Genomic DNA, 60,948 nt, shown 5'->3' on the forward strand with positions numbered 1-60,948 from the left:
AAGGAATTTAACAAGATCACTGGATATAAAATAAAAATACAAAATCAGTGGCATTTCCGTGTACCGACGTCTCTAAAAACAGACATTTGAAAATTATGCCATTTACAAGAACATCAAAAAACATCAAATACTTGTGACTAAATCTAAGGAAAGTAGTGCAAGAATTCTACACACAAAACTGTAAGACGTTATTGAGGAAATTAAGTAAAATCTAAATAAAAAGAAGGATATACTATGATCATGGGTTGGAAGATTTAATATTGTGAAAACATTAATTCCTCACCAATATCTATTGATCTATACATTCAGTGCAATCTCATCAGGGAATGAATGTGTGAGTGTTATGTGTGAGTGCGTGGGTGGGTGGGTGATACCGATTCAAACGATTCAAACGATACAAAGAAATGCAAATGACCCAAGATAGCCTGGATGGGGTTCCTAGGTGGCTTAGCTGGTTAAGCAGCGTCTGACTTGGGCTCAGGTCATGATCTCACGGGTTCTTGAGTTTGGGCTCTGTGCTGACAGCTCCGAGCCTGCTTTGGATTCTGTGTCTCCCTCTCTGTCTGCCCTTCTCCCTGCTCACGCTCTGTCTCTCAAAAATAAATAAACATTAAAAAAAATAAGCTGGATGATCTTCAAGAAAAGAAACAAAATGGAGAGTTACCCTTCCAGATAGTAAGACCTATCATAAGGCTGCAGTAATTTAGACAATTTAGGCATTAGTGCTAGGATGAACTATAATCCAGGTAGATTATAAATATAAAAGTGAGGGTAAAACAATAACACTTATAGAAAGAGAATATTTATATTCTTATAGGACAATATTTATGTTAAGGTAAGCAAAGATTTTTAAAAACAGAGCACAAAAACACTATAAATGTCAAGGAAGATATTAAATTTATTATTAAATTAAGTTATTCTTAGAGTATATTAAATTAAATTAATTAAATTAAATTATTCTTAGAGTATATTAAAAGTAAGATCTTCTGTTTTTCAAAAGATACCGGTTCAGAGAATGAAAAGGTGATCCACAGAGCAAGAGAGAGAATATTTGCAAAAATATAATTGACAAAGGGCTTGTTTCCAGATTATATAAAGAATTCCTATGAATCAAAAAGAAAAAGGCAGCCCAATTAAAAAAGGGCCAAAAGATGTGACCCAATACTTCACATAAAACAATATGTAAATGGACAATGACCAGGAAGCAGTGCTGAACCATATTAACCATCAGGAAAATGCAATTTAAAACTACAAGGGGTTGGGGGCACCCAGCTGGCTCCAACAGTGGAGCATGTGACTCTTGATCTTGAGGTTGTGAGTTCAAGCCCTATGTTGGATGTAGAGATTCCCTAAAAATAAAATCCCCCAAAACAAAACAACAACAACAACAAAAAAAGGTGTATCCCATTACAGAACAGTGAAAACTGAAGGCCAGCAACTCTGGGTTGGTGTGTTATAAAGCAATGGGAACTCTCACACTTGGTGGGTGGAGATGATGTAGTGACACCTTCTTTGCAAAACTGGTATTATTTAATAAAGTGGAGCAAAGGAAAACCCACTCCTAGATACCCACTCAGCATGAATGTACGCATATGGCCCTAAAATGCGCAAGAATGCACTAATTTCATTTATAAACTTATATGCAAAAGTTCTAATAAAAATACTAGTAAGCACCCAGTAGGGATCAAAAAGAAAAAACCAAGGGACACAAGGAAAAGGTGTTCAGTGTCACTAATCATCAGTGAAATGCAGATCAAAGCCACAGTGAGATATCATCCCCTAGTGTCAGGATGGCTACAATCCATCGAACACAAAATCCCAGACAAATGGGAACAGGCACTGTTGAGGATGTGGAGAAGTTGAGACCCTTGTGCACTGTTGGTGGTGGGAATGCAAAATGGTGCTGCTGCCATGGAAACTGGTGTGGAGGTTTCTCAAACATTGAACATAGAACTACCTTACCCCCCAGTAATCCTACTTCTGGGTATAAACCCCCAATAATTGAAATTGGGATCTCCAAGAGAGCCTACACTTCCATGTTCATTGAAGCATTATTTACAGAAGAAAAGCCGTGGAAACAACCCAAGCCATGGAACGGATAAAAGACAATATTTTTCAGGCTTAAGAAAGAAGTTAGTTCTGCCACTTACTGCATGAAATTAGGCAGACACAAAAGGACAAAGATAATTCCACTTATATGAGGGATCTGGTAGCCAAATGTGTACAGATAGAAAGTAGAATGAATGATGTCACCAGGCACTGGAGAGAGGAATGGGGAGTTGGTGTTTAATGGGTATGAAGTTCTAGTTATAGAGGATGAGTAAGTCCTAGGAACCTACTATAAAGCATAATGCATATAGTTAACAATACTGTACTGTCTACTTAAAATTTTTTGAAAGAGGACAGATCTTATAGTAAATGTTCTTATCACACACACGCACACAAAGAAGGAAAGAGGAAACTTTTAGAAGTGATGGTTAAGCTTGTAGCTTTGTGGTGATAGTTTCATGGGTGTTTACTTATCTTTAAACTCATCAATATGTACATACTAAATATACATAGCATTTTTAATATGTATGAAAACCATACCTCAGCGGAAAAAATAAACGTAGGGTTTTTTTTTAAGCCACTAAAAAAGAAAGTGAACTCGCAATCTTTTGTGTTTTTTTTTTTTTTTTTTTTTTGCTTCTTATGATACTTGGGTTGGTTTTTGTTCTTTTGGTGAGTAATTCCATTTCTGAAAGAATAGTAAAAAGATATTTTTATCCTAAAAATGTTTGTGGTCACATAGATGCCTTTACATGAGATTATCTGTGATTTTAAGTAAACATTACACATAAAAAAAAAAAAAGTTTACCCCAAAATCTCACTTGACTGCCATGCAGAAAATGGCCTGTAGGAGGCGAGAGTGGATACAGGCAGCCCGTAGGAGGCCTCCGGAGATGAAACCCGGAAAAGCCTTAGAGTCTGACACATTAAATCTGTACTTAAAGATGTCTAAGGAAATGGCCAAAAGAATAAGAACAGAATACATTGTTTCTGAACTAAGTAGGAGAAAAAACTGTAGTGAGAAAAAAAAAATCCAAAATAACGCAAGGAGGAAGAGTAAAAGAAATATAGAAAAGGAGGGATGGTCAGAAATCACAAAATAAATCCAAACCCATCAGTAATTGGAATGAACACAGATACTCTATATCTCTGCCACCTGAGACAGTGGGCGCAAGCCGGCCAGTGCTGTGAACACCTGAAAGGTGGGCGGTGTGGGCTGAGATCCAGTGGGAAATCACTGCAGCAGTATTTGGAGACCTGGAATCAAATAAGAGTGTAAAGTATCTTATGAATCACTTTATGCTGATTACACTTTGACATGATTAACATTCTGGATGCGTGGGTAAGTGAAATATATTATTAAAATTCACCATTCTTAAACTCTTAATTGTGGCTGCTAGAGAAAAATTATAGAGCTGGCTCACATTATGTTTGCATTGGACAGCACTGGTCTAAGTACTCAAATTAAAAGACAAATACTGTCAGGCTGGATAAGAAAACTTAAAATCCAGCAACATGTTGTTTATATTTAAACATAAAAGATATAACAAGTTTCTAGTTAAAGGATGTAAATAGCTAGAGAGAAAATTGGTTTAGCCCTATTAGTAACAGCACAGAGTTTAATGTAAAAAGTGTTACTAGATATAACTAAATCTCTGCCATGGAAATATAACAGTTTTAATGTGCATGCACTTTAAAACGGTCTTGAAGTAAGTGAAGCAAAAACTGACAGAACTACTCAAACGTGGACGGTATGAATTGAGATGTGCTGTTAGTGTAAAATGCTCTGCAAACATTGAAGACCCGGAATGAAAAAAAAAAAAAAAAGGAAGAATAAAATAGCTTGTGTTAGATAATTACACCACTGAAGCGGGAGATTTTAAAAACACCCCGCTTGTCCATTGATAGCTCAAGCGGGCAAAAAATAAGAATATAGATTTGGATAATGCAATGAACAAACTTGATCTCATGGTCACATATATGGAACATGTACCCAGCCACTGCAAAATACACGGTAAAAAATGCTTAGGGACCTGGTAGGAATGTAAAATGGTGCAGTCACACAATGGAATATTTTTAAGCGTTAAAAAGGAAGGACATTCTAACACCTGATACAACGTGGATGCACCTTGAGGACATTATGCTCGGTGACATAAGCCAGTCACAGAAAGGTCAAATACTCTATGGTCCCACTCAAATGAAATATTTAGAGTGGCCAGATTCATAGAGACAGAAAACAGAATGGAGTTGTCAGGGTGGGGTTGGGTGGGGAGTTACTGTTTCACAGGGACAGATTCTCAAGTTTGAGAGGGTGAGAAAGTTCTGGAGGGGGATGATTGCATGACAACATGAATGTCCTAATGCTGGTGAACTATACGCTTAAAAATGATTTAAATAGTAATGATTTATGTTGTGTATGTTTTACCACAATTAACAATAAAACTAATTTTAAAACACTTAGAGAATCTCTCTCTCTTTCTCCTTCCCTCCCTTCTTTCCACCTCCTTTTTTTTTTTTTTTTTAAACCAATCATTAAGAAGCCTTGTAGTTTTCAAGGATGAGTGTGGGCGTTTTGTTCATTGTTACCAACAGGTGATAAACAGGCGTGAGAAGCCCCAAAATTATGCAGGAGGCAAAAGGCAGAAAATGTTCGTTAACAAAACAGAACACACGGAATGCAATGTTTTCATATCTAGGTGAAAATAGTTAAGTATCAAACTTACGACATGTAACAAAAAGAAAATTTTAGGGGCGCCTGGGTGGCGCAGTCGGTTAAGCGTCCGACTTCAGCCAGGTCACGATCTCGCGGTCAGGGAGTTCGAGCCCCGCGTCAGGCTCTGGGCTGATGGCTCAGAGCCTGGAGCCTGTGTTTACATTCCGATTCTGTGTCTTCCTCTCTCTCTGCCCCTCCCCCGTTCATGCTCTGTCTCTCTCTGTCCCAAAAATAAATAAACGTTGAAAAAAAAAAAAAAGAAAATTTTAGGTGAAAATCTGCAGCCTTAAATGAAAACCAGTGAGCTTGATATTGAATTGAGAGTCAGAAAAGAACAGAATAAATCCATAGAAAGCATAAGGAAGGAAATAGCCAAAATAAGGGTAGAAACTTTAAAAAACAAACATAATAAAAAGACCAAGATTTAGTTTTTTGAAAACAAGAAGAGATGAACTTCTGGTGACACTGGTCAAGCAAAAACCAAGAAAAGAAAAGGTGCAAATCAGAATTATTTATGATGGAAAAGGGAACATAATGACAGAGGCTACAGAGGTTGAAAAGGCAATGATTTTATTCACCAATATGACACCTATTCACCCATAATTGTGAAAATGTAAATAAAATATACAAATTTCTAGAAAAATGTGGCTTAGAAAACCAAGTCAAGAAGAAATACAAAATCTAAAACAGTTAAAAGTCATTAGAGAAACTGGATAACAAACTAAAAACCTCCCTCCACACACACACATACACACACACACACACACACAAAACCTTTCCACAAATAAGATGCCAGATCCAGATATTTTTACAAGTGAGTTTTACTGAATATCTGTGTGACTCACAATGCTAACCATGTGCAATTCAATTCCAGCATATAGAACAAAAGCACACCCGTTTTTTTTTTAAATGAGGTCAGCATTGCCTTAATACCAAAACCTGACAAGAATAGTATGAGTCAGAAAAATCACACACCATGGTCCTCCTAAGCACAGATGCAAAAATCCTATCTAAAATATATTAAATCTAGTAATGTATTAAAAAATATATCCTGATCAAGTTGGATTTATTCCATGAACAAAAAGTTGGATTAATGGGGCACCTGGGAGGCTCAGTCAGTTAAGAATCTGACTCAAGTTTCGTTCTCAGGGTCATGAGTTCAAGCCCCATTTTGGGCTTCGTACTGGGCACGGAGCGTACTTAAGAAAAAAAGTTAGATTAAGTTTAGAATACTGATGAACGTAATTCACCACACTGTCAGTTTAAAGGAGAAGAATTATGTGATACAGAGAAAACATTTAATAAAATTCAACATTTATGTATGATTTTTGAAAAACCTCTTAGAAAATTAAGAATAGAAGGGGATTTACTTAATTTGATAGGGGCTACCTGAAAAACCTAACAGCAGATTCATCCTTAAAGGCGAAACATGAAAAACATTCACTTAAAGATCAGAAATAAGACAAGGATGTCCAGTTTTTCAATGTTGTTGTGACAGCTACTGACACCTATCTCACTGTATATACCAGCAACAGATGTTGGAAAATATAATTTCCAAATGGCATGCCACTTACAATAGCACCAAGAAATGTAACATGCTTAGAAAGAAATCTAAAAATGATGTAAATTCTTTATGGAGAAAATTATGAAACATTCTTGAGAAACACTAAAAAGACCATTTTGGAAAAAGAGTTATACCATGTTCATGGATGGAAAGACTCAGTGTTATGAAGATATCCATTCTTTGCAGTTTGATCTACAGATTCAATGCAGTTCCAATAAAAATCTCAACAGGGTTTTTCATGGAACTTGACAAGCTGAATAAAAGGCCTACATAACCGAGATAATCCTGAAGATGAAGAATAAAAAGGTCCTTGCCCTCCCAAGGAGACAAGGACCTCCCAAATAGCAGCACTTACTATGTTCATTATATTCATTATATTAATGAAAGCAGTGTGGTACTGGTATACGTATAGTTGGATAGGGTTTATCTGTCTGGCTTCCTCTTGGAAAACGAAGAATGCTCCCAGATGACTTTCTTGTCACCAGGATGATGACTATATGACAACCTATTGCTTCTTCTAAGTTGGATAGAAGTTTGGAATACAGACTAGCCCCCCTTTTTTTTTCTTCTTAGTTTCACAGATTGTAACTTAAAATTTGGGTACATCCTACCATACACGCCTACATTATATGACTTAGTATTTCTTTACTTTATGCCAAAATAGGTTGTTACTCTGCATAAGTTTGATTTAGAATATGTGTGTATGTCCATCCACTCATCATTCATCCATATACTGTTCTATCTGTACACCCATCCATCTATCCAATTGATCATCCACTTATCAACTGCCCATCCACATATTTATCCAACCATTGACCCATACATCTTCTCACCCACCCATCCATACTTTAACCCGTCTGCTCATTCATTCATCCCTCCCCTACCCATCTATCCACCTCTCTGTCTGTCTGCCTGCCTATGTGTACAATAATAGAAACAAGCTTGCAGGGTGCCTGGGTGGCTCAGTTATTAAGCATCTGACTTCGGCTAATCATGATACCATGATTTGTGAGTTCAAGTCCCAAAACGGGAACGGGTGACCTCGGGCCCCGCTGAGCTCATGCCCCGCTTCGGTGAGTCCTGCTTCTCCTTCTCTCTTTCTCTACCCCTAGTGGGATTCTCTCTCTCTCTCTCTCTCTCTCTCTCTCTCTCTTGCCCCTTGCTCACTTGTACACTCTCTCTCAAAAAAAAAAAAAAAAAAGCTTGCAACTTCTGTCAGTTACCTACTGATGCATAACAAACCAGTCTAAAACTTAGTGGTTTAAACCAACAACTGTTGTATTTGCTTACAATTCAATGAGATGGCCCTGCAGGGCTTGCGGGGGGATAGTTAGCTTCAGCTCCAAAAGCTGGGGCAGCTCATCTGGGGCTGGTAAAACTATTACGGCTTCACACCCATGTCTGTCACCCTCCAGAACGTCTCTGTCCACCCGTCCTCACTCACAGGACAGCCATATTTCTTTGCACTTAGGACTCTGAGAAGGCAAAAGTGGAAGCTGCAGTCTTCTAAGGCCTACATTCTAGAACTCAGGTAATTCACTTCTGTCACATTTATTCATCAAGGTAAGTCACAGTTAACTTATTTAGCCATTATTGTTTGAGAATTTACTGTGTATTAAGCACTGTTCTGGGTCCCGGCCATAAGAGGGAGAATAAAACACAAAACACAAGAGACAAAAGTTTCTGTCCCCACAGACTTTCTGTTAAGTAGAAACTCTGTACTCACTCACCTGTTGAGCAGGTCTGAGGTCTTGATTTCTTGTGGGTGACTTTTCTTCCCATCCATAATAGGTAGGGTTTTTCTAGACTCCCTTTATTAGAGAGGACTATTCTTCCAGGTTCCAGGTTCCAGCTTCTTTCCTTGGCTTGTAGATGGCTGCTTTCTCCCTGTGTCCTCACGTGGTCATCCCTCTGTGTGTGTCTGTGCCCTAATCTCTTCTTATAAGGACCCAGGTCATATGGGATTAGTGCCTACTCTAATAACCTTATTTTACAGGAGGGGTGCCTGACTGGCTCAGTCAGTAGAGCATGCAACTCTTGATCTCAGGGTCGGGACTTCAAGCCCCATGAGCCCCATGTTGGGTGTATAGTATACTTAAAAAAATACCCCTTATTTAACCTTAGTTTTCTCTTTAAAGGCCTGATTTCCAAAAGCAGTCACATTCTGAAGTACTCGGCGTTAGAGGTCACCATATGAATTTGGGGGGACACAATTCAGCACCCAGAACAGGGGGACGCTCCTGTGTTCAGCTTTTTGGAACAAAGAAAAGAGGCGGAGAAAGCTCCCCAGAGAAATTCTAGGGGCACCTCAAACTAGAAGAGCCTCGAGTCCTTCATTGCAGAGCCCAGAGAAGTCGCAGGTCCCCAAAAAGGAAATGACTCGACGGTGTCTCTGGGCAGTTGAAGCCACAGACAGCCTCAAAGAGTTTCCGGTGCCTCAGCCTGGCTGAAAATCAGCCTTGTGAGCAAGGCTCAGGAGCAGCAGAGAGTGCTCCAGTCTTGATAGGTCACAAGCATGAAAATGGAGGGCTGATGGGTAAAAAGCAGGCTGACAGTGGGCACTTGTGTGGACAGGTGAGAATCATCTGGATCCCTCCATCACTCTTAATGCTGAGGCATTGGCTAAGCTCCCTGAAATTTTTGCAGTCTTGGGAAAGGAGCATGTGGGAAGGGTGGTTCCCAATTGACTGGTAATAGTTTTCAGCATCCTGGTGCAAAGGGCTCTCTGCACAAATCGAGTGGCATTAGGAGTAAAAAGGGAGTTATGTTATCTGCACTCCTTGCAAATTGCAACTTATGTATGCTTATGTATTGCTTGTATTATGCATATATATTGCGACTTATGTATGTGTTGCAGTTTGGGAGGACCCCGATAAAAAGATTTGGAGCCACACTTCCCCTCCAGAAGGCATGAAGCCATGCCGGCACATTGGTTTCAGTGCCGTAAGACTCATTTCTGACTTCTGACTTCTAGAACTAAAAGATCATCAATCGTACCACGTTAAGCAGCAGCAGGAAATGAATAATAACACTATGAACCCTCGCTCCTCTTGAAACTTGTGGTCATCTCAGGCTGTCATTTATTTTTCCACCTTTATCTCTCTGTGCTTAGATTTCCCCCTAAGGTGGGTATTACAACACTACCCACCCCACGGTCATTGCGAGGATTGAGTGAGTTACTGTGAATTAATGTGCTGAGCACAGTGTCTGGCAAGCGGTGAGGACATTAGAAGTATGATTGAGGATCCTTATTACTTTAAGAGCAAAACCACATAAACACATTGCTGAAAGGCAACTGACATTCAGCCTCTGTATGGGAGACAATGAGGAGTGGTGGAGACTGGTGAGACCCCATGACCTATCCAACAGGGACAGCTACTGCCCAGCCTGGGTTGTTGTTCACAGCTTCCAAATTTCCAAGAAAATCCAGAAATTTAGATTTGTCCACATGCAAAGTTTTGTCATGTTTAAATATTGGCTACTAATTTCCATTTTAAAAACACACCCCGTGACTAGATGTGGCCTGTGGATGTGAGGTCACCTTTCATATAATCACTGAAAAGAATTCAAACTTTAAATGTACACATGATTACAGCTATGCTTATACAAAAAAAAAAAATCTACTGTGGATTAAAGAGCTCACTGTGGGCCAAGCTCTGGGAAACTACTTAAACACTCAAGCCATTTCATCTCACAATAACCACGGTAGGGTAGAGGCCACTATTTGTGTTCTTTTACAGATGAGGAAACTGAGGCCCAGAGAGGCCAAGGATGGATCCCGAGATCACCCAGCTGGGAAATGGCAGAGTGGAGGCCTGGCTTCCCTCAAAGACCCATTCTGTTTCTCTGAGACAATGCATCCCAGTATTTGAACACAGTGCTATTTAGCAGGAGGGACACAGCATGATAATATGAGGTTAATAAATGATTTATCATCATTATTTTTACTTCTACTGCCTCTGGGTCTTGGCAAGAGGTGAAGGAGACCTTTCCAGGGGCTGGGGGAGGGTAGGAATGCACACTTCAGGTCTGGAGGAAAAGTTGATTGTGGGGGAAGGTGATATCTGAACAGATGCCAGAGCATGGGAGGTGAAAGCGGAAATCAAACAGATAAACTTCTCAGAAGTTGTAAAGTAGGTCAATGGCCTGGACTGGGGGCTCACTACCCCATGCGCTATCTGAAAGTCTAGGTCTCCTGGTGCACCAGCCTCGACACCTGCTTTCAGGGCTCTCGGCTCCTCCTCCCTCCTGCCTCCCTCCATCTTTCCCTCCCCTCCCCTCCCTCTCTTTCCATCTCCCTCCTACCCTACCCATCCTCTTACCCACCCTCTTTTCTTCCGCTCGCTCGCTAGCTGTACCACCTCAGGGCCGGAGGCCCCTCCCAGGAATGATCTTTGGAGGCTAAAGTTAGTGACAGGTTCCATCCCCAGGCGGAAGTTGGTGGCTGCTGGTGGCTTTGTAATACATTGTCCCCACACCTTGGTCTCATCAAAGCCACGGAAACAGAAAAAAACGGTGATAAGAGTAAAGGAAACTCCAGTGGGGGCTGGGGCTGGGCATTAGGGGCTGCCCCACCTCCCACCAGCCCTCAAGGGCAGAGAGGCATGAAGCTGTGTGCCCTTGGTGGGAATGGAGGGGGAGTCCAACATTCCTGCCTCTATGTCTGGAACATGGGGACAGCAATAGCTCCCGCCCAGGTATGTATATAAGGCATCTAAGGATGTGACTCACACAAGATGCCTGAAATAGGGAAGGTGCCTAACAAATGCTATAGTGGGCTTTTCTGTGTCTGATCTGATGCAATCTTTACAACAGCCCCACGGGCAAAAGCCGGTGTTACCTCCCACTTTGCAGATGAGGAAACTTAGGCACTGAGAGGTGGTGGGACTTGCTTGAGGTCACACAGGAGCAGGTGGCAGAGTGGAATTGGAACCCAGGACCATCTGACTGCAAAGCCTGTTTCCCTCCCTCCCTGTTCAGGCCAACGATGACAGCACTATCAACAATAATAAATAAACACTAACAACAATAATTGTCTGCCTCTGGGGTCTGAGCCCTCAGCTTTGGGTCCTGGGCACCAACACCTCCCTCCAGCCACACCAGGGTACATGCTCATCTCTACAGACCGCCTGATTTGTATGCATATTGTTGTCTGCCCCTCTCTCTCCTCACTCTTCCCGTGTTCCCACTTCGTTCGAGCTTCCAGCTGGCTGCGTAGACCGCCACTCTGTCCCGATGTCCGCAATCAGGGTGCTTGGCAGGGTGTAGCCTTCACTTCGTCATCAGGAATGGGAGATTCGAGGGGGAGGCAGATCTGGGCATGAGGCTTCTGATTTCTCCCACCCTTGCCCCCGAGCTTCCTACAGGGAGTTGGGCCAGCTGGGTTCAGTTTACTTATCTATAAAGTGACCTCCACAGGTGACCCCATCTACCGCCCCTCTGGCTACAAGCCACCAGTCCCCTGAGAAGAGACAGACCCAGTTGCAACATTTACCATTTATTTCCAAGACCCATGGTCAGGGAGCCCAGGGCTGCCGACAGTGGTCCTCATCCCAGGATGTATTGGTCTTAGCTGGGAGGAACCTCAGGCTGTGTGTGATGTGGTGTGTGTGTGACGGGTTGGGACCGTGATGCAGCATCTGATGTGATGTGCGTGGCATCCCATGTGTGACACTTGGTGTGACCGTATGGCCCCTTTGGGTCACTGTGGCTGTGATGATGACTTGTGTAGGATATATGTGTCATACGTTACATAATCTGACTGTGTGTTTGTGGTCCTATGACTTGTGTGTGACTGTGCGAGTATCTGATGCTTTGTGTGTATGAGTGCAGATCTGAAGGGCACCTTGTGATTTTCTGTGATGCCGTAGGCATGTCCACATTCTCTCTCCATCTTCCTTTCCTCCCCTCTTTCCCTCCTCCCTCCCTCCCTTCCTTCCTACCCTCCTCCCTTCCTCCCTTTCTTCTCTCTGCAAACATTTTCCAGGTGCCTGCTACATGCCAGACCCTGACCTGGGTGCTGAAACACAGCCGTGTGTCCTGGTGGGATGTGAACACCCAGCAGTGCTGAGATCCAGCCAGCCAGCTGGTGATACGTTGATAGCCAGAAACCAGCCGTGACGGGAGCCTTCACACCAAGGAAATCACAAACACTACAGAGCCTCTCCCTCCCGGGAGAGCTGGTGGTCACCGGGACATCCCTGCGCCCGTGTCTCTGAGGGTGAACTTACACAGCCAGGAGGAGGTACAGCCACAGACCTGTGAGCAGATCTTGAGTGTGTGGCTATGGCCGTGGGGGGGACTGGCTGGGCTGTCCACATGGGTCGGTCTTGATGATGACTCCCTTCCTCCAACCACCCACACTCATGAGAGTGGGGAAGGCTGGGGTTGCCCGTCCTGGGCCAAAGTCTCTGGACCCCCACGTCCCACTCTTCTCTGAAGCGAAAACATAAATACCCACCCCTCACCCCTTCTTCCTGAATATCAGGCAGATCAGCTTTCCCCCGGTTGGGGGGCCTACAGACCCTCAAGTCTCTGGGTCTTTGTCTTCAGTATTGCCCATAGTGGCTCTGCAGTTTCCTTTGGGGCTCCAGGGGTGCCAGCTGGGTCTCCAACCTTCAGGGGTGGCTGGGTTGTCGGCCCCTGGAGGTGCCCGCTGAGCTCTTCGCTCGCCGGGTTCTCGGTCCCCCAAGGCACCCTCTGAGGGAGGCATCACTGTCACTCCTTTCTTACACCATGAAGGCCCCAAAGTAGGAGCGGGTCCCGTCACGGAGCCGGACCAGGCGCTCATCCGGCACACGGACGACCACCTCCTCGCCAGCGTCCAGGTGCACCACGCCTCCCAGGAAGCTGCTGTCCCACCAGACGCGGGGGCCGGTGGCTCGCCCACAGGGTGACCGCCGACTGACCAGCAGCTCGAGCTCCTCGGGGTAGCGCGGTGTGCGTTTGTAGAGGCCGTGCGTGATGGGCAGGCCGCTGGTCAGCCCCTGCGGGCAGCCCACGCCCCCCAGCTGCACCTTGGAGTAGATGTAATAGTAGCCGGCCCGGGCAATCACCAGGGAGCCGTCACGGTAGCTGAGGCCCCTCAAGAAGGCCAAGCCCAGCTTTGTCTCCCAGAGCAGCGGGCCCCCGCTGCCCGTCAGGCTGGAGTTGGCACCTGGGGGCAGAGACAGAGGGATCTGGTCAGCATGTGTCCCTCTGCGGATGGGCGGGGGCGACGACTCCCCTCCATTTTAGGTTGGGGACTTTATATGTGTTAATTCACTTTATTCCCACTTTGAGGGGAGGGAACTGAGGCACCGAAAGGCCAAGTCACTTGCTTCTTACGCCCTCCCCTTGCAGGTGGGGAAACTGAGGCATGGAGCCATTAAGTGACCAGCCAAAAGCATCAAAACTTGTGAGTGGCATAACCAAGGAACAGAGACAGAGCGCACCCCGGGCCAGAAGACTTGTAATCTCCATGCTCTTCAGTTTTTCTCCATTAAAATGGATATATGAATAGCGCCTCCTTGAGATTTAATGAATTAATATGTATAGAGCGTATTACAGCCCGTGACACACGGTGAGCGCCTTATAAGGGTTTATTCAATGATATGAGAAATGCATGGACATAGGCAGCGGGGCAGGTCTGTGAATCAATAGTGAATGGGTGACTGAATGAATACTCAGACATGCTGGGTGTCTGTCTGGTCTCCCCAGGACACCCTGCCCCTCTCCCATGTCACGACCCGGGGTCCCCCTCACCTGTGAGGTGTGCTGCTGGGTTGGCCTGGAGGGACCTTCGTCCTGGAGAGAGATGGTGAGCGGTTAGGGGCAGAGGCGGTGAGGGGTGAGGGCCAGCCTCCAGCCAGGGTCATCAGGTCCACCTCCTGGTGTCAACCCCACCCTTTCCGGAGTGCCCCAGACTTCTGCTTCTCAGGCCCGGGGGAGGGGCACCTGTGGAGCTCAGGCCAGTTGTGTAAATCACATTGGGCAACCGGCTGAGGGGGCGGGGGCAACGTGGGAACCATCCTACCCCCGCCCTCCCCAGGACCCAGGACTCTGACTCACCTTGGGTCAGCTGCTTCCAGGATTCTGCTTCTCCATCCTGAAAATGCAGAGAAACCCACGGTGAGGACCTGCGTGGCCCACACATTGGCATCCTCAGACTCATGGCTGTGAGACACACACAGATGCGGCACACGGACACTGTCCTCACCCCAGTGCCCAGGGCCATGTGCACGCTCCTGCCCCACCCAGCAGCCTTGTAACCACCCGGGCTCTCATATTCCCCCTCTGCAAATAGACATACGAATGCTGCCTATTTAAGATTCAGTGAATTCACAGGGACAAAAGCATGTTCCAGTGCCTGGCGCATAGTAAGCACAATATGAGAGTTAATTAAATAAATAATATTATAGACATGTACACATCGAGATGGCAGGACACGTGGACATCTGTGGCAACAAGTGGATATGGGCATGTGACATAGGGCACAGACCTGGACACTTATATGACACGTGGACACAGATACATGGGTGTGTGGTTTATGGATCCGGGTGGGTCTTCAGCACATGGGCTGTAGACAGGCCAGTACGTGGACATGTGGGCGCACGCACACAGGACAGCAGTACAGGTTCACACGGGCGACATGCCCATGCGGCCGTCAGATCCAGTCACAAGGACAAATGCCTTGGAAACACACGACGCAAAGGGCCAAGACCACACGGTCATGGCGTGGGATGCAGAGACTCACAGGTGTGGCAAACAGATACATCCACAACCAACCGTAAACAGAGGCAGAGAGAGATTCTCGCAGACCTGGACAAGGTGAATTAGTGACAGTCCCGAATAATGGTGATCAGGGTATGGCTGACAATACTTCGCAATGTCTGAACATCAGTTCCGCGGGTTGCAGACAACAAGACTGTGTTATAAACATGAAATGTGCTATGATCTAGGTTTTATTTGTTACCACTACTAGAAGAAATGGTAGTTATGTGACCCCACAGCATGGTTAGCTAATGCTACAATAGCAATCATATTGCAGTATAAATGTACCAAATCCCTATGTTGTACACCTGAAACTGACAGAATGTTAACATGTCATTTATAACTCAGTTTAAAAAAAATATCGGTTCTGGTTGGTTGAATTCTTGCCCTGGGCAGCCACTGCCGGGCACCACACACGCAATATCGTATCTCGTTCCCTGTGAGGTGGGCACTCTTAATTTCCCACCCATTTCACAGATGAGGAAACTGAGGTTCAGAGAAGTGAATTGACTTGCACTGAGCTGCTGTTAGCCTATGGTCTTGCACACGCGTGCACAGAGACACGCACAGTGACACAGGAGACCCACCTCCACGAGCCCCGAAGCCCCACTCACCAGCAGGGGTGTGACCATCTCCCCCAGACGCCAGTGCAGCTGCAGCAGGAACCAGCCCTGGACGGCCAGCCCAGCCGCCAGCAGCAGCAGCAGGAGGCCCAGGCCCAGCTGGGATGCACTGCAGGGCTGTCTTTGGCGGCGGCTGGGCCCCAGCCGTGTGAATGGGATGTCTGTCTGTCCGTCCACCACAAACACTGAGGGCCGCACAACCGTCTCTTCCATGTCCTGAGACACCTCGGGGCTGGGCTCGCACGGCTGGGTCCCTGAGGGCAGGGAGGAAACCACGATTGCCCAATGCTTCTGGGCTTCGCACGCTGCAGACAGGCACCCGTGGGTCCCCGGGTTCAGCCTTTAGAGCAGGGGCTCAGCCCCTCCCCTTTCCCCACTGGCCCTCCTCTTCTTCCTGTCCTCCCACCCCCAGGCTGGCCCCATCTCACTCTCACTCATACAGCCTCTCACTCTTTCCAGGGGCATCTAAAGATGTGACTCAGGTAGGGATGGAGGGGGGAGGCCCCAGTTTTTCCCTGTGGCCACTTCATTCACTCCGTGACCAAATATTTATAGATCATCTCTGTGTGCCAGGTACTGTTCTAGGCTTGAGGCCACAGCTGTGAACAAGATAGACAAAAGCCCCTGGTGTTAAGGAGCTCCCATTGTTGGGGTGAGAGACAATGAGCCTCGGAAAGAAGAAAATACTATAGAGTGTTTGAGATGGTGGTTAGGGAAGTGCAAAATACAAGAGTGGTTTGTGTGTGTGTGTGCGCACGTGTGTGTGTGTGTGTGTGCATGGAGATGAGTGCAGGGGCAGGCATGCATGTTGGTGCATCTATGCACACATGCGGGCGTGTGTAGGTGTGTGCATGTAGGTGCATGTGTGTGTCCGATGTGCATGAGTGTTCACGTGCACGGGTGTGTGCAGGAGCAGACACACATACGCCTGCATGTGTGGATGTGTGTACATGTGCATGAGTGTGCCTGTGAGTGTGTGTGTGTGCATGCGTGCATGCATGGATGCAAGTTCAAATTGGAACTCACGGACAGGTGGTGTAACCACCAGCCGCTAGGTTAACTAGGCTGAATCCAAGGCCTGGGAGTCGTCCCGGGGCACCTCGAACTGGCCTGAGTAGCCCTCTTTCTCTTCTCCCCCACATCCCACCTTTTCGCAAGCCCTGGCCATTCAGTCTCAACGTCTGATCTGAACCCAGCCGCCTGTTTCCAGACCCACTGCTACTGCCTTTGCTAAGTGCTGTGGGCTGAGTGTCTGTGCCCCTCCCCGTTCATTTGGTGATGTCCTGATCACCTACCTGATGGCCTCTGTAGGTGGGGCCCTGGGGAGGCGGTTAGGTCAGGAGGGTGGAGTCTTCCTGAATGGGATGAGTGCCCCTGACGGAGACTCTCTCCCTCCCTCTCTCCCTCTTCCTCTCCGTCTCTGCCATTTGAAGACGTTTGAGGACCCGGTGAGAGGGCCACCGTCTACAAGCCAGGAACAGAGCCCTCACCAGAGCCCGACCAAGCTGGCACCTGTGTCTCAGACTTCCAGCCTCCGGAACCCTGAGAGATGCATGTCTGCCGTTTGAGGCGCCCGGTGTAGGGCATCTTGTTACAGCCGCCAGACTGCACTAACACACTAGGGCATCTGTCATTTCTGGCCTGATTCTTGCAGTGGTTTCCAGCTGGACGTTCTCTCTGCCTCTTGCCACCTCATAATTCATTCTCTGCCCTCTACAAGTGTGAACTTGTGTATTTGTTTCCTTTAATTTATATAATTTAATTTAATTTAATTTACTATTTTCTTTTATTTTAGAGGTGAAATTCACATAACGTAAAAGCAACCATTTTAAAGTGAGCAGTTCAGCGGTATTTAGGGCATTTCCACAGTCGGACAACTCTGTCTGGCCCCCAGACATTTTCAGCGCCTCGAAAGGTAAGCCCATACCCATAAAGCAGTCCCCATCCCCCAGGCCTCCCAGCCCCTGCCAACCACTAGTCAGCTTTCCTGCTCTATGGGAGTTACCTGTCCTGAATAGTTCAGGTATTTCATAAAAGTGGAAATACACAACCTGTGGTCTTTTGTGTCTGGCTTCCTTCACTGAGTATAATGTTTTCAAGTCTCAGCCAGGTCCTTCCTTGTTAGGGCTGAGGAATGTTCTAGTGTATGGACACATCCCAGTTTGCTTGCCCATTCACGCGCTGAGGGATGCTTCAGTCGTTTCCACCTTTGGGCTACTGGGCAAAGTGCTGCTATGAGCATGCTCGCACGTGTATTTGTCTGGTACCAGCTTCCAAGTCTTTGGGCAGATAGCTAGGATTGGAATTGCTACCATCAGCTTTCCAAACAGCCTTCATGTCTTCCCTGCTTAAAATCTTGCAGCAGCTGGGGCGCCTGAGTGGCTCAGTCAGTTAAGCATCCGACTTCAGCTCAGGTCATGATCTCATGGTTCGTGAGTTTGAGCCCCGCGTTGGGCTCTGGGCTGACGGCTCAGAGCCTGGAGCCCACTTTTGATTCTGGGTCTCCCTCTGTCTGTCCCTCTGCTGCTTGCACTCTGTCTCTCGCATTGTCTCAAACATAAATAAACATTAAAAAAAAATTAAAAAATCTTGCAGTGGCTTCCCACGGAGTGGTCAGGGGCTAGCACATTACACCTCGTGGCTCAAATCCTCCAAGGCTTTCTCCTCTTTGTCATCTGTGTGTTGGCTTAAGAATCCCCTCCTCACGATAGGTTTCTTTGTATTCCCTGACCATCTGCATTAGTCATGACTCTCCAGAGAAAGAGAACCAGTAATATATCTCCATCCATCCATCCATCCATCCATTTTTCCACTCATCCATCCATCCATCTACCACCTGTTATTATCTATCATCTATCTGTCTGCACTCACACACAGACACACACACACACATGCACACATACACAATTTATTTTAAGGAATTGGCTCATGTGACTGGGGTTTAGCAAGTCTAAAATCCACAGACAAGCCAGCAGGCTGGAGATTCATTTAAGAGTTGATGTTATAGTTTTGAGTCTAAAGGCTAGAAACTCGGGCAGAATTTCTATGCTGATATCCTGAATTCCATCTTCCTTAGGAAACCGATTCTTTTCCTCTTCTGCCCTTCAACTGATTGGATGAGGCCCACTCACATCATCAAGTGTAACCTGAAAGTCAACTGACTGTAGGTGTGAATCACATCTAAGATTTACCTATGCAGCAGCATGGAGATCAGTGTTTGAGTAAACCATAGCCTAGCTAGGTTGACACATAAAATGACCATTATTTGATCTAAACAACCATAGTGGTGGCCCCAACATAGGCAGGTTTTCTCACAATGCCCTGTTCTTCATTCCTTTTTGGACACCTTAACTGTCTGAAATCAACTCTACACTGTCTTTAGAATGTGAGTCTCATGATCAGGTCTGTGCTGTTTGCAGTCTGGAACCACAGGTGCCCAAACAGAACAATACCCAATGTCTTTTTTTTTTTTTCTGAAAAAAAAAAAGGAAGAAAATGAATCCCAGGGCAGAAGAAAGGGGGAATTGGCATGAAAAACCATGACAAGAAGGACATAAAGGTGGCCGGAGGGGCAACCTGACAGAGGTCGGCTGGGACACCTAATGAGTGATGAGGTCTTTTGAGTCTCCCCTTGACAGGGGTGCTGACAACCAGGGACTGGAAGTAGCAGGAGGGACGGTGAATATATTTCCCTCATATTCCTGGAATTGGGAGGTGGGGTTCACAGGACCCGGTGGGGTTCACAGGACACAGCCAATTTCACACAGGAAATGGGCTGAGAAGGGGTGAGTGCCAGGCTCAGGGCTTTTCCCATGATGACCTCATCTAGAGTCAGGGACTGGATCCCAACATCTACAGACCTAGACGTACCGGTGGTGTTATTAAACACAAGAGACATCCAGGGACTCCGTTCCGTCTGCAGAGAGTGAAACTATTCACCTGTGACCGCAATACCCCCACGACAACCCCCCTTCAGCCCTTGAATGCTGACTCATTCCTTCCCCTCCCTGGTTCACGCATATCTCCAGTGGAAATGAGCCCAGCCTGCCCCTTAACGCCCCCTTCTGGGCACAGCTGCTTGGAATGCAGGCAAAGTGAATGGAGTTGTAAGTGAGCTGCAGATGAGGGGCAAGTGGGGAGAAGGTGAGGAGGTGGAGGATCCAGGTGGGGATGAAGGTAGGGAGACAGGATCCAGGTGGGGAGGAAGGTGAGGGGGGGAGGATCCAGGTGGGAGGAAGGTGAGGAGGGGGAGGATCCAGTTGAGAGGAGGTGAGGAGGCAGAGGATCCACGTGGGAGGAAGGTGAGGACACAATATCCAGGTAGGAGGAAGGCGAGGAGGCAGAGGATCCAGGTGGGAGGAAGGTGAGGAGGGGGAGGATCCAGGAGGGGAGGATCCAGGAGGGAAAGATGGTGAAGAGGGGAGGATCCAGGTGGGAGGAAGGCAAGGAGGGGGAGGATCCAGGAGGGGAGGAAGGTAAGGAGGCAGAGGATCCCGGTGGGAGGAAGTTGAGGAGGGGGAGGATCCAGGTAGGAGGAAGGTGAGGAGGGTGAAGATCCAGGAGGGGAGGAAGGTAAGGAGGCAGAGGATCCAGGTGGGAGGAAGATGAGGAGGGAGAGGATCCAGGTGGGAGGAAAGTGAGGAGGCGGAGGGTCCAGGTGGGGAGGCAGGTGAGGAGACAGGATCCAGGTGGGGATGAAGGTGAGGAGGTGGAGGACGAGGTGGGAAGAAGGTAAGGAGGGGGAAGATCCAGGTGGGAGGACGGTGAGGAGGCAGAGGATCCAGGTGGAAGGAAGGTGAGGAGGCAGAGGGTCCAGGTGGGAGGAAGGTGAGGAGGCAGAGAATCCAGGTGGGAGGAAAGTGAGGAAGGGAAGGATCCAGGCGGGGATGAAGATGAGGAGGGGGAGGATCCAGGTGGGGATGAAGGTGAGGAGGCAGAGGACTGTGGAGCCTTCGTGCATAATGATGCTCGTGAGGGCTGGGGTAAAGCAGGTGAGGATACTGGTACCCACACAGTGGATGAGAGAAGGATGTAGGTGAAGATACTGGTGAGGACCCTGAAAAAGAGGCAGAGGACACACAGGTCACTACGCAGGTGGAAAGAAAGCAAGTAGGTGAGCAGTTGGCGCAAACGCAGGCTCACTTCAGACTACGTGCAGGTGCAGTGCAGGTGCATGTGGGCACGGGCTCCCCGGGGGAGGAAGCAAACGTGCAGGTGATCCACAGGGAGGAAGGAGTTGCAGGGGAGGAAGCAGGGGATCACAGCTGCCTCTTCCTCCCTCTCCGAGACCTTCCGACTTTGGGAGACACATGAACTCTCAGTGAAGCTTTATTGTGGGGACTGGGGGCAGGGGTCAGTTGGGACAGCCAAAGACAACCATGTTCTCAGTGAAGTTGGCCAGGTCTTGACACAGCTTCTCATTCTCCTCATCCTGGCATTCATCAGCCTCTGGCCACTGTTCCACCCAGGTGTCCTTCCCGATGACATACTTGATGCTGGGGGATGGCAACAGGTCAGGATCAGGGCAGGGAAAGCATGGGAAGGGGCGACCCACTGCGGGGGGTGGGGCATGCAGAGGGCTGACACTCACTTGGGTTTCTCTCCCCACAGGTCGGCGGACATGCCCCACATGAGGTAGTGTTTCCCCTCCTGCAGCTTCAGGGCTTCTCTGCACTTGATGTGGCTGATGAACCTGCGCTCCTGTCCAACCTGCACCTCATCAGAGCCTGGAAGGGACAGACAGGGACGCTGAGTCGGGGAGGGCAGGGAACCAGCAAGAAGGAAGTGGAAAGACAGAACACAGACTGCAGGGCTGACCTGATTTGATGATCTGCTCGACGACCATTACGTAATCATCAAAGTCTGACGACAGCTCCTTCTTGAGAAGCCTGGTCTTGTACACTGATGGGGGAGGAGGGGAAGGACGGTGGGGTCACGGGCAAGGGGGGCTGCGGGGACCCTCAGCTGCAGGCGCACCTGGGCATATGGCGTCCCCAAGCAGACACGTGCAGGGTCACAGCCACACGTGCAACAGTCCCTGCCCCCCAGTAACACACCTGCCACATGTCTTCCCACAACCACCACGTCACAGCCACACACGGCCATGTGCACAATTATACTCACCACAGTGGAGTCCTATGCATAACACCCATCCACTATCCCCCACAAGCACTGTCTCTCATCTCCATGGCTTGGCACGACTACAATGTCACACACAAAACGGGCAGATGACCATATCCACTCTCACACTGGCTGCACACCCGGCCGACTCATTAGCGTGGCTCCCCGTGCACTCATGGCCCCTCATAACACATTTACACACACACACACACATCGGCTGCAACCACAGGCTGACGTATAGCCATATGCAGCCAGGGGCACTCACAGCCAGTCACACACACAGCCATGGCCACACAGTGTCGCTCACCCAGGCACCCACGTGCACGTGTCCACTCACCATAGTCTACTCCTGGTTCACAGGCCTTGTCCAGACGGTCGTCCAGGGTTATCTTTTCATCCATCGGGTGCATGAAGCAGTTCTCTGTGTGGTGGATGAGTGGGGGACATGGTTACATCACACGTGTTGTCCAGGGCCCCCCGCCCCTGGGTCCGTGTGGGTGTCCACTGGGTGTGGGCTTTCAGAGCCCCCTTGGGCCACCCCCATGGAAGGAGGATCCAGGGGTGTGTGTCCACCCTTCCGGGCTTCTCTGCACCCACCCTCGGCACAGCGGCACATGTCTTTGTGACAGAGCTTGCTCAACAACCCGTCTTCTTTGTCTGGGTGGTAGAACCGGATGCAATTCTCATCTGTGGGCAGAGTGGCAGGGAGGTGTCAGAGGGCTAGGGCCTCCAGCCCAGAGACCCAGGGGCTTGGATTCCCAACTCCAGTCCCTCAGACCTGGAGAGGCCAGGTCCCCAACCCTGGGACCCTCCGGCACCCGCCTTGCATGGATCCCTTGGACCCCCAGCCCCCCCAGGCCCCCCAGACCCTAGGTGGGCTGCTCACCCAGGTTGTAATAGGAGTACACCTTGACCGACCCGGGCTGGATAAGCCCCACGTTGAAGTACTGGTGCACTCTGAAGGTCAGACAGTCCTCCTGGTCATGTGAGATCTGGGGGGAAGGAGGAGGCTGGTCAGTGGGGCGAGAGGTCGTGTGAGATCTGGGGGGAAGGAGGAGGCTGGTCAGTGGGGCGACAGGTCGTGTGAGATCTGGGTGGGGAGGAGGAGGGTGGTCAGTGGGGCGACAGGTCGTGTGAGATCTGGGGGGGAAGGAGGAGGCTGGTCAGTGGGGCGACAGGTCGTGTGAGATCTGGGGGGAAGGAGGAGGCTGGTCAGTGGGCCACACGGAACGGAGCCCAGCATAGGGTCCTGGGGGTTGAGACAGTGGTGGAGAAAGTGAGGGAGCAGGAGTCTCCACCAAAAGACTGATGAGCACTTCAACACAGCCATTTCCACTTCTCCAAGGCTTGAAGCTACATTATCCCTGCCAGCTTCCTTTCCTAGTTCAGTGTGGCCATGTGATTGAGTTCTGGCCACCAGACTGCTGTCTCTGCCCATGAAAATATCCACGGTTAATGGTACTGAATGCTATATTTAAAAGTTGTTATGGGATGGCACCAGGAGGGCATAGTCGGTTAAATATCCGACTCTTTATCTCAGGTCAGGTCATGATCTCATGGGTTTGTGACTTTGAGCCCCACATTGGGCTCTGCTCTGACAGCACAGAGCCTTCTTGGGATTCTGTCTTTACGTCTCTCTGCCCCTCCCCTGCTTGTGTTCTCTGTCTCTCTCAAAATAAATAAACATTAGAAAACTGAAAAGAAAAACTTATTGAGAGGGTAGATCTTAAAAGTTCTCATCACACACACACACAAACACACATGCGCATGCATTAAAACTATGTGAAGTAATACATGTGTTAAGTAAACTTATGGTGGTGATCATTTCCCAATATACACACACATCAAATCATTATGTTATGCACCTTAAACTTACACAATTTTATATGTCAATGATACCCCATTCAAGCTGAAAAAATAAAGACAAAGAAAGGGAGAGAGAGAGAAACAGAAATAGATATGCATAGACAGGTGTACTTGGAGGAACAGGCTAGCACTTAATGAAGTTGGGTAGAGAGTATATGGAACTGTGTTTTACTGCTCTGCAATTTCCCTGTAAGGTTGGAATCCTATAAAAATTTAAGTGCACTAAAACTCCAGTACAAGAAAACGTCGACCACTAGCTCATGCACAATCCTCTTTTCTTCCAGGGAGGAGGGGTCCAGCAGAGGACTCTAAGATCCTAGGGATTGCAGAGCCCCAAGAAGGAATGTGAGTGGATCCCTGACTTACTGTGTGGAGCAGAAAACCCTTCCCTTAGCCTCACAACTGGACTTTACCTGAGTGGGAGGCACAAGACTCTTGTGTTCGGACCCTCATATTCTTGAGAGGCTTATTACAGCAGCTAGTGTTACTTATGCTGACTAGTATGGGGTGAGGGGACTTTGGGAATTTTGGAAGTTAGCAGGGGGCATGTGAGGATAGGGAAACGGGAAGATGTAAATAGGGGAGAGGAGGAAGCTCAAGTCAATGTTAGAGAGGAAGGCAGTGACAGAGTCCGATGGAGAGCAAACACGGAGAGAGAAAACCCAGGGGGTGCGGAGCAAGGGGAATGCTTTTCAGCACTGAGCACTTTATTTTTTAAACCCAAGTGGCTCCTTTCAAAAGTTGTTTAGGACTACAATGAGAAGTTGGAGGAAGCAAGTATAAAATGAGGTTGAAATGAGACTGGTCAGAAGGTAAGCTGCTTAGAAAAGATGAGATGACCTGGGTTGTCCACCTTCTTTTTATGCCCCTTCCCTCCACCACCCAGCAGCACAGACCCCTCACTTCCTAGACTGGGCCTGGTGTGGCTCAGAAGGAGGCCTGCCTGGTAGACGTCAGATCCCCATTGGAAGCCTTACCTTGTCCAGGTAGATGGTGACGGTGTTCTTATTTGAGAAGGCCTTGTTCAGCTCGTACATAGAGATGTATCTGTCAATGCCGTTGCTCAACTGGGGAAGGGTAAGACTTATGAATATCCTCCTGAGGCCTCTGCCCTCTGACCCAGCCCCCAAGCCCAAGCCCTTCATACCAGGTCAAGGTCACCAGTGTCAGGAGAAAAGCCAGTCATCATGGATATATCCAGGATCGACATGGTAGCATCCTGGTCTCCCAGGTACCTGAATAGGGCAGGGAGAGGGCACTTGGGTCCCAGGGTAGGGTCAGCCCTGGGGCACAGTGTCTGCACAAGGGGGTCTGGTCAGAGACTGGGGTTACTGGTTCCCACACAGCAGCACAGAAGGATATTAGATTGTGGGAAACACTCCCCAAATGGAATAAAGGAAAGGCAGTGTCATGGTCAAGGTGACTAAAATCTCAGGCTCTGGAGCCCCTTTGCACGGGTTCAAATCCCAGCTCCATATGACATTTGATGAGTCACTTGACCTCTCCATGCCTCAATTCGTCCAGAAAATGCAGACGAGAAAATGTTACCATGGTCTAGCCCAATAACGCCAGGCCCCCAGCACCAGGGTACAGCAGTCGTAATTGCATAAAGTACGAGTACAAATCTTGTCTCTGGATCTCGAGTCCACCAATCATTGTGCAAATCACAGACACGCATCACGGTCAGTGACCAATCACGTCATTCCTTTCAAAGTCTGTCTGTGATGGGTCACTGAGCAGTTCATGCCCAGACAGCAAGGCCTGTGGTTGTGGTACTTCCTTATCTCCCAGGGATAAACCGCATGACGTTTCACAAAACTGGTCAACTGGCAGAGGGATCTGCCAGCCAAGATGAAAGGCAGCAGAGAAATGAAGACACTGGAGGGAAAATTTGAAAGCACAGAAACGGAGTTAGAGAAGGAACAGCAGACTGTGCGAATGTCACCCTTGCTGCCATTGGAGGGACCGACCGGCTGTCTTGTGACATCGGCTGCTCAAAAGATTAGAGTTGGAAGTTGACCTAACTTAGCAGGGAGCGTGACAGCTCACTATGTCATAGGAAAGATGCCTGCTCAATCCCTACCCCAAGTGACACCACAGAAGGAAGACCCACAGCACTTTTGGTAAGTGTTTTACAAAGGAGAACAAGAATTGCTTGTTATCTCCGTGTTCTAATGTTGTAGTTTACAGCATGCTAAACAAATTCTCATGTTACTGTAATTTCCATTTCTCTGTACCTTCCTAACTGGCAGTTTGAGAGTTCTGAAGCTGTGATAAAACGCTTTAAAGGTCATGCAACAATGGCAACTTCCCCCACTGATTTGTTGACAGTGCTTGAATAATTTCAGGTTATGGGGCCATCGCTCGTGTTGGACTGCCAATGCAAAGTGAGGACTGCCTGGGGTACCCACCTCCTGGCAGGTACTTCAGACAATACCAGATGCACAATATGCTCTTAGAAAGGATTAGGTCATGGAAAGGAGAAGTCTTGCTATAGACAGAGGAATGGCCAAGATGACCCCCAGTGACCCATCACTTACCTGGTACAGATGTCAAGGATCATGGTGTCCAGGGATTCCTGAGGCCTCTTGACTAGAAACACAGACAGAAAAATGGGAGGGAGGTGTCCCTGGGTCCCAACTCAGGAAGGAGGCAGACATTAGAATGAGGGCGGGGGAAGGGTAACAGGTAGGGTCTTAACTCTTTTACCATCTTCAGGAGCTCGTCGTATATCAACCCTGAGGTCAAACTTCTTGCAGGTGTGGTTGCTTTTGAGCTTGGCATGGTACATTGTCACCACCTGGTGAGATCACAGGGCAATGCAGTGTCAGCCCACTTGAGTTGAGAAGAGCGTCCCTCGGGGCCAGAGGGGTTGAGAGAAGGTGGGCCAAGCTGGTGTGTGTTCCTGTTCCTTACCGACAAGGTGCCTTGTCCCTTCCCTTTAGCTGTTACTACGAAATCCTCATTTTTCTTGGTCTGCAGGGAGAAAGGAGAGAGGAGAGAGGGTGTTGGTACCAAGCCTTCCCCTGGTTGCTACAGTCATATGCCCTATTTCTCGCCTGTGGCAAACACTGGTTGTTGTGGAGGGGGGCAGCAAGCGTTTGGCTAGGCAGTTGTACCTCTGCTGACCGCTGGAGGCTAGCAGATTCCCAGAGGATGGTGTGCCTGATCGCAGAGCTGCGGCTGGGCAGTTCAATGGATACTTCCAGGTTCAGGTCCTTGTGGTCAGGGACATCCTTCTGGAATTGGGCCAAGGCCTGGAACACCATGAAGGTGGCCTAGAGCCCATGAGAAAGAATGAAGGTGAGCCAGGAGACTGAGAAAGTGGTTAGAACCCACTGGGGAGGGAAGAGACTCAGATCAGAGGGAAGGATGTACTGGGACTATAGCTTAGGACCCCCTGCCCCAGAGAAGGTGAGGATAAGATTAGGGGTTGTTAGACACTGAGGACTTGTTCTTGATTCTCCAAGGGACAGTGGCTTAGACAAGAGCTTGGACACACTGAGAACAGGTCGAGAATCCACCAGAAATTGTAGGTATAGGACTGAAACTCTAGCACCATTGAAAATATGGCACAACCCATCCAGGGCAGAGTCTAGGACAAAGGCTCGGAGCCACTGAGAATGTGTTTAGAACCCATTTGTGTAAAAGGAATGAAGTTGGAGGGGCGCCTGGGTCGCTCAGTCGGTGAAGCGTCCGACTCCGGCTCAGGTCATGATCTCGTGGTCCATGGGTTTGAGCCCCGCGTTGGGCTCTGTGCTGGCAGCTCAGAGCCTGGAGCCTGTTTCGGATTCTGTGTCACCCTCTCTCTCTGCCCCTCCCCTGCTCATGCTCTGTCTCCCTCTGTCTCAAAAGTAAATAAACGTTAAAATAAAAAAATTTAAAAAAAAAGGAATGAATTTGGATCTTGGGGATACTGATCATATGCTCTAGATTTCAAATGGACAGAGACTGGCAGCTTTCCAGGAAGAAAGGGGTCAACTGGAGACTGAGGCTATTGAAACCGTGTCCTAGAACCCACTCTCCTGGGTCGGAGAGGCTTATATGATGTCCTAGATGATGTCCAAGAACATGATCTGGAACCCACAGTAAGATGAACTAACACTGGGAGCTGGTGGAACTGAGATCCTGGTCTAGATATCAGGAGGCTCAGAACACAGCTTGGGCATCCAGAATGTAGTCTGGACTCCACCACTGGGTTCACAACTAAAAAATCCTGACCTCTCAATTCCATTACAGCCACTGTGGCTTGTGGGACAGAAGGACTGCCCCTCTTGGTTAACATGTTCTCTGGGAGACCAGTGGGAAGCCAGAGGAGGTAGGCATGCAGGTGCCTGGGGGATATGGGGTCACTTGCCTGGGTGGAGCCATAGCCACCTTCGTAGTATCTCTGCTCATTGAGCCAGCTGGCGATGGGACGTACAGAGTCAAAGTCTTTGAGCACCAGCAGGGCCAAGAGGGCATAGGATGTGGCCTCCACGTTGTAGAGGTGCTTGCCAGGCTCCTCCCAACTTGTCTTCTCTGCAAAGAGATGCACCCCCCCGCATCCCGTTCCCCATGCTCACTGCACAGTCCAGCCTGAGATGGCTCAAGAAAACTCAGAAAAAGACTCACAATAGACTCCTTGGTGTTCAGGTGTCCTGACTGACATCCAAGGCCCTCAATCTGCTGGCTCCTGCCTCACTCTCTTCTTTCATTAACCTTTACTCTTCCATTTCAATTCTCAACTGCAGCCCCACTTATCTACAGGAGATTCCCTAAACTTTCCATGGTCATTCTTACTTCCTGGGCCTTTTCACATTCTGTACCCTCTATGTATTCCCGGTTAATCCCATCCTGCACAATTCAGCTTCAATGGCACCCGAAGAGTTTGTGAGGCCCTCCCTCTGTCTCTTAAAACATCATGTGCTGTCCTGTCCTAACACTGTGATGCTCTATAGCAATCTATTTACTCATTTGTTTCCTCAACTGGAGTGTGAACCATGTTGGCAGGGGCTGTGCTGTATTCACTGCGATGTCCCAAGTGCCCACGAAAGCACTTGTGGCAGAGATCGTCATTAAAAAGCATTCCCTCCTCAGGGACACCTGGGTGGCTCAGTCGGTGGAGCTTCCAACTTTGGTTCAGATCATGATCTCACAGTTCAGGAGTTCAAGGCCCACATCAGGATGTCTGCTGTCAGCACGGAGCCAGCTTTGCACTCTCTGTCTCCCACTGTCTCTGCCTCTCCCCTGCTCATGCCCTCTCTTTCAAAATAAATGAACATTAAAAAAAAAAACACTGCTCCCTCCTCCTGGGCACACAGTTGCAATGCATCTCCCATATGTCTTTGCAGGCAGGTGCAGCCACATGACTGAACTCTGGATGATGGAATGGACACTGGCAATGTTAGGGGCCCCTTCCATGCCTGGTCTACCTCCCTTGAATGATCCACCTGACCGTTTCCCCTTCTGCTTAGATGGAGTGGATCCCAAGCACCCCGTGGTGGCATAGTCATGAAAAGATAGAGGCCCAGATCTCCACATGACTGTCTGGAAGAGAGCTTTCCACCAACAACAAGCTTCCATTGTGCTAAACCACCTCAGTATATGTGCTGACATATGTTACATCAGTGAGTGCAAACCTGATGCAGTATATTACCTGAGCCAATGATTAAGTGCTCACTGTGTGCTGGGCACTGTGCTAAATTCCCTATGGCATTATCTTATCTAATCCTAATTACCCTTGAGATAATGACGACAACAACATCGGAATAGAGCTCTCACTGTATGCTAGACCTTCTACCTACATTACTCCTTCAATCTTGTCAACCACCTATGATGTAAGTATCTTCTTCAGATGAGGTCCAGGGAGGTTCAGTGACTTTTACAAAGTCACACAGTGAGAATGTGGCAGAGGGGGATTTGAATTTGCGTCTGTCTGACGTCGGAGCCCACGTCCTTGTTCCTGTGTCATAGCAAGTGCTCAAAACATAGCTGTTGAGTGAATGATGCTACCTTCTTGTGTAGCTTACAGTGAGGATTCTGACACCTCAGACCCATTCAGCCAGCAGGGCTTAGCACCATCCGCTCCAGCTCAACCTGAAGCTGCCCATCGTAGCATAGCTTAGAGCCACACATGCCAGCTCAACATGACCATCCCCAAACCATGGCCATGCATTCCTCTGTTCTTCACCAGGCTGCCACTCACCTTTGGCTGTGCTCAGAAATTTTTCGAGGAGATCTTCCTTCAGCCTGCCTAATCGGGCCAGGGCGTAGCCTGCAATGGCCACAGAATATGGTCTCCGCAGGTTCCTATAGTGGAATTCAATATAATCGCCTGCCTTATTGATGTTCTTTTCCAGGCTCTGTGAGAAAAAGGATTGGTTCTCTGGTAAGTTGGACATTGCAACCACAGAGAGGTGGTAAGCATCACACAAATGCCAATTCTTGGGTATGAGGAAGGATTCTCTCCTTGGGACATATTTGTTTAGAACCTTTTTTTTTTCTTTTTTGGGTTTTCCAGACATTTTAGTATCCGTGAACTGCCTCGTTGCTGAGTAACTCTGATGTGCCTGGGACAGTTTATATACCCAGTGGTGCACTGGTAACAGTTTAAGCACCAGCTCTCCGGAATGTGTATGGGGGCCAGGGGTCTGTTTTATCGCCTGCCAATTACTGTGGTGTAAATGCTCCCACTGTGGGCAATTTCAAGCTACCAACGTAATGGCCCTGAACATAAAGGGGAGAATATGTGTCGCAGATAGACACTCATGACCTAGCATGACCCAGCTTCAGCACCCCACTGGGAAACCTCTTCTCTAATCATCAGCTTCAGAGCTAACACTTACTATATGGCAGTCACACAGGCAATCGCTGAACTTCAGGATCCTATGGGGTTGGCATTATTTTCATCATCATCTCTACTGCACGAATGACAAGATTGAGACCCAGAGAGATGATCGAAGGAGGAAGACATGATGTGCAGCGTTCGCGAACTTTCTTGGCGTAAATATTACCGTGGCCAATTTCAAACTATGTGGAGTCAGTGAATGCAGAGTTGGGGGGAAGGGGGCAGTGGCACAGAAGTAGATAGCATTTCCACCTTATAGGTACATAACCTCGAGATGGATAGATTTGTCATAGATAATGAGGGAAAGTAATAAAACAATCAGGAAGTGATGAGTTTTGAGTGTTTCTTACCTTTGCTTTTAATGCTTAGTGTTTAGTCTAAAGTCAGTTTACATAATTTGCTTGAAAAGAATGACTGTGTTTAACAACTAGCTTGTGAAAGTGCTGGAAGTTTAACGGTTGGCTTTCACAGACTGATCCCAGCACACTCTTCATCTGCATCCCAGTAATCTGGGTCTACAGCCTATGCTATACTCAGGCATAGTGTTGCCATTTTGTAGAAGAAAATGTTGGTGCCTTGCAGAAGAAACTAATCCTTTCTCTGCCAGCTGCCTGTCCTCCATCTACTCTTGACTTTTGCAGAAACTTCGGTCTTTCAATCACTCGGCCACAGTGGAAGCAGCCATATTTGCCCAGTAAGACCTACTTCCTGGCCTCAGCTGATTGGCCCAGGTATGACCACCTGACCCCGGGTGGGCCAATCAGAATTTCCCCTATGGGAATCTGAAAGCTCTAGGTTTGGTCTGGCTATTTTCCCAAGGAAGGCAGCCAAGTTCTGCTGGGCAGGCTGGGTGGCAGGGAGAGAGGAATTATTGGGCCCAGAACGGCCTGGGTCCCTCTGAGGCCCTCAAGTCAACAGCCCTGTCCCCTCTAGCTTGAGTCCGATGAAGGGAGGGGCAGCTGCCTGAGGTAAAATCCTGGGCTCTCCACCTTGGCAAGCTAAGGTCAAACAAACCACTCTCAAACCCCAGGACAAAGCAGAAGGAGTAATTGCAGAGACTCTCGGGAGTCCATCTTTCTAAGCTTCTCTGCTTCAGAACCAAAACCAGAGGAAAAAGAGACAGCCATGAGCCAATACTTGTAATCATTTCCTTTTTGGGGTCATGGGCCCCTTGGAAAATTTCCTAAAAGATCTCCTGAACTAAGAGAGTAGCCTTGATGTGTTCTTGGGTCTGGGTTGTGCCTTTTCTTCAGGGAAGCAGCAAGGTATGCTGCACTGATCATGTAGCAGTGATGGGGAAAGCAGGCTGAGGGGGCTTTTGTTGAAATTGGCTGACACTCTCTGGACAGGGTAAAGCAGGCAGAAAGGACCCATTCTTTGATCTCTTTCTGTCTTAGTTTTCTCCTCTGTAACCTGGGGATAAGAAGAGTAGCCTATGTCTCGGACTCTTAGAAGGATTACAGGACTTAGCATGTGCAGCACTTAGATGAGCATCTTAGTTAAATGCTCAAAAAATGCTGGGAATTATTATGGTTTTATGGGCATTATGGCTGCTGTGGTGGCTGCTATTGCACTGGGAGGACCAGGAATCACCCTAAGGCAACACCTCACCCTCCAAGGTGGATGTGCCGTGGGTAGGGAGGCGAGAAAGATGGTGGCAGACACTTACATTGACCCTTTGCGTGCAAATATCTTTAGCCTCTTCCAATGCAATGAGAACAAAGGCTGTGAGGGACACATCCTTCTCTTCATTCTCCTGGTAGCCACCCTAGAATGGGAAGCAAGAAACAAGGATAGTATGGCCACTGTGTCCCCACATGCTGACCAAACCTCTTGTAGGGTCAGCAGGTCAAGGCAGGGGTGAGTCTCTCAGCAGTATCTCCCTAGGTGGGCCACACTTTTCAGTATTCATTGATTCAGCAATTGTTGCTGATGCTGTGGATAAGATGGTGGGCAAGAACTAGACACCAGCCCCAACCCCCACAGCGCTCCCCATCTAGTAGGGGAGACAGACATGAACCAATTGGCTCACCAGTAGACATATCATTACAAACTGATGAGTGCTGTGCAGGAGGAGAAGTGGATGTAACATTGAGATTGGAAAGTGGCAGTGTGACTCAGTTGTGGAGCTCAGGAAAGATTTCCCTGTGGGATGACCAGGGTTGGCATGCCAGACAGGGAGAACAGCATGTGCAAAGGCCCCGTGGCTGGATAGAGCAAAGCTCCTTGCAGTACAGATGGCATGTGATGGGGGTAGGGGGGTGGTGTGAGATTGGAAATCTGAAATGTCAGGCTAAGGCAGTTTCTCCCCCTTATGCATGCATCAGCACCTCATGGCAGGGGGAGGGGGGGGTTGTAGTAACTGTGATTCCTAGGCCCTACTCCTGAAGTTTCTGATTCCTGCATCTCAAGTCTATATTGAGATCATACTTTTGTAACAAGTTTGAAGGTGATTATGCAGCTACTGGCCTGGGGACCACATTTGGAGAACCACAGCTGGGAGGGGTTCTATATTTTCAGAGTGAAGGGGGAGGGACTTCGGTGTTGCAGTAGCCTCTGAAGGTCTCTGGTCTTTGCATTGGGAAAGTGACACTCTCAGCTGAAGGGGTAGCCTTTCTCCTCTCTATCCTGTGACTCCAGTCGTCCCTCCCCCAGCTTGCCCGAAACCCATGCTTCTTACAGTCATTGCTTGGGACATTACGGGCGCATCTTCCCGGAAGACCCCGTCGGGATTCTGCCTGTGAAGAATCAGCCATTTGACCGCCCCGCAGATGACATCGGCCTGAATGGCAATGAGGTTGGAAGCCAGAGAGAAGACCTTGACCACGTAGGCTGTCAGCCTGTGGGCGGCACAAAGCGTCAGCCAATCGCCTCCGGGATCCAGAGACTGCCATTCCAGGAAACCAATGAGCAGAGAGGGGCGGGGCCTACAGGCTGGCCCAGCTTCCCCACCCAAGTTAGGCGTCAGCCAAGCCACAGGGGGCGCTTGATGTCCACAGGCCACGTGGCAGCTCAAGATGGGCGGCTCATCTCTGTGGGCTGAGGGTCCATAGCACAGGATGTTCGGGCGACACCTGGCTGGAACACCCCAGACAGGCCTGCTCAGTGGGGTGCCAGAACCGCTCACCAGGTGCTGGGCTTCCTGTCCAGGTAGGCCGCATAGGCCGAATTGTCCTGTCTGTAGGCCAGCTGCTGGGAGTACCCTGCAGGGAAGCCAGAAGTGTCTCCAGAGGAGCAGGGGCTGAGTGGAGGGGCTCAGGGGACAAGGATTCTCTGAGGGGCGAGACAGGGGTTCAGGGAGGAATGAGGGTGTTCAGGGCTGAGCAGGGAAGTCTGCTGGGAGAGCGGAAGGGACTTCTAAAAGGGGAAGGAGTTCTCAGAGGAGAGGGGTAGAGAGGCGAAGGATCTCAAGGGGGTTCAGGGCAAGGGGGCCTCAGGGAGAGAGGGAATTCTAGAAGGGCTCAGAGGGGCCCAGGGTCTCAGAGAGGGCAATGGTCAGGGAGGTCTTTGAAAAGAAGGGATCCTGAAAGGGGAGGAGCTTAGAGGAAGGGCGTGGCCTGGAAAGGGGCCTGGGTCTCAGGGAGGACCTTGCTCTGGAGGTGGCGGGAGCAGAGAGGGTCTCCCAGGCAGACCCACCCTTTTCGATGAGCTGCAAGGCTTCCTTTCGCTTTGTGGGTCCCAACTTGTCCCACTGCTCCGTTTGGTCCAGGTAATGGACGGCAATGACCGTGGGCGTCATGCTTTTCATGTTCTGCTCCCCACAGCCCGAGGGGATCACGATGAGGTTTTTCAGTCGCTCCGCATCAATGGCATCCTCAGTCAACTGAGCCACCGGGGTCCCTGCAACCGGGCGGGAGGACAGGGCTCAAGCAACTCACCCACCATGGGGTGGGGTGAGAAGGGGCAGGGCTGTCCCCAGCGATCCCAGGCTCCAGGCAGCCAGTGCCAAAGAGGTCAGGGGCTGTTGGGGGCTGAGGGGACGTGATGGTAGGAGGTACGAGGTGGGGATAGGGGAGTGGGGAGGGTGTCTACATTTGTAGGGAAGGGAGTCTTATGCTTCACAGAAATCTGCTCCCTGAGCCTCTTGGTACAAGTGGCAAATTAATTCCAGAACAATCGTCATCAATACTTAGATCATACTTCATGCTGTTGCCAGGCGCTGTTCTAGAGAAACATCATACAGTATCTCATTTAATCCTCTCAACAAGCCTTTGATATAGGTACTATTATTCACCCCATCACAGATGAGAAAACCAAGGGTCTCTCCCCAAAACCTTACAGTTTACAGGTTACAAGGTGCTTTTCCAGGAACTTCTTTTCCCTTCTGGCTCCAGTCGTCCAACTCAGGCAATTAGTTCCAGAATTTCCTGCTCTTGAACTATACTGTTTCTCATTTAAGCTTCTCTATCAGCAAAGGCTATTTGCTGAACTAAATACTGCCTGGAACCCTCTATAAAACAGATCAGGGAGGTGGCCTGCTGTTCTAGCTGTAGTGGAGGCAGGGGACGCACGGTAGTATACATGCCCAGAATTAGGAGAAATTAGGTCCCCTTCTCCAGAGCTGTGCCTTCCTGGGCGAGGGTCAGTGGCAGCTCACCTTGCAGGAGGATCCTGGTCTCTGAATCTGTGTCTGGTACCTGGTCACTGAGGTCTATGGCATGGACCTCCTCTCGCTGCACTCCGTCTGCCAGTGGAATGGGAGGGACCCATGGCATCACCCTCTCCCACAAGGCCCTGATTCATCCCCTACCCCCCACCCCCAGGTCTCACCCTTCTGCTGTGGCTGACTCACTTTGGCCCCGGTTTTCTGGATCCAGTGTGTGAACGGCCACAGTTTTGTTGACTCTGATCCCTTCAGGCTGAACAGTGTTGGGATGGGATGGGGGAGGGGGAAGTCAGGTGAATGAAAGAACAGACACAGCTGATCAGCAGGGCATGGGCACGATGGCATCACCCATCCTAGTTCTGTGACTGGGAGTCAGTTTACCCCACTGCCTCTCAAATGTCCTTAAAATAAAAGAATGTGCATAAAGTGCTGAGTACAATGCCTGGCACTTAGTAAGCGCTCAGTTAAACTAGGGGCTATCTTATTATCCATGTCCCAAGTGAAGCTCTCCTTCCATGCTGGACTGCTGCTGTTTGTGCCCTTCCATCGCACATTCTCCTTGAAGCTGGTACTAATGCACACATTTTCCTTTGGAGACCCAGTCTCCTCCATGGCATGCTGGTAAACATTTGATAGCCATCTCTCCAGGAGGAAAAGATCCTGATTTGTGGCACTGGCAGTTTCCATCCTGCGAACATCCCTGCCACGGTAGATTTCAAGCTACCGGCATCAGAGGGTGCAGAATTGGGAGTTGTGGACACACTGGCTCTGGGGAGCGCCGTGCAGGCTCCAGCGCCCTCTTGGGTTTCTTCCCATGTTGCCACACTGAGCCACACTGGGACCCCTGATAAAAGGGATAATTAAGATTGTGCTCCTGGGGGCTCCTGTCTGCCTGGATGGAAGAGCATGGGATTCTTGACGTTGGGGTTGTAAGTTCGAGTCCCACATCGGGCGTGGGGATTACTTAAAAATAAAATCTAAAAGAAAAAAAAAGAGTTTGGTTCCATTAAGGAAAGAAATATTATAATAAATTCTAGTTTGGGTATAAATAAGATATTTCACTGTAAAATAACACTGTCAATTTTAAATCATTTTCTTTCTTTTTTTTGAGTTAGGTTCTGTTATCCTTTATTTTTGTTTTTTTTTTGTTTCAATATATGAAATTTATTGTAAAATTGGTTTCCATACAACAGCCAGTGCTCATCCCAAAAGGTGCCCTCCTCAATACCCATCATTCACCCTCCCCTCCTTCCCACCCCCCATCAACCATCAGTTTGTTCTCAGTTTTTAAGAGTCTCTTATGCTTTGGCTCTCTCCCACTCTAACCTCTTTTTTTTTTTTCCTACCCCTCCCCCATGGGTTTCTGTTAAGTTTGTCAGGATCCACATAAGAGTGAAAACGTATGGTATCTGTCTTTCTCTGTCTGGCTTCTTTCACTTAGCATCACACTCTCCAGTTCCATCCACGTTGCTACAAAGGGCCATATTTCATTCTTTCTTATTGCCACGTAGTACTCCATTGTATATATAAACCACAATTTCTTTATCCATTCATCAGTTGATGGACATTTAGGCTCTTTCCATAATTTGGCTATTGTTGAGAGTGCTGCTATAAACATTGGGGTACAAGTGCCCCTATGCATCAGCACTCCTGTATCCCTTGGGTAAATTCCTAGCAGTGCTATTGCTGGGTCATAGGGTAGGTCTATTTTTAATTTTCTGAGGAACCTCCACACTAAATCACTTGCTTTTTAATGTTTCATTGTTATTTCAATGACTTTAACATTACGGGGGGAAAATTAACCACTAAACAATTTCAACCATTAAAAAAGACACGTAGATGGGGGCCTTCATTTGTCCTTTAGCTTCAGGCTCCTATTGTGGTTTGACTTGGCACTGTCTCTATTTAAAATTTTGATCTTTTGTGTATCATGGATTTTTTGGCACTAATTTGGTTTCCTTACAATATTGCATTAAAACACTGTTGCTCTTATGATCTCACATTTTGCTTGAAAATATTAAGGAAAGATGATATGAGGCTTTTATTTTTATTGAAGACTTGATCTCCTATTATATTTGAGAATGTTCATCACTAGGAAAGAGTGAAAATGTAAGTGTTTCGCACTTACTCACCCTAATCCTGGCCTTGCTTCCGAACTTGTAGGACTCCCAAGCATCCTAAGCTGGACACTGGACACTCTTGGTGTCTCAGAGTCAGTGTCTCCAACCTGGGTTGACAGCATGGGGAGACAGGAGCCTCTCCCAAAGGACAAGGGACTGCAGGTGCCCCAAGGACTCACCACGACCTTCAAGGGTTTCTTGACACCATCCATGAGGAAACGATTGTAGACCGCAGCCTTGACCTCCACCTCATGTAGACCGACCTTCAGAGGCACGAGGAGAAAGGGCACGGCTATTGAGGACTTGGCTGGGATTTCCAGAATCTGCTGATAGGGTTTCCTTGCGGTGGCCTGGCTGCAGAAGGCTGGGTTGTAGAGCAGGGTCACCCGCACCTGCCAGGGAGAGAGTATCAGTCAGGGGGGCAGGTGCCACGGCCACCTCCCCCAACCATCCAAGCTCTCCATCATACCTCTGCCCCCACCCCCCCGGGAACCCACCTTGAGCTCCCCAACATCCTGGTAATTGTAGAGCACGGCTCGGATCTCCACTTGCTCATTGCGCACGACAGAGTAGGGTAGCCGCAGGTCGATGAAGAAGTCTTGCATCACCGTGACCTCATAGGGGTCAGCCACGCAGATCCCTGCCCAGGAGTGGAGTGTCAAGGGAAGGAGGTGGACAGGCTCTCAGTGCTTACCCCTTACTGCGGGAGCTGTGTCAAGCTCAGCCTGTGTTTGTGCAAGCCCAGGGGCTAAACAATTGCACAGGTGACACATTACCGATAGTGGTGGCAGCTGGGAGTCACTGTCATGTACGGTTTCCATTTTCTTCTTGTAGTTTTACTCATAGGTAGGTGTGCAGGGGGAAGGGCTCGAGCACACCTGAAGGGTCCATACCTGGGCTCTCCAAAATGGTAGCCTGAGCTCTCTCTGGTCCCTGGGCACTTGGAATGTGGCTAGCTCAGAAAACTTTTTAACACATGTTTGGAACAATTTGCATATGCCAACCTACCTTTTCAGCTGTACATTTTGCAAATCCTACAATACAGATCAAAGTATTTCCAATGAAAGGCTAGGGTCGCCTTTCCACTGACTGGCTCAGTCAGTGGTGGGTGTGATTCTTGATCTGGGGCCATGAGTTCAAGCTCACGTGGGATGTGGAGATGACTTACAAATAAAATTAAAATCTTAAAAAAGAAAAATGGTAGCCCCCTCATTGAAACGTTCTGCAAGTATAAAATATATGATACATCAAAGGCTTAGATGATCAAGTAAATGTATCTTTCATAATTTTGAGGTATTAACAGGTTATTCTCAAATATGAACAGATGGTTATAACATTATTATGAGTCTGATGATGCTTTTTTCAACATATTTTTCAACATATTTTTTTAACATATTTATCACATGTTGAAAGAATAATGTTTTGGAGACATCTGGTTAAAAAAATGTACAATAAAATGGATGTCACCTCCTCTTTTTATATGGGGCTACCAAAAGATTTAAAATGACATCCATCGTATTTCTGGTGGACAGTGCTGATCTACAGGCAGTGAAAATGACTGCAAAAGCGATGGTTAATTTGTGATCCAACAGCTACTAGGCTATATTCAAGCACTGGGTTGATGCAAGCAAAGTGTGCAAAAGCTTTATCATATTGAAATGTTACACTAAAAAAGTAAATAAAAGTAATGTTGCACCAAAGGTGTATTAAAATTTGGGGCGCCTGGGCGTCTCAGTCGGTTAAGCATCTGACTCTTGATTTTTGCTTGGGTCATGATTTCTGGGTGCCTGAGTTAGAGTCTGGTGTAAGGTTCTGAGCTGATGGCGTGGAGACTGCTAGGGATTCTCTTTCTCTCTCTCTGCCCACGTGCTCTTCCTCTCTCCCACTCTCTCAAAATAAACATTTTAAAAAGACAGTTAAGGAAAAGAAATACATAAAAATTTAGTGTATATATATATATATATATATATACCTTATTTTTCAGCAATGGAAAAAAATAGAGGCTTGAACCTTGAGCCTTGCAAATCCTTATTTCCTAACCTACGGTCATTATTTCTCATTCTCGCAGGGGTCTGTTATAGTCATGGGAGGTAGTTACCATTTCTTATCTACCATTCATTTTTACATTTTTAAAAAAGTTTATTTATCTTTGGCCATCTCTACACCCAATGTGGGGCTTGAACTCACAATCCCAAGATCAGGAGTCACAGGCTTTTCCAACTGAGCCAGCCAGCAGCCCCTGTTTTCACATTCTTAAAGCCAGATTTAATTTACTCTGGTGGGTGAAAAACCAGCTTTTGCACCACAAACAGGAGGCTACCTCCAGGGAAACAAAACGGTTTTGTTTTGTTAAATACTGGCCAGCTCACGTTGTGCCTGCAGAAAGCAGACCTGCTCTCTCCTTGCTAATCCAACTCAGTCAAGACCTACAGAGGAGATGAGGACATCCTTGCACCAGACTTCGCTTTTCCCTTGAACAAGCTGGAAGGAGGGAGAGAGAACAACACACAGAGTGACTTCTGACACACCATCCGTGTTATGTTTGAGGCAGAGAAACGCCTACTCTCCGTGACCCTGGAAGGACAGCTACATGTCACCGCATGTTGGTCCAAACCCATGGAAGGTACATCACTGAAAGGGAACCCTAGCCTTTGACTGCAGTTGATGATAATGTATCAGTGTTGTCCCAGAGATTTTGGCAAAGGTACCGCCTAATGCAAAAAAGGGTTACAGATGGGAATTGGGGGGAATTGAGGAGTGAGTGGTAACTCTCAGTTGTTTCTATAAACCTAAATTGTTTAAGAAAACCCATAAATTAGGGGCCCCTGGGTGGCTCAGTCGGTTGGGCGTCCGACTTCGGCTCAGGTCATGATCTACAGTTTGTGGGTTTGAGCCCCACGTCGGGCTCTGTGCTGACAGCTCAGAGCCTGGAGCCTGCTTCAGGTTCTGTGTCTCCTTCTCTCTGCCCCTCGCCACCCCCGCTTGCACTCTGTCTCTGTCTCAAAAACAAATAAATATTAAATAAAATTAAGAAAACCCATTAATTAAAAAAATATCAACCAGGGCACCTGAGTGGTTCAGTCAGTTACACATCTGACTCTTGTTCTCAGCTCAAGGTCATGATCTCATGGTTCATGAGTTCGAGCCCTGCATTGGGCCCTGTACAGCCGACAGTGCACAGCCTGCTTGGGATTCTCTCTCTCTGCCTCTATCTTCCCCTCCCTCAAACATACTGCCTCTCTCTCTCTCTCAAAATAAATAAATAAGCTTAAAAATATAATCGTACCTGGTAAGACAACAGTATTGAGAAGATGTCACAAGGGTACAGAGAGCAGAATAGAAAAACCATAGGGCCCTTTAAGATGCTGCCCCCATCACTCCCAGGGGGCATTGGGCAACTTCTGGGGATATATTGGGGACATGTTACAACCGTGGGTGGGGGTGCTCCTGGAGTCTTTAGGTAGAGGCCGCAAATGGTGCTCAACATCCGATATTGCACAGAGAACCTTCCACAGAGAACCACCCAGCCCTGAACAACATCAGTGATGAGGTGCAGAGACCCTGGTGCAGGACCGGCCTTCCCCAACCTCCAGACACACACAACCCCCCACTCCCCGCCCCGTGGGTCATGTTAAATGCAGGTTCTGATTCAGCAGGTCAGGAGTGGGGTCCAAGATTCTGAATTTCTACAAACCCCCAGGGAAAGCACCTTTGCCAGATTGCTAGTGGTTCAGGGAGCAGGCTTTCAGAAGCAGGGATCTAAACTGTGCCTTTCAACTTTCTCTTTTCAAGCTGCAAGAACCTTTCTTATTTCAAGGAAACCTCACGCAGGCCCTCCATATGCGAACAGGGACAACGAGGAGATAGGAAGATGCTCTGATCTGAAACGCGGGCGGGGGCCACCAATCAGAAGTGTGCTGAGCTGTTAATGGAGCTCCAGACGAAAGGAAAAGTATGTGCCCCATGAATGCATGCACCACCCTCCCTCGGTCAGGAGAAACTGCCAGTTTCAGTTCCCTCAGTTAAAACAAGACAAGCAAAGACGCAGGTTTTGAACATCTTGAAGCCAGGAAAGGGAAGTGATAATAATGTGTAATGTATTATAAATGGTAACAAAACAAAATTATTAAACACGTTGGTTTCGCATGAAAGAGATATTCATGCCTCCCGTCCTGAGTCTTCACATGTCCTTTTTAATGTTTCAATATTTTTTTCAACTACTTTAATGCTCAGGGAAAAAATTAACCTTTACAATGTACCTAAATCATGGGGCGCCTCATTGGCCCAGTCACTTAAGCCTCTGACTTTGGCTCAGGTCGTGACCTCACAGGTTTGTGGGTTCGAGCCCTGCGTTGGGCTCTGTGCTGACAGCTTAGCGCCTGGAGCCTGCTTTGGATTCTGTGTCTCCCTCTCTCTGCCCCTCCCCCACTCGTGCTCTCTCTGTCTCTCAAAAATAAATAAATAAATATTAAAACCCTCCACAAAATGTACCTAAATCAAATACAGGGGGCAGGGGGCACACATTTTGCCTCTTGCCTCAAACTCCAATATGGTTCAGAGTGGTGCTGGCTTCTATTTACAATGGAGATATTTTGTTCATCATTGATTTTTTTTTGATTCACATTGATTTTTTCAAAATCATCACATGAAAATATTACTCATCTGGTCTTAAAGTCATTGCCTCTCTCTCCTCATCCTGCTCTCAGGCCTGCCTGAGATCATCACATTAGACCAGGGCTTGCCAGCTCCCTGTGGTGGATCCCCCACCCCCTGGGATACCTTTTACCCAAGATTCACAATCTGACTGTCTATGTTCCAATCATGCATTTCATCCTGCTTCCTCTTTTATATTTTCTTAATCACTTTACCCATTATCCTGTCAACATGTCAACATCACCCCTTAAGGGTGTTTTTTGTTGCAAATTATTCTAGAGACTGTGCATGTCAACATGGGGGAGATTGTATGTCAGGGGTGGGTGGAATGGAGGTATGTGGGAACTCTTTGTATCTTCCCCTCAATTTTGCTGTGAACCTGAAACTTTTCTCAAAAGAAAATTTATTTACAAAAAGCACTATGTTCCCACAGAATAGGATCTGACACTCCTCTAGTCACCTGGGAGCAGAGTGTCAGACACCAAGAAACAGGGGATCTCTCTGGATGGGATGAGAAAATGCCCAGTGTCCCTGGGGTCTCTGCCTGCTGAGCATGGGGGCACCAACTTCACTCACCTTTCTTGTCTGACAAGCTCACGGCCAGAATCTCCCAGGTGGTGATGGAGTCTTTCAAAAATATATTTATGGTCTTTGTGGAGATTCTGGATGGAGGAGAAGTGGGGGTATTAAAAAGAGGCAGGTGTCAGGGGTACAGGGGAAGCTGGTGTGGATGGGTCCCAAGGGGCAATTTGGAGGGATGGGTGGAGGCTGGGCACATGGAGGGGGCCTGACTCTTGATTTTCTTTCTAGGCTGGGTTGTGGAGTTGCACAGTGATTCCAGAAAAGAGGTGCATAGAGTACATACAAATGAAGTGGTCCAGTCTGGGGTGCCATAGGAGCTGGCCTGGGGTTGGGTTAAGGTGGGGGGTGTCTCAGCCTTACCCATCTTTCGCAGGTTCATTGAGATCCTCCATGCGCCATAGCCAGCTCTCAGGGAACTGGCTTCGGGAAATGATGTCTTCTTCCGGGATTATATCCTCATCCAAGTCACCTGGGAGGCACGGGTGAGGAGAGGGCATTATGGGTTTAGAACACACCCATTCTCCACTGTCCCCAGAGATACTTATCTCTACACATCTCTAGATTAACTTTATAGTTAATAAACTTTATAGTTTATTTGATTTTCTTCCTTATCTTTTTTTTATGCCCCTTTCATTTTTCTCTTTGTATGGGAATCAGGCTCCTGTCACCTTTCCTTTTTCCAGGGTTCCTTCAACGAACAAATGAAAACACACCTGGTGGAAGGTCCAAACCATCACCACCATGAGCAGTGTGATAGAATAGCCAAATATGCAACAGAGTGCATGATCACACTCCACAAGCACTCTGGAAGTCCCAGGACCTGGGCAGTGTATGACCTATTCTTAATATAGTAGGACTCACAGGTGCAAGACACATAACAACCTATTAAAATATGTAAAAATCAGAAACCTAGCCAAAATGATGAAATGGAAGAATTCTCCTTAAAAGAAATTCCAGGATGAAATGACAGCCAGAGAACTTCTCAAAACAGATCTAAACAATATATCTGGAAAATAATTTAGAAAAACCATCATAAGACTGATAGCTGGGCTTGAAAAAAGTATAGAAGACAGCGAAGAATCTATTGCTGAAGAGATCAAAGACCTATGAAATAATCAAGAAGAATTAAGAAATGTTGTAAATGAGATGCAAAATAACCCAGCTGCAGTGACAGCAAGGATGGAAGAAGTCGAAGAGAGAATAAGTGAAATAGAAGATAAAATTATGGAAAATGATGAAACTAAAAACAGGAGGGCAAGGATATTATTAGACCATGAGGGGAGAATTAGAGACCTAAGTGATTCCTTGAAATGAAATAAATCTGTATCATAGGTGTTCCAGAAGAAGAAGAGAGAGAAAGGGTCAGAAGGTTTATTTGAACAAATTATAGCTGAGAACTTCCCTCATCTGGGGAAGGAAACAGGCATCCAAGTGCAAGAGGTACAGAGAACTCCCTTCAAAATCAAGATAAACAGGTCAATACCATGACATATCGTAGTGAAAGTGGAAAAATACAAAGATAAAGAGAGAATTCTGAAAGCAGCTAGGGAAAAAATAGGTCTTAACCTACAAGGATAGACACAGAAAGGTAGTAGCAGACCTGTCCACTGAAACTTGGCAGGCCAGAAGGGAGTGGCAGGAAATATTCAATGTGCTGAGTAGGAAAAATATGCAGCCAAGAATCCTTTATCTGGCAAGGCTGTCATTAAGAATAAAAGGAGAGATAAAGGCTTTCCCAAACAAAAACTGAAGGAGTTTGTGACATCTAAGCCAGCCCTGCAGGAGAGCCTAAGTGGGACTCTGTGAGTGGAAAGCAGCAAAGACTACAAGGGACTAAGACATCACCATAAGTGCGAAACCTGTAGATAACACAATGACACTAAATCCATCTCCTTCAATAATCACTCTGAATGTAAATGGACTAAACACCTCAATCAAAAGACACAGGGTATCAGAATGGATAAAGAAACAAGATCCATCTATATGTTGCCTACAAGAGATTCATTTTAGACCTGAGGACACCTGTAGATTGAAAATGAGGTGATGGAGAACCATCTGTCATGCTATGGGACATCAAAAGAAAGCTGGAGTAGCCATACTTGTATCAGACAAACTATGTTTTAAAACAAACACTGTAGCAAGAGATGAAGTAGGCCATTATATCATAAACGAGGGGTCCATTATCAAGAAGAGCTAACCATTGTAAATATTTATGTCCCCAACATGGTACACCCAGGCTTATAAATCAATTAATCACAAACATAAATAAACATGTAGATAATACTGTTGTTCTGGAGGGGACTTTAATACTCCACTTGCAGCAATGGAAAGATCATCTAGGCAGAAAATCAATAAGGAAACAATGGCTCTGAACAACACATTGGACCAGATGGACTTAACATATATTCAGAACTTTTCATTCAAAAGCAGAATACACATTCTTCTTGAAGGCACATGGAACATTCTTGAAAATAGATTACATACTGGGTCACAAAACAGCTCTCAACAAGTACAAAAGGATTGTAATCATGCCATGCACATTTTCAGATCACAACACTGTGAAACTTGAAATCAACCACAATAAAAAATTTGGAAAGCCCCCAAATGCATCGACGTTAAAGAACATCCTACTAGGGGCGCCTGGGTGGCTCGGTCGGTTGAGCGTCCGACTTCAGCTCAGGTCATGATCTCACGGTCCGTGAGTTTGAGCCCCACGTCGGGCTCTGTGCTGACAGCTCGGAGCCTGGAGTCTGTTTCAGATTCTGTGTCTCCCTCTCTCTCTGCCCCTCCCCGGTTCATGCTCTGTCTCTCTCTGTCTCAAAAATAAATAAACGTTAAAAAAAAAAAAGAACATCCTACTAAAACATAAAAGGGTAAACTGGGATATTAAAGAAGAAATTAAAAAATGTATGGAAGCAGATGAAAATGAAAACATGACAGTCCAAACCCTTTGGGATGCAGCAAAGGCAGTTCTAAGAGGACAACACATTGCAATTCACACCAATCTCAAGAAGCAAGAAAGGTCCCACATACATAACCTAACATCACATCTAAAGGAACTAGAAAGACAGCAGCAAAGAAAGCCCAAGGCCAGCAGCAGGAGAGAAATAATAAAGATAAGAGCAGAAGTAAACAATATAGAATCCAAAAAAACAAAACAGAACAGATCAATGAATCTAAGAGTTGGTTTTGTGAAAGAATAAATAAAATTGATAACCTCTTAGCCAGGGTTCTTAAAAATAAAAGCGACAGGACCCCAACAGATAAAATCATGAATGAAAGAGGAGAGATCACAACAAGCGCCACAGAAATACAAACAATTATTCAAGAATACAATGAAAAATGATATGCCAACAAACTGGAAAATTTTGAAGAAATGGACAAATTCCTAGACACCCACACACTACCAAACTGAAAATGGAATAAATAGAAAATTTGAATGGACCCATAACCAGTGAAGGAATTGAATTGTTTTTGAAAACTCTACCAACAAATAGGAGTCCTGGGCCAGATAGTTTTCCAGGGTAATTCTACAAGACATTTAAAGCAAGAGTTCATACCTATTCTTCTGAGGCTGTTCCAAAAACGGAAATGGAAGGAAAGCTTCCAGACTCATTCTATGAAGCCAACATTACCTTGATTGCCAAACCAAACAAAGACCCCACTATAAAGGAGAATTACAGGGCAATATCCCTGATGAACATGGATGTAAATATTCTCAACAAACTGAGATACTAGCAAATCGAATTCAACAGTATATTAAAGAAATCCTTCGCCATGATCAATTGGGATTCATTCCTGGGCTACAGTGCTGGGTCAATATTGGTCAATCAATGTGATACACCACATTAATAGAAGAAAAGATAAGAACCATATGATCCTGTCAATAAATGTAGAAAAAAGCATTTAACAAAGTACAGCATCCATTCTTAATAAAAACAATCAAGATCATTGGGGTAGAAGGAACATACCTTATCATCAAAGCCATATGAAAGGCCCACAGATAACATCATCCTCAATGGGGAAAAACAGAGCTTTCCCCCTGAGATCATGAACATGACAGGGGTGTGCACTCTTACCACTGTTGTTAAATGTGGTGTTGGGTGTCGTAGACTCAGCAATCAGACAACAAAATGAAATAGAACTCATCCAAATTGGCAAAGAAGAAGTCAGACTTTCACTCTTCACAGATGACACGATACTCTACTTGGAAAACCTGAAAGACTCCACCAAAAATTGCTAGAACTGATCCATGAATTCAGTAAGGTCGCAGGATACAAAATAAATGTACCAAAATAGGTTACATTTCTCTACACCAATAAGGGAGCAACAGAAAGAGATATCAAGGAATAAATACCATTTACAATAAAATACCTAGAAATAAACCCAACCAAATAGGTAAAAGATCTGTACGCTGAAACCTATACAAAGCTGATGAATGAAATTGAAGACACAAAGAAATGGAAAAACATTCCATGCTCAAGGATTTGAAGAACAAATATTGTTAAAAGGTTGATACTACCTAAAGCAATGTACACATTCAATGCAATCCCAATGAAAATAGCACCAGCATTCTTCACAGAGCTAGAACAAACAATCCTAAATTTTTTATGAAACCACAAAAGACTCTGAATAGCCAAAGTAACGTTGAAAAAGAAAACCAGGGGCACCTGGGTGTCTCAGTTCAGTTAAGCTTTTGACTTCGGCTCAGGTCATGATCTTGCGGTCCGTGAGTTTGAGCCCCACGTTGGTCTCTGTGCTGACACCTCAGAGCCTGGAGCCTGTTTCAGATTCTGTGTCTCCCTCTCTCTCTGACCCTCCCCCGTTCATGCTCTGTCTCTCTCTGTCTCAAAAATAAATAAACGTTAAAAAAAAAAAAAAAAAAAAGAAAACCAATGGCAGAGGCATCACCATCCTGGATTTTAGCCTATATTACAAAGCTGTAATCATCAAGACAGTATGGTATTGACACAAAAGCAGACACATAGACCAGTGGAATAGAACAGAGAATCCAGAAATTGACCCACAAATGTATGGCCAACTAATCTTCAACAAAGCAGGAAAGAGTATCCAATGGAAAAAAGACAGTCTCTTTAGCAAATGGTGCTGGGAGAACTGGACAGCAACATGCAGAAGAATGAACCTGGACCACTTTCTTACACCATACACAAAAATAAATTGAAAATGGATGAAAGACCTAAATACGAGACAGGAAACCATAAAGATCCTACAGGAGAAAACAGGCAACAACCTCTTTGTCTTCACCCGCAGGAACTTCTTACTTAACATGTCTCCGAAGGCAAGGGAAATAAAAGAAAAATGAACTGTTTGGGACCTCATCAGGATAAAAAGCTCCTGCATAGCATAAGAAACAATCGACAAAACTAAAAGGCAACTGACGGACTGGGAGAAGATATTTGCAAATGACACATCAGATAATGGGTTAGTATCTGAAATCTATAAAGAACTTACCAAACTCAACACCCAAAAAACAAGTAATCCAGCGAAGAAATGGGCAGAAGACATAGACACTTTTCCAAAGAAGACATACAGATGGCAAACAGACACATGAAAAGGTGCTCAACATCGCTCATCATCAGGGAAATACAAATCAAAACCACATTGAGATACCACCTCACATGGGTCAGAATGGTTAACATTAACAACTTAGGAAACAACAGATGTTGTTGAGGATGTGAAGAAAGGGGAACCCTCTTGCAGTGTTGGTGGGGATGCAAACTCTGGAAAACAGTGTGGAGATTCCTCAAAAAATTAGAAATAGAATTACCCTACAACTGAGCAATAGCACTACTAGGAATTTATCTAAAGGATAAAGAGTGCTGATTCATAGGGGCACTTGTACCCCAATGTTTATAGCAGCGCCTTCAACAATAGCCAAATTATGGAAAGAGCCCAAACACACACACACATACATACACTCGAATACTACTCGTCAATGAAAAAGAATGAAATCTTGCCATTTGCAACAATGTGGATGGAACTGGAAGGTATTATGCTAAGCGAAATAAGTCAGTCAGAGAAAGACATATATCATATGACTTCATTCATATGTGGAATTTGAGAAACTTAACACCAAAGGGGAAAGGAAGGAAATTAAGATAGAAACAGAGAGGGAGGCAAACCATAATAGACTCTTAAATACAGAGAACAGACTGGGGATTTGTGGGGGCAGGGCTAGGAGGGGGGAGGAAATGGGTGATGGGCATTGAGGAAGGCACTTTGGGGATGACAACGAGGGGTTGTAAGTGATGAATCATGGGAATCTATTCCTGAAGCCAAGATTACACTGTATATTAGCTAATTTGACAATAGGAAAAAAAAAAGAAGTTACATAAGGCTGGGGGAGAAAACATCTGAGCATGTGTAAGCCATATCCCATTGGATACTTTTGTCTAGTTTTCCTCTTTGAGAAAGAAAGTCTGTAGGTCGCTGGAGCAGAAGGCAGAAAGCCTAGATTAGAATAATTTGCACAGACTGAAGATACAGCTCTTTGCTCATGTGTGTAGGGAATCTTTTTGTCTTTTTTTGGGGGGGTGGTGGTGGAGGGAGTGCTAGCCTTCCAGCTAAAATAATACAAAAATATGTGTCCCCTTTGGCAATGTCTGCCTTTAAGAGGTGACTGCATATTTCTAAGCCAAAAAGTAAAAAACTAAAAAATAAAAATATAGGTGTGCATGAAAGGTATGTGTTACCATATAAGGATCCATACCTACTGTCATACAGGCTACATAAAAATTGATTTGGGGGAAATTTTCCCTTGGCTTTAATTTTTCCCTGATCTGATAGCAGAAAGAGGTTTAGAAATGGACTATCCAGGACTAAGGAGGAACTTTACAGTGGAGAGACCCAGCAGACAGTGCCTTAATCACGTGATCAAGACTCACAGCACCAACAATGGGACAAATCAATGTCTTTGGGCTCCCGACATGATGCACTGAGAATCCATAGTGTCTCTCCTGTGACAGTGCTGCCCCCAAATGCAAAACCTGGATGTCATTACGAGGAAGCATGGAGCCAACCCAAACCGTGGGACAGGCCCCCAAATAGCCGGACGTGAAAGTCACTCAAGACGGCTGTGCTGCCAGGGGTTGAGCAGATCCAAGGACACTAAGGAGACCCCACCAGTAAATACGACGTCTGTTCCTGCACAGATTCTTTTCCTATAAAGGATCCAGACCAAACCAAAGGGAAACCACTGGCCAGTCTGAACGGGGTTGGAGGTTTTGGTGGTGGTAACAAGTCAACATTAATGTCCTCATTCTGATGCCTGTGCTGTGGTTTTGTGGGAGAATATCTTTGCTTCTAGAAATTCCACATGGAGCTAATTAGGGGCCTCAATGGTGCAGCCTCAAATGATTCAGAGGGATAAAAGGTTTTTATGCCCATTTCTCCTTTTTCTGCTTGAGAGTCTAAAGATTAAAAAAAAAATGATTATGTTTGCTTGGATCGGGCAGCCTGCCGCTTATGGCATTTCCCCATCTTCCTTAGTTTTTAAGCAAAGGGGTTCTGTTTTGTGACTTTTCATCCTGTGGTTGATAAAGTAACTTCCCTCGGTTTCAAGAGCCGCTCACACTGGCCCTTGTTCTCAGAGCCCAATTTGGACGACACAGTTTCTGGTCCCCCACGAAAACGATGGGATGTGCAAAAGATTGCTCTTTTTAGAGCAATCTGGACAGGGCGGGCCGAGAGGGAATCTGCCAGGGGGACCCTCACGACAGGGGCCATGCTGCCCATGGTGCGGGGGGCTCTCTGTGGGTTTGGTTTCCACTGCACCCATCCTAGCAGAAAGGCCTTTCTCTACATAAGACACATCAAAAAGCATTTTTAAAAAGCAGACATCAGGCCTCACTGGGCTCAAAGGCTCTGAGCAAATGGCAGGTAGGATTCCCACCAGTTCTGTCAGGGCCGCCTTGTGGTGGGGACCACTCTGGTTCTGCTTACTTTTTTTTTTTTAATTTTTTTCAACGTTTATTTATTTTTGGGACAGAGAGAGACAGAGCATGAACGGGCGAGGGGCAGAGAGAGAGGGAGACACAGAATCGGAAACAGGCTCCAGGCTCTGAGCCATCAGCCCAGAGCCCGACGCGGGGCTCGAACTCACGGACTGCGAGGTCATGACCTGGCTGAAGTCGGACGCTTAACCGACTGCGCCACCCAGGCGCCCCTGGTTCTGCTTTCAATGGGCTTCTTGGAAGAGCAATTTTCTCTTGGCTTAAGATTTATTTGGCCTGAGATGTAAAGTTTCAAGTGTGCACATGTTTTGTCTTATCCAGAACTGAATGAATGAATGAGTGAATGAATGAATGAGTGAGTGAATGAATGAGGGAGGGAATGAATGAATGAAAACAAATCAACAGATGTTGTTAGGCATTGAGTTAGGCACCTCTTTGGAAAGCAACATAAATGAGTTTTCTTTGGTAAAGGCCGGCTAAAAACTCATCTCAGACAGAAACAACTTCCCCCCTCAGACAGTCCCTCCTTCCTCCACAGAAGGGTACACATACCCCTCTCAGACAGGTGGACCCTCTCCCCTCAGATAGGCCCTCCCCTTCAGACAGGCCCTCCTCTCTGCTCAGACAGAGGCATCCTTCCTCCCAGACTGGCCCCTTCCCTTCTCACATAGGTCCTCCTTCCCCAGACAGGTCCTGCCCCCTCAGACCAAGCCCTCCCCCATCAGACTGGTCCTCCCTCCTCTAGCAAGCCCCCTCCCCCCCACTCTGGCTGGGTCTCCTCCCTCTGACAGGGCCTCCCCACCCAGACAGGTCCTATCCTCTCCCACCAGGCCCTCCTCCATCAGACCAGGCCTCCCCTCCTTAACAGAGCATCCCCACTCTAGCTAGGCCTCCTCCCTCAGACCACAACCTTCCCCATCAGACCAGGTCTCCCCTCTCTCACTGAGCCTCCCAACTCTGGCTGAATGTATTCCCCCACTACTGGGCCTTCCCGCTCAGACAGGTCCTACCCCCTCAGACCAGGCCCTCCCCGCCTCTGACCAAGCCTCCCCAGTCTGGCCAGCCTCTCCCCTCACACCAGGCCCTCCCCCTTCTGATCCAGCCACACCACTCTAGCTGGCCTCCTCCCTCAAACCAGGCCCTCCCCCCTCTCACAGAGCCTGCCCCTTAGACCAGCCCCTCCACCCTCAGAACAGGCCCTCCCCGCCTCTGACCAAGCCTCCCCAGTCTGGCCAGCCTTTCCCCTCACACCAGGCCCTCCCTCTTCTGATCCAGCCACACCACTCTAGCTGGCCTCCTCCCTCAAACCAGGCCCTCCCCCCTCTCACAGAGCCTGCCCCTTAGACCAGCCCCTCCACCCTCAGACCAGGCCCTCCCCGCCTCTGACCAAGCCTCCCCAGTCTGGCCAGCCTTTCCCCTCACACCAGGCCCTCCCCCTTCTGATCCAGCCACACCACTCTAGCTGGCCTCCTCCCTCAAACCAGGCCCTCCCCCCTCTCACAGAGCCTGCCCCTTAGACCAGCCCCTCCACCCTCAGAACAGGCCCTCCACCCTCTGACCAAGCCTCCCCACTCTGGTTGGCGTCTGCCCTCAAACCAGGCCCTCCCCCCTCTAACCCAGCCTCCTTACTCTGGCCAGCCTACTAGTTTAGGCCAGCCCTTCCTCCATCAAACCAGGCCCTCCCCCTCTGACCCAGCCTCCCCACTCTGGCCAGCCCACAGGCAAGTGGACTCACTCCGGGCCAATCCCAGGTGGGCACTACGGGTGTGGTTGAGCCTCAGCTGGGTGATGTAGTTGCAACAGTCCAGGAAGGCCTTCACGCACGAGGCCTCGTGCTGGATGAACCGGGCCCTGCGCTCGCACGAGAACTTCATGGGGTTCTCCCGCATGCCATGTTCACAGCACTTCCGCAGCTCCTTCGGGTACTGACCCGCTGCGTGGACACGACACCGGTCAGGGCCTCAGCTGGGACCTCAAAGCAGGAGGAGCTCAGGCGGACCAAGGGTAGGACGTCCCCAGGGCCCAGCCCTGCCCTCCTCCCTCCTGGGCTGGATCCCAGATGGGCAGGGTTTGGGGGGAGGGTGGGGGGCCCCACCTTTGTCCATCCTCTTCTCTGTGAGCATCACCGAGCGGCGGCGCCGGGTAGCTGGTTTGGGGCACTCGGGATCTGAGTGGAGGGCACACGCAAACAAGATGGGTTAAGCGTCAACTGAGGGTCCCCGATGTACTGTTAGTAGCCGTGAGGGAGCCATGAGTTGTTGTTCCCATTTGACAGATGAGGAAACTGAGGCTCAGTAGGCAGTGATTCACTAGGTGGGGGCTGGGGCAGGACTTGAACCCAGGGCCCCCACCTGCTCTCAGCATCTGAGGACCTCAGAACAGTGCCCTCCACCTGCTCTCAGTATCTGGGGTGGAGGCCCCGGCCCTCACCTGTCCTATCCGGGGTCTGCAGGTTTGTGTTGGTCTGGAAGGCCAGCCCTGCGTCCGTGAAGACGCCGGCATAGTCCTTCCCGCTGCCTGGAGAGCAACCGATGTCAGCCTTCTCCACCACGTTCCAGATCTGCAGGAGGGCAGGGGTCGCGGGCAGGCCTCCACCACCAGCCTGACATGTCCGACCGCCCCTGCGTTCTGGTCCCAGACCCCTCTCAGAGGTGTGTGCACAGCCCCCGCCAACCACCCCCAGCAAGGACTCCTCCATCTACGCTCCCAACCGCGGCCTTCACTTCCGCGCCACGTCTGTGTCAGTCCCAGCCTCCGTCCCGCCCACGCCTAACCCCACTTCCGGTTCCCTTCTGAGCGCCACCCGCGCCTCAGCCCCACGCCACCCCTTTGCTTCCACCACACCCCAGCGGTACGGGGCGCACCTTGCTTTGAGTTAACTTATTCTTCTTGTTCAGCACGAACACGCCCTTGTCCACCACCACGAGCCCCACTCGGGCCCCGTGGTCCCCCTCGATCTTGAGGGTCATCTGCTGGCCAGGTAGGTGAACCCTCTCTTCCTTCCTGCCACCTTTCACCACCAGCTGTTGGGGAGGGGGGTGTGCACAGAGATGGGAGTGAGGGGTCAGCCCTGCCAGGCTGGGTCTCCATCAGCAGTCAGCCCAGGGCAGTGTCCCTGCTGTGCTGGACAGGAGGGGGCAACGGTGGAGACAGACAGACTGAAGGTGGAAAGGCCAGCAGGGAGGGAGATACTGAGGCTGAAACAGAGGTGGGGAGAGAAGGAGCTGGAAAAGGAGAAGATGGGCCTCGGTTGGGGACCCCACCCAGAAGGCTGGAGAGAGGCAGAGACGGAGCGAGCACTGGCCAGGCGGGGAGTGCCAAGATGGGTGCAGAGGAAGGCTCCGGAAGCTTACCTTGCCCACACAGGAGTCCTTGACATCCACCCACACGGAATCGGCCACCACCTCCCTCTGGCCCTTGTTGTTAATGAAGGTGTAATAAGCCACCAGGCGGAAGGAAGGAATGAAGTCCTCAGTGATGGTCAGGGGCAGCGCGTACATGTCCTGGCCGGGCTCCCGCGTCTGACGCTCCACCTTCAACAGCTTCCCTTTGTTCATGATCTGGGGGAGACAGGTTGGCGTAAGGAAGAATCAGCAAGGTGGAGGGGGGTGGCCCTGGACTGGGGGTGCTGCAGAAGTAAGGAGGAGGGGTCTGGGGATCCTAGGAGGGCACGGACCAGGTAGGTGAAGTAGCGGATGTTGTTCTCCTGGGTGGTGGTGGGGTCAATTCGCAGGTGGAAGTTGACGTTGAGATCTTCCCCTGGCTTGAGCTCCACGCGAGGCACAGAGATGTGCAGGTAGTTATTACTCATGGTGCTGTAGGGTTGGGCGTTCATAGTCCTGTTGGTCTGTCGTGACTCTGGGATACCATCCTTCCTAGTGCTTACCTGGGTGAGGAAAGGGGGATGAATTCTGGCCCCCCAAAGATGTCCACATCCTAATCCCTGGGGCCTGGGAATACGGTACCTTCCCTGGCCAGAGGGACTGTGCAAATGGGATTAAGGGTCTGAGGATGGGGAGTCTGTTTTGGTTTATCCAGGTGGGTCAAATGTAATCACAGGACCCTTAGACGGTAGCTACGCAGATGGCTGGACCCGTCTGTGCAGATGAAAACCCTCTATGTGAATGGCAGGATGCCCTGATACAATAAAAGGACCCCACTCCTCACATGGCAGGATGACTGTGGCAGAGGACAGATTCCCTCCATGCAAATACAGTCCCCTATCTCCCAGAAGTGGGGCTAGAGGTGGGCGAGAACTCACGGTGATGGGCAGGGACCTAAAGGTTTTGTGTGTGTTGATGATCAGCTTGGCCACGCCGTCTTCCTGGGTGAAGGAGCGTGATTTGGAGTACTGGGTCACCACGGGGACGTTGCGTGCTGGGGAGCCATCAGGGTTCGTCACAAACACCTGCGGGTGCAGTGCAGGGGCAGGTGGAGGGCGTTCAGGTCGACCCAGAGGCGTGGCTGATGCTCAGGGGAAGGGTGGGGGAGGCAGCCCCACCCCAGGTCTCACCATGAGGTCAAAGGGCATGCCTGGTTTGAAGAACTTGGACGTCTTGGTGAAGTGGATCTGGTAGGGGGAGGTCACGATGGGGATCCCGCTGCGCTCCGCCTCCACCATGTCGCTGCCTGAGGGGGCCAGCCGTGAGGGCAGGTTCCTGGGCCACCCCTCCAGGTTGGACCACACCTTACACTGGGCCACCCTCAGACTGGGCCTCCTGCATCAGACTGGCTGGAACCTTCATTCTGTTACTCCCCCATCAGACTGGGTCTCCTCTGTCAGACAGCTTCCCACCTTCATACTGGGCCTCCCCTGTCAGACTGGGCCTCCTCTACAGACTGGATCTCACTTTCATTCTGGACCTTCCCACCTCAGAATGGGCCACCTCTATCAGAATGGATCCCACCTTTATTCTTGGCTCCCCCCTCACTGGGCCTCCTTTGTCTGACTGGATCTCACCTTCATACTGGCCTCCCTCATCAGACTGGGCTTCACTATCAGACTGGATCCCACCTTCATTCTGGCCTCAACTCATCAGATTGGGCCTCCGCTATTAGACTGGGTCCCACATTCATACTGGGCCTCCCCCCTCAGACTGTGCCTCCTCTACAGACGGGATCTCACTTTCATTCTGGACCTCCCCCACTCAGAATGGGCCACCTCTATCAGACTGGATCCCACATTTATTCTGGGGCTCCTTCCCCCCTCAGACTGGGCCTCCTCTATCAGACTGGATCCCACCTTCATACTGGCCTCCCCCATCAGACTGGGATTCTCTATCAGACTGGATCCCACCTTCATTCTGGCCTCAACTCATCAGATTGGGCCTCTGCTATCAGACTGGATCCCACAATCATACGGGGCCTCCCCCCTCAGACTGTGCCTCTTCTACAGACGGGATCTCACTTTCATTCTGGACCTCCCCCCCTCAGAATGGGCCACATCTATCAGAATGGATCCCACATTCATTCTGGGCCTCCCCACCTCAGATGGGGCCTCTTGTATCAGACTGGATCCCACATTTATTCTGGGGCTCCCTCCCCCCTCAGACTGGGTCTCCTCTATCAGACTGGATCCCACATTCATACTGGGCCTCCCCCTCAGACTGGGTCTTCCCTGTTAGACTGGATCCCACTTTCATACTGGGCCTCCCCCGCACACTAGGCCTCCCCCCCTCAGACTGGATCCCACCTTCATAGTGGGCTTACCCCTCAGATTGGCCCTCTTCTGTGAGACTGGATCCCACTTTCATTCTGGACCTCCCCCACTCAGAATGGGCCACCTCTATCAGACTGGATCCCACTGTCATTCTGGGGCTCCCCCCACCCTCAGAATGGGCCTCCTTTGTCTCACTGGGTATCACTTTCCTCTGGATATCCTCTCTGACACTTGGCCTCTGCCTTCGGACTGGTTCTCCCCTGTCACACTGCATTCCACATCCATTCTGGGCCTCTGCCCTCACACTGGGCCTCCCCCCTCATTTGGGTCCCTTTCCTCAGACCAGGCCTCACCTGAGTGCAGGATAACGGTGACAGACACGTACAACGACTTCCCCACCAGGGCATCTGCTCCGGAGGGTTCCACCCCGCTCAGCAGGACCTTTCGTTCCAGCCTGGCCTCCCCACTGCCATCATCGATCTGGGGGAGGAAGGAAGGCTCAGAGAGGGGGAGGGGCGCAGGTGAGGGAGGGGGAGGTCCAAAGTGGAGGAGGCTCAGAGGGGCAGAGCACCTGAACACGGGTGAGGGACTGGGGCAGCGAAATCCTCTGGTCACCATCCTGGACCCCAAAGATGACGAAGGCTATTCCATCCACATTCTTCCCATACAAGAACCTGAGAGGCAAGAGGGTCTCAGATGCTCCTCTCCTGAAGGGCGAGGCTGCCTGCAAACTTCCACGGACCCCTGGTCCCTCGCCTGGTGCTTACCTGGCCAGTATCTGGTTCTTCACTCAGCGCCCACCTGGTCCCACACCTGGCCACACCGCACCCGGGTTCCCTTACCCGGCCCCTACCTGGCTCCACCCCTAGCTGCCAACCTGGCCCCCCTCCCCTCCCCTCCCACCTGGCCCCATTCCTAGCCCCTCACCTGGCCGTGATGGTGACCTCCAGGCCCTGTGGGTCATCAATGTAGTAGAATTTCTCTGTAGGCTCCACTTGGACCTCAAAACTGGGCAGCACTGGGGGCGAGACGGCACCAGTAGGCTGTCAGCACTGGGCCTGGCACTTGGGGCCCCCACCCTGACTCCTTCCTCCTCTTACCGTACTCCTTCACCTCGAACTCAGCAGAGAATACCTGCTGTGGGGCATCTTCATAGTGGGCTTCTATCTTCCACTGCCCTGTACTGTGGGGAAGGCAGGTGAGTGAGCCAGCCAGACGCCCTCCCTTGGCATAGGGAACCCCCTCTAGGAGGGCCTGACATACTTGACCAGCTCCGGGATGTTCCAAGACAGGGACAAGATGCCAACCTGGTTCTGAGAAGATAGGGAGTCCCTCTTGATGAGAACATTGTCGGGGGTCTGTGGAGACAGGGAGGGCGTGTCTCTTCAGAGACCTGGCTTAGCCCCTAGGCTCTCTTCCTCCTCTCTGTGTCTGGACACTCTCTGTGTCATGACTACTGGGGCAGTGCTTATGAACATGGACTTGAGTCAGTCAGCCTGGGTTCAAATGCCCACTCTCCCATTTACACGCTGTGTCACCTTGGGCAAATTACTTGATGTCTCTGTGCTCAACGTGCCCAGCTAGAAGAAGGAGAGGAACATAGCCCCTACCTCACTGGCTTGGCACATGATTCATGTAAGCTGGAGCTCACTCTCGTCGGCGGCTGTCTGAATACCGATAGTAACTAGCATTTATCACCTACATTGTGCGGGACCCTGTGGTAAGCATCCTATGGGCGCTAAGTCACACAGCATTGCCTACCTTCGACTCTTTGACCTACAAGAATACAAAGTCGTGTGGTTCAACCTAACACACAGTATGTCATTCGTTGCAAATAACTAAACATCAGGAGACATCATGTAAAAATCTGGCTTTCTGGCTCCTCTTGGAAATTGGGATAACCGTGGATACGGGTTCCTGTTGGCACATAGCGACATTTGACTGGAACTGGGCAGAGGCTCTACCGTTAGAGGTGTGTGTTCTCCGTTCCCCACAAATCCCACCAATCCCCACAGTCAGCTTGTGGCTGTCAGGACCTGGTCCCTGTTACCTTTGCATGATTGCAAGAAATACTCATGATGATCCTCTGAGAACGACCTGCCTCTTCCCTCTTTCCTTCACTTCCTCCTTCCATTCCCCCCCCCCACCCCTTTCCTGCCTTAGCCCAGTAAATTGTAATGAAATTACTGTATGCCAAGCACCCATCCTGTCTGGAATTTAGGTTCTGTGGAGGTCTAGGGAGCGGGCAATTAGCAAACGAATACATTCAATTTATAGGATGTCTAAAGGAGATGACAGGAAGGGGGACCAGTGGAGTGTGTGTGTGTGTGTGCGTGGGTGTGTGAGTTGGGAGAGGGTGTCTGCAATTTTACAGGTCCTCAGAGAGGCTTCCCTGTAAAATTGTGCCATCGGTGACATTTGAGCAGAGACTTGAATGACGTGATGGGGCAAGCTATGTGGGTATTTGGAGGAAGAGCGTTTTGTAAGTAGTGGGGGACCAGCCTGTGCAAAGATCCTAGGGCTGGCTCTTTATGGCAGTTGGAGGGACAGCAATAAGGCCCATGTGGCTGGAGCAGAGTGAGTGAGGGGAGGAGGGGGAGGAGAGGAGGAGAGGAGGACAGGTAGGGGACTGGGCGAGTCTTGCAGGGCCTTGGGGAGTGCTGGGAGGCCTTAGGCTTTTACCCCAAGGAGGTGGGAGCTCCTGGAGGGCTCTGGGTGGAGGAGGGTGGGGCACGAGTTGGGTGCTCGAGGCTGCCCCCTGGCAGCAGGAGGCGGATTGGGCTACAGAGAGTGTTTATCTGTCATCTCAATCTTCAGCTGAGAAAACCAAGGCCCAGGAGGGTGAAGTGACCTGTCCAGAGTGACACGGTCCCCAGAGGTTTGTCTGGAGCCGGAATCCACGGGCAGAAGCATCACTGTGCCTGGTATCCCCGGATCTCTGCCCTGTGTCCAGGGCTCTTTCTGTGTTCAAGGCTCTACACATTTCTTTGCCTTTCGGCCTCTGCAGTCTTGCCCTTTCCAGAGTCTCTTTCTCTGTCTCAATCTCTTTGTCTCTCCCTGAGTCTTGCCTGGGGTGTGTCTGGGTCCCCAGCTGGCTGGTACCTGGATGCTGATGACAACGGCCCGGCCCACAGGCAGTAGGTCATTGTTGACCGTGAAGATCCGATAGAGGACTGGAAGATGGTGGGAAAGAAAGGAGGTGGTGAGTGAGGCCACACCCCTCCCCACAATCTGGCCCCTGGGTCCTGAGCTGCTGCCCAGCCCCTTACCCGTGGAGCCTGGGGTGTAGATGGGCTTGTCCGTCTGGATGAAGATGTACCCACTCTGAGAGCTGACCAGCATCACCTTCTCCACCACGGTGCCCCCAAAGTCCGCCTGGATAGTCACGAATTTTTTCTCCTTCCCTGATGTTAATTCCTGGTTGGCTGGGATCTAGGCATAGCCAGAGAATAATTGAGATGTTGCCTCCCGGCCCCTTGCCCGCATTCAGCCCCAGACTTTCACCTGCCTGCCCTTTCTGCCAATAGCACCTGTCCACCACTCCGGGTCTCCCTGGTGTGCCCAGGTTGGGAGCGGAGGGGTAGGAGGGGAGGGAGCAAGGGTCTAAGATGGGTAGGGATCAGAAAGGGGGATGAGTAGGGGGAATTAGACACGGGGCTCAGAGGAAGTCACTTAGGAGAGGGGATCAAAGCTAGGGGCTCAGGATAGAAGAAGCTAATTGAAGGAGAATTCTCAGAGAGGGGAGGGGCTCCAAAGTGGGAACTGCTCAAAACAGGGAGGAGACTCAGACAGGTGGGAGGGGCTCCAGCAGGTGCACACACATTGATGTTGACTGTGCCCATGTGGTCGGTCTCCCTGATCAGAGCAATGGTCTCGCTGAACATCCTTTGCTTCTTGGCAGGGAAATCATAGACGTTGACTGTGACTGCAAGGTTCCCTCCATAGTCATGGGCCTCCAGCAGCACCTTCTCCTCGTTTCCCAGCCGCAGGATGTTGGGGGTGATCATGGAGAACCTGCAGGTCGGGTGGAACGCGGGATGGAGCTGCCATTCTAGGGACCACGGTTCCAATCCTTACCCACATATCACAAAGCCCCCAAATCCTGTGAAGTCAGATCTCGAGGCCTCCAAGTGATTCCGCAGCCATGGAATCACTGAACACACCACAGGCACCCAAACCTGCAGACCCCTGTTCTAGAAACATCCGCCTCCCATTGTAACCCGAGTGCCATGAACCCCCAGCTCATGAAATCATGAGCTCGCAGGCAGCCCAAGTCCATTCACATCCCAACCCGCTGACCCCTGCCTCCACAGACACCCACGTGCGCCCTGGATTCTACTAGGACCTGAACCCCACCCCCACCTCACAAGTAGCCCGGTTTGGAGAAGGGTCATGACCACTCACATGGGGTCCCCCGGTGCCAGGGGCAGGATGGTAAGCAGCAGCAGCAGCAGCAGGCTGGGGCCTGAGGCAGGCCCCATGGTGCAGGGACGGTGGAGGGACAGAGGGACGGAGGAAGCGGACTGGGAGGGAATGAACAGAGGCTGCTGGAGGCTGCCTTTTATCTGGCTCCCGCCTCCCCCCTGCAACCTCAGCCCAGCCCGCAGCTCCCGTGGCTTCCCCCTTCCTGGAGCTGCCCCAGATTTCTCAATACCATTTCCTAAGTTTTTCAATCCCTGGGGCCAGTGTGTCCTGGGGTAACTAACCCAAGGGCATGTCCTCCAGCAAGATGGACACACCTTCCCCCTGCCAAGGTCTCCCTCAGGGTCAAGGTCAGTTGGTAAACAGGGACCTTTCCCTGTTGCACCTACTTAGCGGTGGAGGAACACTGAGGGCCAGA

The 60,948-nt window shown here is 48.8% G+C and overlaps 3 protein-coding genes across 4 annotated transcripts in view; all 3 read right to left on the minus strand.

The window, feature by feature from the left end:
- CD70 (CD70 molecule) overlaps window positions 1–534 on the minus strand; it is a 17,053-nt gene extending 16,519 nt beyond the window's left edge. For both annotated transcript variants that reach the window (XM_047846820.1, XM_047846809.1), the window contains exon 1: window positions 524–534. The gene's annotated coding sequence lies outside the window, so the exon portion shown is untranslated. The remainder of the gene's footprint in view (window positions 1–523) is intronic.
- A 12,520-nt stretch (window positions 535–13,054) lies between these two features.
- TNFSF14 (TNF superfamily member 14) lies at window positions 13,055–16,004 on the minus strand. The gene is made up of 4 exons (XM_047846774.1): window positions 15,692–16,004; window positions 14,376–14,412; window positions 14,070–14,111; window positions 13,055–13,482 (listed from the first exon to the last, which is right to left on the minus strand). Exons 1-4 carry the CDS (start codon window positions 15,911–15,913, stop codon window positions 13,055–13,057), a joined length of 729 nt encoding a protein of 242 aa, XP_047702730.1. The 5' UTR covers window positions 15,914–16,004.
- A 5,008-nt stretch (window positions 16,005–21,012) lies between these two features.
- Window positions 21,013–60,654, minus strand: LOC125159006 (complement C3-like). Its single transcript, XM_047846762.1, has 41 exons — window positions 60,513–60,654; window positions 59,930–60,122; window positions 59,378–59,540; window positions 59,211–59,281; window positions 57,372–57,466; window positions 57,209–57,291; window positions 57,036–57,126; window positions 56,680–56,782; window positions 56,462–56,588; window positions 54,963–55,078; window positions 54,711–54,857; window positions 54,126–54,335; window positions 53,803–54,009; window positions 53,314–53,472; window positions 52,880–53,009; window positions 52,545–52,616; window positions 52,185–52,382; window positions 42,837–42,945; window positions 42,471–42,556; window positions 37,739–37,881; window positions 37,421–37,633; window positions 35,308–35,374; window positions 35,113–35,199; window positions 34,152–34,355; window positions 33,643–33,718; window positions 33,196–33,355; window positions 32,185–32,283; window positions 29,874–30,030; window positions 28,044–28,207; window positions 26,806–26,964; window positions 26,603–26,662; window positions 26,396–26,486; window positions 26,227–26,278; window positions 24,834–24,921; window positions 24,664–24,753; window positions 22,707–22,812; window positions 22,418–22,507; window positions 22,158–22,241; window positions 21,518–21,601; window positions 21,291–21,426; window positions 21,013–21,195 (listed from the first exon to the last, which is right to left on the minus strand). Exons 1-41 carry the CDS (start codon window positions 60,587–60,589, stop codon window positions 21,054–21,056), a joined length of 4,989 nt encoding a protein of 1,662 aa, XP_047702718.1. The 5' UTR covers window positions 60,590–60,654; the 3' UTR covers window positions 21,013–21,053.
- Window positions 60,655–60,948: the final 294 nt, after the last annotated feature.

This window comes from Prionailurus viverrinus, chromosome A2 (assembly GCF_022837055.1).
Source record: "Prionailurus viverrinus isolate Anna chromosome A2, UM_Priviv_1.0, whole genome shotgun sequence".
NCBI classification, from domain to species: domain Eukaryota; kingdom Metazoa; phylum Chordata; class Mammalia; order Carnivora; family Felidae; genus Prionailurus; species Prionailurus viverrinus.

What these genes read in the sequence shown, in the direction of transcription:
- LOC125159006 (XM_047846762.1), bottom strand. Translation starts at nt 60,589, where the DNA reads ATGGGGCCTGCCTCAGGCCCCAGCCTGCTGCTGCTGCTGCTGCTTACC. An exon ending in CTGGCACCGGGGGACCCCAT is followed by an intron (nt 60,123 to 60,512) that starts GTGAGTGGTCAT and finishes CCCGACCTGCAG; the next exon opens with GTTCTCCATGATCACCCCCA. An exon ending in TTTGCACGCAAAGGGTCAAT is followed by an intron (nt 30,031 to 32,184) that starts GTAAGTGTCTGC and finishes TTTTTCTCACAG; the next exon opens with AGCCTGGAAAAGAACATCAA.
- TNFSF14 (XM_047846774.1), bottom strand. Translation starts at nt 15,913, where the DNA reads ATGGAAGAGACGGTTGTGCGGCCCTCAGTGTTTGTGGTGGACGGACAG. An exon ending in AGATGGTCACACCCCTGCTG is followed by an intron (nt 14,413 to 15,691) that starts GTGAGTGGGGCT and finishes CTGCATTTTCAG; the next exon opens with GATGGAGAAGCAGAATCCTG. An exon ending in CCCAGCAGCACACCTCACAG is followed by an intron (nt 13,483 to 14,069) that starts GTGAGGGGGACC and finishes CTCTGCCCCCAG; the next exon opens with GTGCCAACTCCAGCCTGACG.